This window comes from Palaemon carinicauda, chromosome 19, assembly GCF_036898095.1.
Source record: "Palaemon carinicauda isolate YSFRI2023 chromosome 19, ASM3689809v2, whole genome shotgun sequence".
NCBI classification, from domain to species: Eukaryota; Metazoa; Arthropoda; class Malacostraca; order Decapoda; family Palaemonidae; genus Palaemon; species Palaemon carinicauda.
In genome coordinates, this window is record NC_090743.1 from 50,090,484 (window position 1) to 50,162,572 (window position 72,089).

The 72,089-nt window shown below is 40.3% G+C and overlaps 2 protein-coding genes across 2 annotated transcripts in view; one reads left to right on the forward strand and one right to left on the reverse strand.

The window, feature by feature from the left end:
- Positions 1-19,265: 19,265 nt before the first annotated feature.
- LOC137658630 (spliceosome RNA helicase DDX39B-like) lies at positions 19,266-36,334 on the forward strand. The gene is made up of 10 exons (XM_068393559.1): positions 19,266-19,422; positions 27,505-27,728; positions 28,670-28,797; positions 29,983-30,259; positions 31,688-31,806; positions 32,129-32,260; positions 32,376-32,522; positions 33,248-33,385; positions 33,549-33,688; positions 35,918-36,334. Exons 2-9 carry the CDS (start codon positions 27,506-27,508, stop codon positions 33,678-33,680), a joined length of 1,296 nt encoding a protein of 431 aa, XP_068249660.1. The 5' UTR covers positions 19,266-19,422; position 27,505; the 3' UTR covers positions 33,681-33,688; positions 35,918-36,334.
- Positions 36,335-64,506: 28,172 nt separating this feature from the next.
- The window catches only part of Art4 (arginine methyltransferase 4), a 188,398-nt gene continuing 180,815 nt past the window's right edge, over positions 64,507-72,089 (reverse strand). The window contains exons 12-13 of the mRNA XM_068393560.1: positions 69,263-69,411; positions 64,507-69,147 (exon numbers count right to left, since the gene is read on the reverse strand). Of these exons, the coding sequence (XP_068249661.1) occupies positions 68,980-69,147; positions 69,263-69,411 (317 nt within the window). The 3' untranslated portion in view covers positions 64,507-68,979. The remainder of the gene's footprint in view (positions 69,148-69,262; positions 69,412-72,089) is intronic.

Below are 72,089 nucleotides of genomic sequence, written 5' to 3' on the forward strand. Positions count from 1 at the left end.
TAAAGGCGTAAAGGTCCTTCACCAAGATAGCCATATGCATTTTGGCTATGACCATGAGCATGTCTGGAGTACTTTCGTAGGTTGAACACAACTCTATGTAGTTTTGTAGAGAAAGGGATGTCACAAGTCTCTCCTTTGACTCCTGTTCATTACACAAGAGCAACTCAGACAATTTAGGGAGACATACCTTGAATTGTCGACTTGCGACGTCCTTGTCTAATTTTCCTACTGAAAATGTCAAATGGACTTCCTTCCAATCCTTTTCCTGTCCGGGAAAAGCTGATGACAAAGGCTTGCACTCATCGAGTGTGGGACATGGCTTACCCGCCTCTACCGCTTTGGCAACAGAAGTAAATGCCTTCCCCATAAAGGGGAATGAGAGTGAAGTAGGAGCAAGAAAGGAAGGGTGTCCGTTATTCAGTGAGAATACCTTCGACTCTGAATAACCCGCCTTTCTTAGACTACCTGAAAGGATAGTCTGTGCCTTATCATGGTCGAGAATCAAGACCTCCTTTGGTTCCGTTCCTTTTCTTGACTTTGGTTCGTACTTCAGTCGAACCCAACAATTAGGGAAAGCATCAAAGCTTGGCCAAAATTGAATTTTGTCCAAAGGAACAGCACCTATTTTCTCTGAGATGCAGAGATTGCCATTTGAAATCGGCATTTGCTCCGCGAACCTCCAGGGATTGGATATGGAGCATGTTGGTAGGTCTTGATTCATGGGTCGTTTGACTGACCCCTGGGAAGTGACAAGAGAAACTTTACGAGGATCTATCTTGCGTTTTACTTCCTGCTTTTCGTTTTGTCTATGAAAGCTCTCTATTTGATTCTTCAGTTGAATACATAATTGTACCACATTATCCAAATTAGGGGTAGAAGACAAAGATGTCGACATCGATGGCTCTAAAGCCGGCACAGGTGGAGGAAATTCCGACGCAACATTTTCCTCTTCTACCTTTAGGGCATTTCTTGCCCTTAATCCCAAAGGTTTTCTGGCCGTCAGGGGATGTAGTTAGCTCCTGAGGCACTACTGTTTCCTCACTTGCTTCCGGAAATAGTAGCTTACGCATCCCATCATTAGGTAGGAAAGGTCCCGGGGAGATCTTTTGAAAGCCTCTCACCCAGTTGCGTAATTTATATTGAGCTGTATCCCTAGTCTCTGTAGACTTGGGATTTTCAAAACCTTCGGACATTAATGTCTGACATATATTGCAAACCTGTGGGTTCCAATAATGTAGGGATCCGGAAATAATATTGCAGGGGGCATGAAACCTGCAAGTATTATGACCGTAAAAATACTTACTCTTGGCCTTGCAGAGGACTGCAGCACAAGGTATCTGGTGTTCCTCCTGTAAAGAAAGGAAAACCAAATGAGTATACAATGGATTATCTCCTTGACAATCAACATGCAAATGTCCTTTACAATAGAGTAGCTTAGGATAGTAAGCTATAAAGGGATAGTAGAAGATACATACTTGTGTACCCCTGTGAGCAAATGCTGTTGCCTCCCCTCAGTATTAACTACATGGAGATTTCTCTATTAAGTAACTCCAAGTAGAAGGGCTCTTACCCCTAGGGGTAGAGAAGTATCAAATCAATGTCCCAAAATAATGTTAATACTGTGGGGTCAGGATGACTGATTCTCGATCAGAATATTGAAGAAAACTATTCATTCAATATATGAACGGTACCAGCAGAATGCTCGTACAAGGGTACCCAAGGTATGTCAGAAATACTACTGTACCATGGTACTGTAGTTTTCTAATTGCAGTAAGTCTATATTGCCATTTACTTGCTACTGTACATCATGTATTGTAGTCTAGTCATTATGCTGCCTTCATAGTAGCATATGACAGTATGGTCCATCTAGCATGAAGCCAGCTGGACTAAAAAATAAAGACATATATTTGTATATCCCACTCAGCATATTTGCTGTAGTCTTCCTACTATATTAAAATATAGAGTTTCCTGATCAGGGAGACTCAAGGATAAAGGCTCTACCCTTTAAGGGTTAGGAGTGTGTTACTCCTGCCTTGAAGTGTTTAATATTGTAGGGTAATCCTAATACTGATTTCTAATCAGGATATTGAAGAAATCATATTCATTAAAGGTTAAAGGTTAAAGGTGTCTGGTTTCAGTTCCAGTTCCATCAGAATAGATGCTCACCAGAACGTCAGCCGGGCAAGCCCAACCCACAGTTCAATATAGGATTGGGCTCAGCAAATGCCAGTGCTGGATATCCAAAATATATTGGAAATAACTAATAGTATAAACTATATAGTAGTTTTCTATCTGCAGTATATTCTATACTGCAGATATACTGGCTACCTGTATAATATATACAGTAGATCAGCCGGCATGTAGCCGGCATAGCTAGGTCTTGCCGGCATACCCGGCATGCTAGCTAGAGAGAGAGAGAGAGATAGCATGGAAAAAAGGCTACTCCTTACTGTAAATGTATACTGTAATTAAGGATGTAAAAGTCTAATTTGACTGCCTTTTTCCAGAAAGAAGGTTCTAATAGAAGGGGAGAATGTACCATTCAGGCTTCCATGCAGCTACAGTACTATTGCCGACAAGGTACCGCCAATACACTGCCGGCCAGCAAGTCCAGCAGTACCAGTACAGTCGGCGTGCTGCCAACTGAGTCAGCACTATCTGTGCCGGCCTGGCCGGCAGTACCCCGGCAACAGGACCTGTAGCAGCAGTCCAAGGGAGGACTGAAGAACCTTGGGAACAGAAGGAACTTCCCTCTCGCCGGCAGCCATCCTGGCTGCCGGCTGGGCTGGCAGTTGCTGACAGATGATGTGGTTGGCGGCAGTATCCTCTGCCGTCCGCCAAAGACATGACTAGAGAGAGAGTCTGGCTGGCTCCGGCAACCTACCAGCAAAGGTAAGGTTGCAAGATGCCGGCCTAAAGAAAGACAATGGCTCAGCCATCAAAAGTGGACAGAGGGGTAGGGAGTGTGAAAGGAACTGGCAAAAATTGTCAGTCCTACCACCTGTAAAAGAAACTCTGTTTCGGTATCGGCAGAATCCCAGGGAACAGGAGAGACTCAGTTCTCCATCCCAGAGATTGCCGACACAGTTAAGGGGATGGCGGCAATGCCGCCTCCTCTCAACAAAAAAGAAACAGAGTTCCAGTGCCACGTATCCTAGGCTAAAGAAAATTACTCTTCAGCCCAGAGAACTGTGGCATAGGACTAGTCTTTTAGTCGCAAGGAGAAGATGGTATCCTACCATAACTTCAAGTGCGGCTAATGAGGGCTAACCTCCATTGCCGGCCACCTGTCCGGCAGGGGAATGATGGTATCCTACAACCCATTCCCCCTGCCGGCAGGTCGCCGACATAAGACTAAATACTCTTGTTAGATCTTAAACTAGGCAGGATCAAGAAATGACAGTCAGCGTTGTTTCATATCCTCATTGCAACTGATGCTGCTGCATCATGCACAGCGGAAGGAAATACAGATAGACCGTGACGTAGACAATTACGTCACTTATGTGGGCGGAGCTTAGGCGCTGCAAGCAGCCTCATCTTACATCTCCCTCCCAAAATATTACGAGGGTAATATTTTCAAAACTTATAAATGACAATATCAAAAGCAGATATGACAAACAAAATTCTATATTCTCTTAATGTAAAACATCAGACATATAAGGTAAATCATAATCGTAATAATTAATGGTAACGTGAAGATGGGATAGAAAGTGAGTGAGAGAGAGAGAGAGAGAGAGAGAGAGAGAGAGAGAGAGAGAGAGAGAGAGAGAGAGAGAGAGAGAGAGAGAGAGAGAGAGAGATAAAAACATCAACAGCATTAACGTAACCTCAAATGAAACAATAATTACATCAGCATTGTAAGATGTGCACTAAAATTGAGTCGTGAATGCAACACCAACCTAACTTAAAATTTCCTACAAAATATAATTTTGTAAATGAAATCAATGCACGTCTAAGTGCAGTAAAATAAAACAGAATTTTTCATTTTATAAATGCAAGATCAAAGCAGAGATAATTAAACATAATCGTTCATCCAGGCAGGGGCCTCTCTCTTCCTTGGAGGCCGTACCTCTGGCGCTGATGGGGGAAACTTAGGCTCATGACCCACTTCGTCGTCGGTAGGAGTGGCTCCTCTTGTCTCATTGACGGGCAGTTCAGTGACCTTGAGGTGTCTTCTGTTCCTTATGGACGGACGCCCACTACCATCTAGTCTCACGATGTACTGTCTATGAGGTCGTTGCTCGACTATGATTCCCAGCCTGTCCCAGGCCTTGGTCCTCTGGTTCTGAATCCTAACGTGAGTGCCTGGCTGTAAGGGCGTTAGCCTCCTGTCGCTGCCGCTTTCAATAATCTTCTCATTTTTCTCTGCTACTTGAAGTTCTCTTTTTCTAATGGATTTTCTCCAGTGTTGGTCTATCATATAGTTGAGTTTTGGAGTCGGTACACCATCCCGTAACTGTCTCCAGTTGCCAGTTGTGCCGGAGATTTATTTATACCTCTTAAAGGCGTGTTCAGGTATTGTAGCATGGCCAATGATACCTTGTCGTTATCGAGGCTTCCAGTCCCACTGATACTTGTTCTAATTATCCTTTTCGCGGACTTAACCGCGGCCTCGGCTCTCCCATTTGACTGCGGATAGTGGGCCGATGATAGGCGTATGTCAACTCTCCATCTCCTGTAGAAGGTCATCATCTCTTCACTCACCAGGTTGGTGCCGCCGTCGGTAGACAATTGTTCGGGTGCTCCCCATCGAGTGAAGTAATGCCTAAGTTTTGTCATGACCTTTGCAGACGAGGTGCCATTGGGGAAGTGGGCTATTTCTAGCCAGCCTGTAAGCCTGTCACAATATGCCATATACATGCGTCCTTCGAGCTGAAACAGGTCCATGACAGTCTGTTGGAACGGATACTCTGGGGCAGGGGTCATTTTCATGACATCGGCAGGAAGTGATGGTGCGTGGGCGTCGCACGATGTACATCGTGAACGATGATACTGGAGGTCACCCTCGGTTTTCTGGCCAATAGACTGAATGTCTCGCTCTCCTCAACATTGTATCTAGGCCTTGATGTCCAGCATGGAGGTTGGCGGTTATCTGGTGACGGAGCCCTTCGGGAATGACAAGGCGGATGCAGTTGTCGTTGAAACAGTATGTGACCAGGTTGCCAGATATAGAGAGACGTTCTCTGATGCCGTAGAAGGGCCTCAAACATGCAATTTCTTGAGATTTCTTCGGGTTCCAATCCCCTGCATTCACTCGAGCGACTAGTAGCTGATATGCTGGGTCGTCCAGGGCAGCCTCTTCAACAGTTTTCTCGTCTATAGTGCACTGCTCCTGTAGGTTTTCTGTGATTGCTGACACCATAGCAATCGTTAATTCTTCGTTGAAGCTCGCATCCTGTCTATCTGGCGTCGTCCTCAGGGTAGGAAAACGAGAGAGAAAGTCAGCAGCATGATTTCTCTTGCCTGGTAGATATTTAACGTTGAAATTATTCAATAATGTTTTCTCCTTTAATCTAAACAGTCTGGGGTTGGTAATGTCGCCGAGACTCCTATTGCCTAGTAACTTGACTAAGGGGCGGTGGTCCGTGACAATGGTTAAGTTCGGGCAGCCCAATAAGAACAACCTTGCCTTTTTTAAGCACCAAGCCACTGCAAGGGCTTCCCCCTCCACAGCTGCATACCCAGACTCGGCGGTCGTGAGGAACCGACTGCCGCAAAGTGCTATTCTCCAACCATCTCTACAACAGAAGGGAGTTTCGACGGAGGTACAACTGCAATATTGTTGGAGGATGACGAAGCCCACCCCCTCCTTACTCCAGTCAGTGACTGCAACAGTCGGCCGCAGCTTATCGTAGTAGGTGAGCCCGTCCTTGGCCAACTTGCAGACGATGTCTTGCACTTGACGAAACTTTTCCTGAAGGTGCTCATCCCAATAAACCTGTTTGCCCGAGGGCTTCTTCAGCAGGTCTCTAAAGTGGGTCATGATGGGCGCCGTTGTCAGGAAGGGGGCCAGCTGATTGACAAAACCATACCATGACCTGATGTCGGATATTGTGGGCTTTTGGGGCATAGAAAAACTTTTTATGGCAGATAAATAATCTTCTGACGGCTTGTAGGAGTCCCAACCGACGTCGAATCCGACAAATTCCACTTCTTTCTTGCAAAACTTGAATTTTTCTGGTTTCAAAGTGATGCCCTTGTATGCACAGACACGGCGTGTATATGCGTCGGAGGCAGAACAATGTCCCATTGGTGTCCTTCGGTATTGGTACCTACCCCAAGGTGTGATGAACGTGGTTAGGGGTATGCTCTCCTTGTCCAGTTCTACCTGGTGAAATCCCCAATAGGCGTCGGCCACAGTCTTGTATGAGCAAAGGGGAATGCTGGATACCATATCGAAGGGCGTAGGGGTATGGTGCGTCTCCCTTCTACAACTTGCATTAAGTTTTTGGTAGTCGACCGTACGTCTGGGTTGCCCCGTTTTCTTGGCCACGACCACCATACGTGAACACCATTCCGTGGGCTCTCCAGGGGGAGCTCTTTGTAGGACCCCTCTCTTGACGTCCTCCTCCAACTGGGCTTTCACCTCCTTTTCCCAGTGCTTAGGTACCGATGCAGGTGTGTGGCAGGCGTAAGGAACTGCGTCAGGTAATAAGTGAATACGGTGGGGTTCCCCATCCATTACCGGGAGGGGTTCTCTCTCGGTGTTGAAAGTCGTACTTGAGAAATGGGCTAATAACCAGTTTTCTAATCTGGCAATATTCTCCTCACTAGGGGGAAACGGAATGGCCGACGGTCTCACGGGTTGATCAGTTGCTTCCGCTAATGTAAGGGTTGTACTAGCTGCTGCGGGGGCAGAGTCCGTGAAGGGAGCGTGGTTAGGAAACGTTTCTGGCACAAGACCAAGTTTCTTGCAAGCATCCAGGGATAAATAAAAATCAATGGAGGACTTTACGAAGTATACTTCCTGAGTTGTATGCCTCCCCTTGTATTCTATGGTGCAAGAGGTTGAACCTAAACACTTTAGATGCAGGTTGGCGAAGTCTCGCAATCCTCCCTTTAACCTCAGCTTAGCTGGTTTTATGTTCAACATCGCAAGAATAGCGGGTCCAGCAACACAAACCTAGGCACCAGTGTCCGGCACCGCTCGGACGCAGGACCACTCTCCCAAGTTGGCCAAGCATACATCAACACGAATAGTGGGTTGTGGGGAGGGCCCATTCCGCAACCTTGCCTCTACCGCCACGACTACTGCAATCACTGCACCCGCTATGTCCGACTCCTCGGCCAGACCACTAACGTTATTCCTGGCACTCCGCCCTCTGCAACACTTCTTCAGGTGACCGGTTTTATCGCACCCGTAACATGTCCTTCTTGCGGGACATGAAGAATACCCAGGGCTATGACGAGTACCACAATTACCACAAAGACGCGATTGTACTTTTACAGAGGTACTCCTGTCACACTTAGCAAGGGCGGCTGCCACCTCCACCTCGTGTTCCTCCTCGAACCCACCGAGAGCAGCCGCTCTAGGGGAGCTGCTAAGCCATGCCCTATTACGAAGGGCGTCGTCACGGGCGCCCTCGAATGCACTGCACATGACTCTAAGGGAATCGATATCACGGATATTATTGCATGATTGAAACACTTGCCTTTTGAGCACTTTATCACTTAGGCCTACCATAAGCTTGCGCAAAAGCATATATTCGGATAAATCATGATTGCAATTAGGTCATGTGAATGTACAATCAGTAGCCTTTTGCGTACACTTGATAAAATAATCATTAAAGGACTCACTAGGCTCTTAGGGCAAATAAAAAAACTCGAGCCACTGCACCGCTTGGTTAGAAGCTTTCACTACCATTTGCTTAACCGCATTGAATGCCCCTTCGGTAGACAGGGCACTCCACTGGGCGTCAGTATACCTAGAATCGAGGGCACGTTGCAATATAGGAACACAATGCAGCCTTATATGGTGAACTGCCTCGATAGGCTTCAACTTACAAAGTTGCAACCAACACTCCAATGACCGTTTCCAAGACCTGAAGGCTGCAGGGGACACCTCAGCCTCGCACTTTTCCGGAGCTGCAGACGAAGGGATCCTTGGTTGGGGGACATTGGTACCCCGGAGTGACAACGCTGTTATCTCGGCCTGAAGATTCTGGATGGCTTGTTGCTGGGTTTGCAACACTTGGTGAGCCTGCAGCACGGAAGCCGGCGACATCCTGACGCCGGTTCCAGAGGTTCCTGTCCTTGCAATCCTGCCCCTAGGGGATGCAAAGGAGGGTCGTCTCGACGGTGGTGCCATGCTGTGCCACGGTTATTACACAAGGTCCTCTTAAAATCCTACTCACTACGCCATGTTAGATCTTAAACTAGGCAGGATCAAGAAATGACAGTCAGCATTGTTTCATATCTTCATTGCAACTGATGCTGCTGCATCATGCACAGCGGAAGGAAATACAAATAGCCCGTGACGTAGACAATGACGTCACTTATGTGGGCGGAGCTTAGGCGCTGCAAGCAGCCTCATCTTACAACTCTGAGATTCTGACTAAATCCCAAAACCTGATGGTATACCACAACCAACGGTTAAGGGAAGAGGCAGGACAAACCCTAAGTTAGCCATGTCTGAATAACATTCAAGGCACGGCTATTAGGGTTGTAGCCTGATGCTATACTCAGAGGGAAAGAGATTACCCTTAAGTCTCCGAAGAGACGTGTAATGTTTCATAACATTCTAGGAGGTATCAGTCTCCATCGAATGAAAACAATACACGAGGGTAACCGGGGAAAGTCTGAACGCATAGTAAAATGTCTAGGTAAGGTTACCTAGGCTAAACGAGATCTCGGTTACCTAAATCACCGAAACTCTAACTATACGATCGACAGAGAAAAGGGGGAAACAAAAATTATACACATTATCGAAACTTTACAAGAATAATTGCCTAAATAGCTAAATAATTAAAATAATTAAATAAAGCTATTAAAAACTGGAAGTCGTTCTTCTATCTAAATAACACATGCCTAACGAACGACGGCGCCATGGCGCCTCCAGTAACTGGCCTAGCTCTTAAACACAATAAAATACTCTAATTTCATTGTGAAACAGGAGCTAAAATATACTCATAGTAAAGACCTGATACTCAACTTTCCAGAGGCGGAAGAAGATGGAGAAAGCATAATAATAATCCTGTAAAACGATCGAAAAGTTAGATCACCGGGAAATATCACCGAGCGAGATCACTACTAAAAAAGGAATGTCCGCCGTCGTAGGAATGGCGCTGTTGTATTCCCAATAGTATTACGAGAGCGGGGAGAGCCTTTGGACGGCTCCTTTTTGCCACATCCTCCTCGAAGCCAAAACGCTGTTTTGGGGTGCAGATTGCTATGGAGGCGTGTCAAGAATGCATCCGCTGATATTATGCGATATCCTTTGGAGAAATTTTAAGGATATTCGCGCCAGGAGTTAGAATTCTGGATACCTAAAGGTAAAATTCTCTGGGAATATCACGGTAGTACATATATCCCTTAGGAAGCTACTTTAAGGAACTTCCATCACGACGACATGGCTTGAGCCCAAAAACCTCCAATATAAGATAATAAGAAATAGCCTATGTATGAACAACCTGCAAGTACTCCATATTGGGGCATACCTGCAGAAACAGGAATATGGCCGGTGTCCTGCAGGATAGAATATAAGAAATTAATGCTCTTCCATATCATAAACTCTGAGGAAAAAAGACTAGTAAGAGAGATAATTGAGGATCAGTTGAAGAGTAAGAGCATAGAAGAAATCTGTAGTAAATATGGAATGGAAGTTGAAGAAATAAGAAGTTGGGGGAAAATGACCCTGAAAAAAGAAATCAAGAAAAGAATTATGGAAAAAATAGAAGAAACTATTGAAGAAAAAAAGGAAGTAATGAAAAAAATTAAGATTTATTAAAGGAAATGGCTCACAACCTTATATCAGAGAAATGAATCTGGATAAGGCATCCCTTGTCATGAAGGCAAGATTAAATATGCTCAATTCAAAAGCGAATTTCAGGGGAAACTATGAAGATAGTTTGTGTGACCTGTGCAAAGGTGAAGAAGATACCACCGAAAATTTATTTTTGTGCTCAAAATTAGGACAGCTAATGAATGTAGACATAAGTTTAGGTACGCTGGAAAATCCTAGTAGGGATCTGGCTGCATTTATAAGTAGGGCAATGCGTATGAAAGAAGAATTTATGAAGTCCAAACTGACCACAATAGGTTGCCAAAACTGATGATAGCAAGGTGTTATCCTATCTAATTTCAAGGTAAAATGGGATAAAAGTAAAGACTGAGAATCTTATTACTGTACTAATCTATTTAAGGCACAGGTAATATAAGCTTAATAACAATAATAAGAATAGGCCTAGAAGCTTTGCACCTATATATAAAGTGATAGAGTGCCCGCAAACTTATTTTGCGGAGGAGTGAGCAGTAAGGAACCAGGAACCAGGACGGGCTCCAGGTTCCTCGTTGCTCTCTTCACAACACTGTGATTGTGGGCACAGTACTACATACATGCTTATACCAAGGCACTTCCCCCAGTTTTGTGGGGTAACCGACATTAAACAAATGAAACAAAAAAAGGAGACCCCTCCTCTCTACGTTCTTCCCAGCCTGACGAGGGACTCAACGGAGTTCGGCTGGTACTGCTAGGGTGTCACAGTCCACCCTTCCCCCTTATCCACCGCAGATGAAGCTTCATAACACTGAATCCCCTACTGCTGCTACCTATGCGGTCATCCAAGGCACCGGAGGAAGCAGCATGGCCTACCAGAACTGCGTCAAAATCCTCTCTTGCCTCTCTCACTTCTATCCTCCTATCACCCAGAGCTTTCTTCACTCCATCCATCCACCCAAACCTTGGCCTTCCTCTTGTACATCTCCCATCAACTCTTGCATTCATCACCTTCTTTAGCAGACAGCCATTTTCCATTCTCTCAACATGGCCAAACCACCTCAATACATTCATATCCACTCTAGCTGCTAACTCATTTCTTACACCCGTTCTCACCCTCACTACTTTATTCCTAAACCTATCTACTCGAGATACACCAGCCATACTCCTTAGACACTTCATCTCAAACACATTCAATTCCTGTCTCTCCGTCACTTTCATTCCCTACAACTCCGATCCATACATCACAGTTGGTACAATCCCTTTCTCATACACAACTCTCTTTACATTCATGCCCAACCCTCTATTTTTTACTACTCCCTTAACTGCTCCCAATACTTTGCATCCTTCACTCACTCTCTGACGTACATCTGCTTCCACTCCACCATTTCCTGCAACAATAGACCCCAAATACTTAAACTGTGGCCTGATTGGTAACGTCTCTCTCTGCCTGGTGTTTGCCAGTCAGGGGTTCGAGTCCCGATCAAACTTGTTAGTGCCATTAGTGTCTGCAACCTTACCATCCTTGTGAGCTAAGGTTGGGGGGTTTGGGGGATCCTATAGGTCCATCTGCTGAGTCATCAGCCGTCACTGCCTGGCCCTCCCTGGTCCTAGCTTGGGTGGAGAGGAGACTTGGGCGCTGATCATATAATATAAGGTCAGTCTCTAGGGGCATTGGCCTGATTGCTAAGGCAATGTCACTGTCCCTTGCCTCTGCCATTCATGAGCGATCTTTAAACCTTTAAACCTCCTCAAGTAACTCTCCCTTTGACATGACATTCAACCTTGCATCACCTTCCCTTCTCGTACATCTCATAACCTTACTCTTATCCACATTAACTCTCAACTTCCTTCTCTCACACACCCTTCCAAATTCTGTCACTAATCGACCAAGCTTCTCTTCCCCGTCTGCAACCAGTACAGTATCATCCACAAACAACAACTGATTTACCTCCCATTCATGGTCATTCTCGTCTACCAGTTTCAATCCTCATCCAAGCACTCGAACATTCACCTCTCTCACCACTCCATCAACATACAAGTTAAACAACCACGGTGACAACACACATCCCTGCCTCAGCCCCACTCTAACCGGAAACCAATCGCTCACTTCATTTCCTATCCTAACACATGCTTTACTACCTTTGTAGAAACTTTTCACTGCTTGCAACAACCTTCCACCAACTCCATATAATCTCATCACATACCACATTGCTTCCAGATCATTAACACAACATACACCTCCTTACCTTTTGCTAAATATTTCTTGCATATCTGCCTAACTGTAAAAATCTGATTCATACAACCCCTACCTCTTCTAAAACCACCCTGTATTATTATTATTATTATTATTACTGTTATTACTACCCAAGCTACAACCCTAGTTGGAATAGCAAGATGCTATAAGCCCAAGGGCTCCAATAGGGAAAAATAGCCCAGTGAGGAAAGGAAATAAGGAAATAGATAAATGATCGGAAAAAATTAACAATGAATCATTCTAAAAACAGTAACAACGTCAAAATAGATATGTCATATATAAACTATTAACAACGTCAAAAACAGATATGTCATATATAAACTATAAAAAGACTCATGTCAGCCTGGTCAACATAAAAACATTTGCTCCAACTTTGAACTTTTGAAGTTCTACTGATTCAACTCCCCGATTAGGAAGATCAATCCACAACTTGGTAACAGCTGGAATAAAACTTCTAGAATACTGTGTAGTATTGAGCCTCGTGATGGAGAAGGCCTGGCTATTAGAATTAACTGCCTGCCTAGTATTACGAACAGGATAGAATTGTCCAGGGAGATCTGAATGTAAAGGATGGTCAGAGTTATGAAAAATCTTATGCAACGTGCATAATGAACTAATTGAACGACGGTCCCAAAGATTAATATCTAGATCAGGAATAAAGAAATTTAAACCGTAAGTTTCTGTCCAACAAATTAAGATGAGAATCAGCAGCTGAACACCAGACAGGAGAACAATACTCAAAACAAGGTAGAATGAAAGAATTAAAACACTTCTTCAGAATAGATTGATCACTGAAAATCTTAAAAGACTTTCTCAATAAGCCAATTTTTTGTGCAATTGAAGAAGACTTCTAAGATTGCATTCTCTGTTTTATCCTTAATCGTATTAATCAGTACTCTACCATACACTTTTCCAACTACACTCGACAAACTAGTACCCCTTGAATTACAACACTCATGCACATCTCCCTTACCCTTATATAGTGGTACAATACATGCACAAACCCAATCTACTGGTACCATTGACAACACAAACCACATATTAAACAATCTCACCAACCATTCAAGTACAGTCACACCCCCTTCCTTCAACATCTCAGCTCTCACACCATCCATACCAGATGCTTTTCCTACTCTCGTTTCATCTAGTGCTCTCCTCACTCCCTCTCTTGTAATCTCTCTCTCTCATTCTCATCTCCCATCACCGGCACCTCAACACCTGCAACAGCAATTATATCTGCCTCCCTATTATCCTCAACATTCAGTAAACTTTAAAAACATTCCGCTCACCTTTTCCTTGCCTCCTCTCCTTTTAACAACCTTCCATTTCCATCTTTCACTGTCTCTTCAATTCTTGAGCCAGCCTTCCTTACTCTCTTCACTTCTTTCCAAAACTTCTTCTTATTCTCTTCATATGAACGACCCAATCCCTGACCCCACCTCAGGTCAGCTGCCCTCTTTGCCTCACTTACCTTGCGCTTTACTTCCACAGTTTTCTTCCTATATTTTTCATACTTCTCTACACTATTACTCTGCAGCCATTCTTCAAAAGCCCTCTTTTTCTCTTCCACTTTTACCTTCACTCCTTCATTCCACCATTCACTGCCCTTCCTCATGCTGCATCCAACAAACTTCTTGCCACACACATCACTTGCAATCCCAACAAAATTTTCTTTTACTAACTTCCACTCCTCTAAATTACGTTTCTCTTACTTTCACTTTGTCATATGCCATTTTTAACCTTTCTTGATATTTACTTTTTACCCCTGGTTGTATTAGCTCTTCAACCCTCACTAGCTCCCTTTTACATCCACTTACTCTATTCCCCCACTCTTTTGCTACAACTAATTTTCCTTCCACCAAAAAATGATCAGACATACCGTTAGCCATACCCCTAAACACGTGCACGTCTTTCAATCTTCCAAACATTCTTTTAGTTATCAACACATAATCTATTAATGCCCTTTCTACCACTCTTCCATTTGCCACTCTTACCCATGTATACTTATTTTTATCTTTCTTTTTGAAAAAGCTAGAACTTATCACCATCTCTTGCTCAACACACATATCTACCAGTCTCTCACCACTCTCATTTTAACCTGGTACGCCATACTTCCCAATTACACCTTCTACCTCTCCAGCGCCCACTCTAGCATTTAAGTCACCCATGACAACTACATAATTCCTTCTACCCAGTCCTTCTACACACCTAGTTAATTAATTTCAGAACTCATTCCGCTCTTCTTCACTTTTCTCACAACCTGGCCCATACGCACTGACAAAAGCCTAACATTCCCTATCCAACCTAACCCTTACCCACATTAACCTAGATGATATCTCCTTCCATTTCACTACTTTACCTGTCATCCATTCACTCAGCAATAAAGCTACACCCTTTCTTGCTCTTCCCCTTTCAATCCCAGACACTCTACCAGACATTTCGCCAAACATCACTTCACCCTTCCCTTTCATCTTTGTCTCACACAAAGCCAATATATCCATCCTTCTATTCCTAAACATACTTCCAATCTCACATCTTTTACTCTCTATCGTACAACATCCACGCACATTCAAACACCCCAAAACTAGAGTGCGGGGAGCAGTCACTCTCGCCCCCAGCTCCACCTCTTTGATGTCTCACAGGATTGTAAATACAAGAGAGGGGGTTCCCAGCCCCCTCGTCCCGTCCCTTTTAGCTGCCTCTTACGACACGCAGGGATACTTTGGCGCTATTCTAATTGTTTTTATGCCCCTGCGGCCACTAGATGAAGCATAGTAGGTGCAAAGCGCTGCAATCTGCAGAAATTTCATTATTATTAGTTACCTCCTACACAGACAGCACAGCTTGCATACTTTTAATTCTAACTTTAGGACTGTCCAATATACCGGGCAACCTCTTTAGTAAGGGTTTCCAAATTCCCCATTTCTATGTTATTATTTCTAAATTTCCTTAACTCATTACAGTTAAAAATATGCTCAGCAATAACCTCTGCCTCCCTACACAACACACAAAGCTTATCATTATCATTCCTATTTATATAATTTTCTTTTAATTCTAACATATTTAACTTTTTTTCATAACTTTTACGGCCTTATTAGTGTCAAGTTCTCCTATGTAATCTCTTCTACCATTACTATTCACAAACCTCAGTTTGGTCATCTCTGCTTTCTTTCCTTCTATTTTTTCATTTAATTTCATTTTGCCACTTTACTTTTTATTTCTTTTTTGAGTACTTGCTTTTTATACTTTATTACTTTTTCTATTTTAATATCATTTATTGCATATTTCTATGATACTTTTTCCCCAACATTCCCCCTATGGTTCTCTTATTTGAACTTCCACTACCTCCTTAACTAGCCGTTTATCATCTGATGTTATGATATGATGTAGCCTCACCTTTTTATACTCTGTTCTATTTTCAACTGGCCATATTCCTGTTTCAGCTATTAACCCCCAGTATGGTGTGGTAGCAACCTGTTCAAACATTCCTTTCATAATTTTGTAATATATACTCTTTAGTTCTTTCATTTCTTTATCTTTTAGTATACCCCATGTCTCAATATTTGCAAACATTGCAGGTACTACTAGTGTCTCATAGATCTTTATTCTCGCTAGCAATGCCAAATCTCCGACTCTGTTACTGTCTCCATACTTCCTAACTTCCTGGGGACTATGAAACCTGGAAATAGATAATCATGAGTCAGTATGGACATATGAAAACAGGGGGTTGTGAAAATTTAATCATATGTTGGAGAATTAGACGTAAACATTTGTTTTACCGAGTGGACTTAAGAATGGCAGTTATATGTAAACATGAATAATCGAGACAATGCATGGAAAGGGCAGTGAATCTGAAGAATAAAAAAATACGAAACGTACCACAGATCATGTGTACATAGTATGAAGAGTAATGGGCCAAGAACACTACCCTGTGGAACACAAGATATCATATTCCTATATTCACTATGGTGCCCATCAACAACAACTCTTTGAGATCTATTAATCAAAAATTCAATAATGATGCTAAGAAACGACCCACCTACTCCCAACTGTTTGAATTTGAAAACAAAGGTCTCATGATTAACACAGTCAAAGGCAGCACTAAAATCAAGGCCAATCAAGCAAACTTCCTGACCACAATCAAGGGATTTCTGTACAGCATTGGAGATTGTAAGAAGGGCATCACATGCTCCAAGGCCTTTGCGAAAACCAAATTGCAAACTAGGGAACAGATGATTACCTTCAGCAAACCTATTAAGACATTTTGCCAAAAGACGTTCAAAAACTTTAGATAATAAGGGAGTTGTGTAAATTGGGCAGTAATTAGTTGGACTTCAGCTACCACAAACACATTTACATATTGGAGTAACATTACCAATTCTCCAAGATGTGCTAAAACCTCCCCTTCTTGCTAACAGGTAACTTTGGACCTAAGGCTTTGGCCACACCGCATTCGATGAGTGTGGAGGTAGAGGCATGACTTGGGCGGCAGGCCAGCGACCAAATGTTGCCTGGCCACACCAGAACTACCACACCTCTCTTGTCTCCTCATTCCCCACAGTCGTAGATAACCTCTCGCAAAAATGACACGACGGTGTTGAAATAGGAATTCTTTGTTTTAAACTGAACAATAGATTATACAAGATTCTGGATTCACGATTTTAATGAGCAGAGAAGTTAATTTTACAATCAATATTGCCAGTCTCGTTTGTACGACGACACATTTTATGAATATCTGCATATGACACAAGTCTTTTGATTCTTTGTTGGCAACAGCCTTCATAGATTCAGGCTCACAAAACAAACATCCAACTATAGACAACCTCAATCTCTCTCTTAGCAGCCCTTATATTTGCTTCAAATATGATAAAGTTCTCGAAAAATCATTGTCCCTCTTATTCCAGAATTAACTAGTATTTGCGTAAGATAAATTGTATAAAGGCCCATACGATTTTTTTTTTATATTTGAAATGTCTCTACTTCATCATTTAGATTTTTTTATGGTACAGAGACTATGGCACAATCCAAGACTAGAGAACAATGGTTTGATTTTGGAGTGTCCTTCTCCTGGAAGAGCTGCTTACCATAGCTAAAGAGTCTCCTCAACCCTCACCAAGAGGAAAGTAGCCATTGAACAATTGCAGTACAATAATTAGCCCCTTGGCCGAAGAAGTATTTGGTGATTTCAGTGTTGTCAGGTCTATGAGGTAAGACGAGACTGTGTAAAGAATATTCCAGACTACTCGGTGTATGTGTAGGCAAAGAAAAAAATGAGCCGTAACCAGAGAAAGGGATCCAATGCATTACGGTCTGGCCAGTCAAAGGATCCAATAGCTCTCTAGCGGTAGGATCTCAACGGGTGGCTGGTGCCTTGGCCAACCTACTACACCTAAATCAAGGAAAATCAGGATGCTACATTTGTCCACATACAACAGGTAATTTGCAACATATCGCCGTGGAATTTAGTTCCGTTTATATGCTATCTGATTATCTTTTAAACCTTTAATTCGAAAAATGTCTGCATAAACTCAAATCCTTGTTTTCAAGAACACGTAGTTTCAGGACTGTTTTAACTACAGTTACTTTTTCTTGAATTTAGAAAACTTGTACCTCTTAATCCTCAGTAACTTCAGTATTATAATTTTTCAAAATTATCCCAGTGAACCATGAAAATGTTCTATTCCTATGAGTTTAGACATTTTCATCGGATGAATTACGCAGTTAAGTTTTACTATAACAATCTTGAAAACATCACCGATGTTTACATGATTAAATCTCATTAGTCTTACTCTTATATCTGGTTCAGTATTAATACAATTCGATATTTCCATAACTTTGACTTACATTAACTATTTCGTTTTTTTTAATATAAAATCATCGGCTGTTATTACCACCAGGGGGTGATTTTCCTAACATTCACCGGTAGACCTTCAAGATAATTTATTCATGGCAGAAAGGCTGTTTAACCGCTTCTTGTATTTTCTGATTATATGGTTTGGTTTTCCTTCTTAGTGAATAATTATAATATCATCATAGATAACTATATTATAGTTATTTAAAGTTTAATTGTCTTATCGTCCACCCTCGGCATTTTCTTTACTTGACGACAAACAAGATATTGGCCCTGACCAAAAAACAGGAAAAATAAGTAGAGCAATAGCGATGTTCCCTAACAAGTCGAATAACAACGCAATTCAGCATTTGAGAAACATTGTTATTTGTCCCAACAGACAGCTTAAATAGGATTATCATTTCGAATCAAGGCCATGCCACCTATCATGTATTTCAAAACAAAAGCAACGAAAGGTGAAATAACTGGTTTTAAATCTTTAGATTTGAATATTTTAAATGTCTGAGAGAGAGAGAGAGAGAGAGAGAGAGAGAGAGAGAGAGAGAGAGAGAGAGAGAGAGAGAGAGAGAGAGAGAGAGAGAGAGCATACGTTGTTGGCTAAATTTTTGGATGTAAAAGCCAACGAACACATGGTTAACTCGTAAGTAAATGTTGTCCAAAGATATGTTGTGTAAATAATTAAAGACTATCTGGCAGGGGGATAATATCAGGTTACTACAGCACAATGCTTCTCTGGTCGACATTTCTCACGAAACTTGTTTTATGTTTTATATACCATCGATACAACATGCGTAGTTGCATGAGTAGTATATGCAATCGGTAATAATTTCCAATTCAATTACGAGATAATTAAATTAACATTCCATTTGGTAAAATATTTAGACAATAACATTTCAATTAATTCAAAACTTGGACCCCTCTAAAAATCGTCTAGAATTAAAACATTCAAACAAACAGCCTTCTGTAGTACGCATATAGCCTAAAATTACCTGAGAGAGAGAGAGAGAGAGAGAGAGAGAGAGAGAGAGAGAGAGAGAGAGAGAGAGAGAGAGAGAGAGAGAGAGAGAGAGATATTTCCTTACAAAAGTCGTCTGCTCCAATTTAGAGGAGACCACGGCACTTCTAATTTTCAAAATTATCACACAAAACAAACTAAAAATTAAGAAACGGTATCAACCATCAAGCAAATAAATACTTTCACCAAAATTCCTCGATAATTCAAACAAACCAAGGTTGTTAGGACTATCTGCTTACGTAATTGTAGGGTGTTACGTAACGAGTCTACATCGTAGAGTGCGAGAGCCACAGCCGCTAGTCGCTTCAAGCCGCCTTCTCGACGCCAATTCTTTCTCGAGGTCGGACGTATACGCAAAGAACCACGTGAGTAATTTTTATCAATTTCCGGTTGATTAGCGGCATTTGGTATTTGCAGGTAGTTTATTTACTGCCCAGGACAGTGTACTTGTGATTGGTGTTATTATATAGTGAAGTTATTTGTGTTTAGTGTAAATTTCTGTAATTTGCTTCGAATGGCGGCGAGTATCCCAAGCCTACCGGTACCGACATTGTTGAATTACAAACAAAGACTTATAATTTTTTACAGCATTTTCAAGTCTTTGATTATTTTAACAGCGTAAAGGGTTCGTCAAAATATTGATTAAAGCATGTTTACAATAAGGAATAGTAAAGTATTTAGATATTCTTTCACCCTTACTCCTATATTGTGTTGACCGGAAATGCCGGTACCGGTATCCTGTAATCTCGCACGTGTTCACTTGAAAAATTCTTGTATACAGGCAAGTTTATTAGATAAACTCAAAGGTTAAGCCATTACACGTAATGCATTTGAACCGATAATGAAATTATTGTTGATTTCACAAATCCGGTCCCTCAAGGACGATGCCCCGTACCCCTAGTTTGTTTAATTTTCAAAATTTTCTCGTTAGTTCTTAGTATAATGTGTTTCATTTAGATTATTTAAATTTATGGTCAATCCTACCTTGGATTAGGCAGGTTTTTGGGTTGAGGTAGACATTTCTATAAATTTACGCGGGAATTTAATGGCTAGTAGTATTTGTGATACTTGCGATAATGGCATCTCCCACTCAATTGATAGGCATTGTGGTCATGCCAAAGCGTGTACATTTCGTGGAATTTTAAATTCTGTATGTGAAAATAGTAGGTTAACATTGTAGCTTTACTCCTGCTCTTATTAGGAACCGGTTTACAATAAATGTTGTATATAATTCTGGTCAGAAAATTTTCTGATATAAATTAATGTTTGGTAAATATGAATCTTTAATTCTAGGCCAATACATGAAACATAGGTTTTCCTTGGTTCCAGCTTCCTCGTTGCTCCCTCTACAACACTTATTGTTGGCACAGTACTAGATGAAGCATAGGTGCAAAGCACTGCAATCTACAGAAAATTAGTTACTTTCCTGTTATTGCCCCACCACAAATCTAATATCCAATACAACGGCAATGTAACATAGGGAAATGACTACAACTTTTGGTATTATTGTACCGAGAGGCTGCTCACAAGGACAGCATCACTCTTTCCCATCGGATCTCCATCGTGTAAAGTTAACGGTATTATTGTACTTTATTACAGGGCAATGTAACCTAGGGAAAAAAACTAATTTTTTTGCTATAGAAAACATTCCTCTTCGAAAAAAAACTTTCCCGTCGCAAATGAAGTTTCAGAAATGTATATATATATTTATATATGTGTATCTAACAATAATGGGGGACCCCCAGTTGGAATTCAGGGTTTTGGGTGGAGAAAACACTGGGGAAACAGTATATAATGGTAAAACATGCCTTTTCTTCTCTATACATTACCTTCTTGGATGTATATTAAACCAAGAGAAAATAGGGTAATATTGAGCTGCGCAATCTAACATTAGCAATGTTAGCGTAACATGCTAACATTTACAGTGTTTTTCATTTATTTTTTGGCATTCTACGGGATGGGTGTAGTCGCTCTTATTTGTTCCTTTGTACATAGCAGGTTTCGACCTGTGCATAGACTCTTCCTCCACAAATTGGATTTCTTCCTCTACCCAACAAATTTAACTATTCGACTTTACCAGCTTTATTCAAGTATATGACTTGATCCAGTACAACTATACCATTCCTTTTATGTAATAGCCTCGTGTACATATTACGTTTGACCCCAGTATTACTAGTTTTATTTTCCGATACTTTATAAAATAACTTCATTTTATATTCCCATTAAATATTATTTATCATACTCCATTTTATCTTGCTATATTACTTTTATACATTTTATTACCTTGTCACGCCCCTATTTCACATATACTTGCTCTGGACAAGTTTCCCATTCTAGTACGTTCATGTTTACTCTAGACCGTTGTTTTTCCGTTAACCAATCACGAACCCATACGTATGGTGAGAGTGCACAGGGGGTGGCGGTTAATATATCCCAACCCCCCTTCCCTTATCTCTTCAAGTGGTCTCTTCGTACCCCTTCCAACAAATCCTTTTCCATGGAAATCTTTGTCCTAGTCAGGTCTTTATTTCAAGTGAGTTTTTTTTTTTTTTTTCGTATTTTGCGATGGAAGTTATAGAAACTTGTAATGGCTGCAGTATTCCATACTTTAAAATAATTTGCTAAATTTCATGGTGATTTTTTTGATAAGTCATCCAGTATTGATAATTCCCTTATATAACATAATATAATACCCCAACATTTACAGTGTCCCAAGTGCCATTCATAGAAGTTAAGACATCACTGTCTCAACACCCCCGTGACCCACAAGTTTCTTCGTCTGGGTCGTGTAAGTAGGTCATTAATTTCTTTAATCTATATGTTTTTAATGTGCGCAGCTCAACATTACCACTTGCCAGTTCAAGAAAGAAGGAATAGAGAAAAGAAAAGATATTTATCAAAATTGGAAAAAAGAGAGAAGAAAATAAAAGAATTAGAATAAAGAAAACCAAGGAGGTGCTGATGGAAAGGCGAATCCCTCCGCCCAACAACGGAACGGAACAGCTAAAGTTTTGTGACCTGGGAAAGGGGTCTGGGGCTCCCCCCCCCACCTAGGGGTTGTGACCTGGGAAAGGGGTTTGGGGGCTTGCCCCCGGCTAGGGGTTTTGAACTGGGAACTACTAGGTTAGGTGGGTTTGTTAGGTTCTGTATCCTTTTGTACCCTTTTATATTTTGTGTAAAGGGTACAGTATATGGAAAAATCCTTTAAAATACACATGCTAATATTGGCGTAGCAATGTTAGCGTGCTCAGTACATACGTTCTTGATGAGCAAAGTGAGGATGGAATTTGAACAAGAGCCATTATATTTGAACATTTTTACAGAAAATTTTTTCCTGTAGAAAATAACTTCTAAATAACCGGTTTTCACCTTCATTTCATCCGCAACAACAACCAGTTCGGCTACTTGAAGTTAGTCGAACTGGTAGTTCTGTTTGGTTGGGGTTGAAATGAAGGTCAAATTTGGTTAAATCACATCCTTCCCTACAGGAAAAAAAATTTTCTGTTCAAATTGAGCATCTGTAATACAGTACAACTTTACCCCCTTTTTTTTTTTTATTAAAAAAGGTCTGTTCTCTTGGAAAATGACTCTTTCCTGTTGCAAATTAATAGTTTCAGAAATATATATATCTATCCACCGATAATAAGGGACCCCCAGTGGGAACTCGGGGTTTTTGGGTGTTTGCACTCGCTTGCTTTGGACCTATTGTTTATTCTCTTGATTCTGCACCAATTCGCGCAAACAAAAAAAAGCAAACGATACAGGCGATGCTCGGAGATAACTTGGTAGAGTTGTACTGTATTACAGATTCTCATTTTGAACAGAAAATATATGTTTTCCTGTAGGAAATGATGTGAATTAACCGAATTTGACCTTCATTTCAACCGTAAACAAACAGAACAAGCAGTTCGACTAACTTCAAGTAGCGGATGAAATGAAGGTGAAAACTGGTTAAATGACTTTATTTTCTACAGGAAAACATATATTTTCTGTTAAAATTTTTAAATATAATGGTGCTTGTTCAAATTCAGTCCTCACTTCACTCTTTAAGAACGTATGTACAGTACACGCTAACATTAGCAATGTTATTCTAACGTTAGCAATGCTGTGCTAACATGTGTATAAAGAAGGGTACAGAACCTAACAAACCCACCTAACCTAATGTAGTAGTTCCCAGGTCACAACCCCTAGCCGGGGCAAGCCCCCGGACCCCCTGCCCCGGTCACAAGCCCCCAGACCCCCTTCCCAGGTCACAAACTTGAACTGGCAAGCGGTAATGTTGAGCTGCGCACACTAAAAACATTTAGGTTGAAGAAATTAATGACCTACTTTCACGACCCGGACGACGAAACTTGTGGGTCACCGGGGTGTTGAGACTGTGACGTCTTAACTGCTATGAACGGCACTTGGGACACTAAACGTTGGGGTATTACATTGTTATTTAAGGGAATTATCAACATTGGTTGACATATCAAAAAATCCATGCCATGAAATTTAGCAAATGCTTTTAAGTATGGAATACTGCATGCAAACATTCCATACGTATGGGTTTGTGATTGGTTAACGGAAAAACGGGGTCTAGAGAGTAAACATGAATGAACTAGGATGAGAAACTTTTCCAGAGCAAGTATTTGTGAAATCATGGTGTGACAAGGTAATAACAAAATGTATAATAGTAATGTAGCAAGATAAAATGGAGTGTATGATAAATATTAAATGGGAATATAAAATGAGGTGATGTTATAAGGTATCGGATAATAAAACAAGAAATACTGGGGTCAAATGATTATGTATACGAGGGTATTACATAAAAGGATTGGTATAGTTGTACTGGATAAAGTCAAATACTTGGATATAGTGGGTATAGTTGAATAGTTAAATTTGGCGGGTAGAGAAGAAGAAATTGTAGCTTAGTAACTAATAGGAAGGGGGTGTTCTGCTACTTTCATACGCCACTAGAATGATTTTGTTTCAATGTATTTCTTTGTTTTTAAGACCTAGCAATTCTAATTGAAAAAGGAATTTTAAGAGGAAATTTAACAAGGATACAATTTGAGCTAATATTCCTCACCAAAGCCAGGACCATATCCTTATCTTTCGGAGTCATTAGCCCCTTTGCATACATATTCTTGGCTTACTCCAAGACGAAGTCATAACCCTGACCATTTTGAAACCCTTCCTTAAAACTTGTAGAATGTTTTCCAGACTGATAGTAATAAAAAAATTTGAAATACAATACTCACACCAGTGCTATCCTATTTCCCTCCCAAATGGAATGTAGTCTTTGGGTTGGAAGATTCTCAATAAAAGACATCTTCAGGAAATTAGATCTGTACTATAACAGTTGGTGAACTTGTAGGAAAATTACAATAATTGGTACTTAAGAAATATAACGGGATGCAAAAGAGAATTATAACTTTAAAATGGTGTTTACAGTATTAGAACCAAACGTTCGAACGTTAAACTTTCCTATATCTTTTCCAACTAATACATACCAAATATGCATTTCTTATCTGACCTCTAACTGTAACTGAAGTAGGGGCATAACACAGTATCCTGGTATTAAGGATATTAAGAGATTAGGAACATAGAACATTGTATCTTTGATATTGTTTGATTAAAGTTTTATACATCAATCCGTAAAAGGTTGAACACTTCATATGACTTGTTGCAGAAGTCTGCCTACACAGTTTATCCACATCACATGACGATATTACATTTTTTAATGTGCTCCTTGTAAGGATGCCTTAAATGGTGTCTGGGTACGTGGCAACCTCCCAGGAATGTAATGGCAACAAAGGCCAAGCTGTAGTATGGTAAATACCCTTGATGTTGCTTAAATAAAAATCAATAGATTTGCTTATCGCTCGGACTCTCAATGCCGTTCCAATTTCCTTATGGTCATATTTTATAGCTGTAAATATCTGCCTATTGAAATTGGAGAAAATATAGTGAGGATTCAATAGATGACAGCGATACAGATAAAGTTTTAGGGGATTGGAGTACTGTGTTAGGATTAGTTCAAAGAGATCGAGATAGACATAATATCGTAATTGAATTCACGAACTTAGGCTTCCAGGATAGTACTTATTACGTACTCGTCTTGAACGCCAACACAAATAAAACTAGTTTTGTTGTCCATTTGTACGAACTGTACAATGTAGGGGTTGCAGGGGAAATAGGGCTAACAGTGTCAGAAATGTCAGAACAGCTGATCCTGGTTGTCATTGGATTGATGGCGAGGATTTTTTCCTTGGGTTCATTTTTTGAGTGTATTCGGGATACAGGTTGATGAATATGAGGGAGAATCTCATGAAATTTTTATTTCTATGATGGTATTTATTGTCCCTGAATAGTTTAAAATGATAAACCTTTCAAGCGCATTAATTTCTGTAATCTCTAAGGATATCAACCAACTCAATCGGGAAGATAGTCATGCATTTTTTTTTTATTAGATAAATACAAAATTATTTTATTCCTTTCGTAATGTGGTCACAGATGAGAGCCTCGTTTTACGGAGAGGTAATTTATGTAGACTTCAGTCCTTGCTAACGTCACAGATTTGGATTGAAATTGAATGTTATGTGACTGTAGAACTAGTTTAAGTTTCTTATACTTTACACTGGTGCTGAAATAGCCGCGAGTCGGCGAGCGTTTGGAGTTGTTTGGTTGTGTACTGATGTTCCAATATGTCTGGGACTGATGTTTTGAAGAATACTATAAACTTTGGAATGTCTAAAACTGCTAGAAAATAATTAATTTATGAAGTGGCACCCACCCCCCCCAAATAAAAAAAATTTGTGCGGGGATTATTTCTCCGGTCATCTTGGGGAATAATCCCATACTGCAAAATTCTGATTTTATACCATAGAGTGGTAAGTGAGCATTTTGAATGGTGTTTTTATTACTTGAGACCATTTGCCATTAAGTAGATAAAATTTATTTGTAAATAAAAATTTAACCTGAGAGTAGACGTTGTAGTGGTATATGGACTGTGGCCAGAGGTAGCATCCGAATGCTGACCACAACCCAATGTTCACTTCACAAAAAAAAAATATACAATGGTGGAATACCCAAAAATATAGGTAACGGATCAAGAGAACGAACCTCTGGGCACCACCCCTTGAATTGTACGGGGCTAGGGAACCCATCTAGAAAGTTTTTTATTTCCTTTCATTTAACATGCTGAATTAACAGGTAGCTTGACCACAAATAAATTTGTCCTCAAATGAAACAAAAAACTGTTAGAAATACATTAACATTGTTTACATTGTTTTGTCAATTCAAATAATCAATTAAAGGCAAAATTAGCATCCCTTTCGCATATTGTACAAGCAAGAGAAAAATACTAAGCTACATGCAAGATATACCACTACACAGTTACAAAACGGAACTTTAAAATCATATCAAGAACCTGACTGCAGAACCCTCGATGCCCTAATTCTTTACCGAAACTTCCCCAATGTTAATAATCAATGGCCTTAATATTGACCAGTCAGGCTCTGCCGTCAATCTGCTTTGAAGTACGGCAGCTAAAACTGGAGAATGACATGCCAAAATACGGCTGTGGGCCAGTGTCTGTCTTCCATCATTACTTATAATCAAAATCACACAATTCATTCTTACACCCAAGTTTCTGTAATATTTCACAAGTGTTGACATCACATTGAAGGGACAGAGTGAAAAGTATTGCACTTTACTTAAATACATACCTCATTACAGTTTTTTCTTGATTGCAGGACACTAATTTTTTTCTTCATCTCACTCATATCATGAATATGGAAAACTGTCACCATAAACTTTTTTTCAGCAAGAGTCTCAGATCTCCAATCAGCAGGAGTTTCAAATCTCCAATTGGCAGGAAATATATATATTTATAGACCCCCGACAATAGGATGTAGGCCTCGGAATACATATTGTACGATTTGAGTCCCAATATCCTAACTAATTATGCCAAAATACTGTATAAATAGACAAAACTTTATCTTTATATGAACTGTTGGACTAGGTGACAACAAAACTGAATTAAACACTGGACATGAGCAGCATATACAATTTAGGAACTGTTTGCTCAGTAGCTTCCCATGCCAGAGATATAGAGCAGAACAAAACTACGTTTAAATAAAATGGAAAGAGTAAAAAGGGTTATTTGGTTCAGAGTATTTGGTTGAGAGACCTTCAATCGTCTAATTTCCAAAGTGATATTTTCTATAATTTTACTAAAATATATATTGTAAGAATGTAACCAAGTTTCACATGTTACTAAGCTAAAACTGGTGTAAAGAGAAAAAATAGTTTTTTTTGGGGGGGGTTTACACAGTTTTTAGGCAGTTCAACCTTAGAAAGTAGAATTAGCAAGAAATGTTCAGAAAGATTTTAATTGATCACTAGTTGTATTTTTAGTAAATTTGTCAACCAGTTATATAGTATTTAATTTTTGTTTCCAGAATGGCAGGAACAGATGCAGAGCCTGAGCTTCTCGATTATGAAGAGGAAGAGGAGGCACCAGTAGAGGCAGCAACAGCTGCTGATGGGGCAGCAGCAACTCCAGCCAAGAAGGATGTGAAGGGTACCTATGTATCCATCCACTCCTCAGGTTTCAGAGATTTCCTCTTAAAACCAGAGATCCTAAGGGCCATTGTGGATTGTGGCTTTGAGCATCCATCTGAAGGTGAGGTTTTTTCTTAGTACAATGTAAATACAGTATTTCGATCTTTACAATTTGTCGTATAAACGTAACTAGCGTAGCCTTTGTTAGGTAGACTAGAAAAAGGTACTGTTTGCATAGAAAATGGGAATGTCGTCCAATTTTTAGGATGTCGTTCTTAGCCACATCGGTTATCCCCCACAAGATAAAAATTGTGTAACGCATTTGTGCATTGCTTTTATTATCCAATTTAATTGTATTGGCTCTCTTCCCTTTTTTCCGGGGACAATTGAAGTTTTGTGAATGAAGGGACTTGGATGGACTAGTTCGTCGGAAGCTTGATTCATGTTGCCAATCTATTAATTTTTTAAGTGGGCCTGAAAAGTCAAGAAAGAAGTCATTCATTTAAAAACTAAAAGTAAATTCCATTATGAAATTTGTGGTCCTCAAGGTTAGTGAAAGCGTTAGCGAAAGCATCGAGAGTATAAGTGAATTATTTCTTTGTGATGTTGCCATTTTTTTCTAGAAAGCAAAGGTCTCTTACTCTAGACTTTATACTTGCATGATCTAGGTTTTTTGAAATGCTGGATTCTGGTCGGTAAATTATATGTATTAAAGGTTGTATTTTGAAATATTGGTTTCTGCTCTGCATCAAACTTACTGGCTGAATTTTTAAATGTTTGATCTGCAGTGAATTATGTGAACCAAGGTTGAAATTTGAAATGTTAGTTTCTGATATGCGGCAAATTATATTAATGAAAGGTTGAACTTGAGATTTTAATATCATCTGTGAATTACTGTATATGAACTAAAGGTTGCATTTTGAAATTTGGTTTTTGTTCTGCAGAAAGTTTTATAAACTTGGGAGCAAGGGAATAATCAAAGTGACTTAGGGAAATTAGGTGAACTAAGTTTAAGACAATGTTCAAGTTACTGTTCTTAAAATGTTCTATTTCATCTTTCAGTGCAGCATGAGTGCATCCCACAAGCAGTTCTTGGTATGGATATTCTCTGCCAGGCAAAGTCTGGTATGGGAAAGACTGCAGTTTTTGTCCTGGCAACTTTGCAACAGTTAGATCCTGTTGATGGACAGGTATGCAATCATGTATTTCAAGTATGATGAAAAGCCCAGTTGTGTTATACAAGGCAGCGCAATATTACTTTTAGATATTTTCCTAGTTTTGATATTTGTAACAAAGAACCTAAAAAATGTTTTCTAGTCTTCAGAATGAAACTATTCTGATGAGTTGGGAATATGATGCAATTTCTTGGAATTTAATCTGTAAATACCATAGTTATTGAATAATATTTTTGGCGATTTTACACCATCAGTGATGAGTATAGTGGTTGCCCTTTTTATCTATTCAACCTGTTAATTATAGTTTCGTCCAATCCCTCCTACTCGGTTTACCCAGTAATTAATTGTCGATGTTAATGAGAAATTTGCCTCCAAAATATTTAACCCATGCATGAATTCTGCAATATAAGTTCTGTGAAATTATTGCAGTTGTGGAAGTATAATCATAGGAAGATTGTATTAGGGAAAGGTAGTTTAACGTAAAGTATGTGGTAAGCTTAAATAATAAAAATTCAGTAGTGCAATAGGGTAAGTTAGTGCCTGAGAATGGTAATTCACTTGCAATCTGTTTGAACAATTTGGCTATGTATAATTGTGTGCACCCACTTTTCAGTGTCCTTCCCTCGTTTCCATACACCTAGTTTCCCCGTACATGTACTGTCTGATCCCTGTCTCCTTGCACTCTAATTGCCCCTGAACACTTTTAATTTGTTGGGAGGGCTACAAATTTCTTAGTTTGGAGTTGTGTTGTATGTGGGTGTCAGTTACAGAAAGAAGTGAATACTGGACAGTTTGTCTGTCATAGCAGAATTTGGGACAACTGTTGCAGTTTATGAACAATAGTTCATTTTCAAGTTTAAGTGTAGTGATCATTTCTAGTTTTGAAAGTTACAGTGCTCTTGTATTTACATTTACATACCTGTAAGTACTGTTAACATCATCCCTTTCAATGTAAAGATTAATGTTCTTCAAGTTATACAATACTGTAAGAGGAAATCGCAGGTATTAGGATAGTTTTCAGCGAGGCAGCTGAAAGTTAACGTTAGGCAGTAGGTAGTCAGACTTGACTTTGTTTTAAAGACTTGCTTGATGGTCATACTGTACATGTCATTAGCAAGACATCAATAACCCCTTGTAATTTTAAGTCTCAAAAGTAATCTTAAAGTATTCTTGTAATTTTTTTTCCTTTTATTTTCACAGGTGTCAGTGCTGGTTATGTGTCACACAAGAGAACTTGCATATCAGATTGCCAAAGAATATGAAAGGTTCACAAAGTATATGGCTAATGTTAAGGTAGGAGTGTTCTTTGGAGGCATGAATGTTAGCAAGGATGAAGAGACACTTAAGAGTAACTGCCCCCACATTGTTGTAGGAACACCTGGTCGACTATTGGCTCTCATTCGGGGCAAGAAACTTGGCCTCAAGAACTTGAAGCACTTTGTATTGGACGAGTGTGACAAAATGCTTGTTCAGTTAGGTATGTTTATATCTATACTTCAAAGTTTCAATATTAATTTTCTTGCCATGTAAATATTCCTAAACCCTACCACAAACTACTTTCTTAAGATGTCTGGAATACTCCCATTCACGACCAGAAAAATCCTACCCAGCCCCCACCAAGGTGAAGGGATATGCCCTGAGGTCAACTCCGGGCAAGAGGCCACATCACCATTACTAGTTTGATTGTTGCCCCGTGAGGGTCGTCATCTCTTCTAGTTTGACCAAATTTTCAGTTTTGTACCCTTTTTTTCCCAGTGTGTGTAGATTTGCCATTCAGTATGGAGAGGAGCGAGTTAAACGTCATTGCCCAGTGCCTAGGTACAAACTTGAGGGTTATGTGAAGATTTTCTCGCATCCTTCCAAGAGAAGTTATTCCTCCAAGTTGCTGAATGATAGTGCCCTTTCCCTATCCCCTCTCCCTGCTTAACAAAATTTATGAGTTTGGAGCACTTGGTTTAAAGAGATTGTCCCGTGTCTGTGTGAAGGACTCCGCTGTCAATCCCTCCATGCGTTTAATATTGGCTTGGTCGTGGCTGCACAGTAGCAGTAGCACCTCTAACTGCGACCGGGAACTCGCACACACTGTGGTTAATGGTAGAGTTGTGGTGTGTGTGTATTTGGAATGCTAGTCGAACCATCCATCAAACTCTGCGCGAGTTCTTTGTGGTCCTCACGAGATGTTTGGGAGGGGTTTTGGTTCCCGCTCTATGTAATGTTAGTTATGTTCATGTATGTGGATGACCCTTTCAGTACATCTTCCTACCTCCTTTTCACCTGTGTCGCCTTAGCCCCGTCTCATAAGGATTGAGTCTTCTGAGAAAATAGTTTGTGGCAAGTAAATCTTGTCTAGACAAACAAATTGTCAGTAATTTTTATTTCTCTCAGCCATACTTACACGAAATACATTTGCGTTACTACCAGGCCAACCTTTCCTGTGTGGTGCCATAGGTGGGTGTAGGTAGGTTTTTTGTCGAAGAACAGTAATGGTGATCTCTGGGCTACCTTGCCCCGACTAGACCTTTGGGGGCATATCCCTCCTCCTTGGTAGGTGGATTTTTCTGGGCATGTTTGGGAGTTTCCCCAGGCTTTCTGTGGTAATTATAATTGGGAAAAATATAAATCACCAAATTTGTGTTTTTTTTTTTAAAGAAAACTTTGTTAAAAAAATTATACTGTAAGGGTTTAGAACATTTCTTCCTTACATTTTACTTTACTATTGAACCCTGTTATGTGATCACCCTTTAAATATGCATAACAAAATTTTATCTTCCCAAGATAGCAATTACAATGAGCATTTCATGAAGTGAAGGGATCATGATATACGGGTATTAGAATAATTAAATTTTCAGAATAAACCTACCAGAATGCTCATGGTAATATTTTTGGTTTAATAAACTTTTTACAGATATGAGACGTGATGTGCAAGAGATCTTCCGTAATACACCACATGAGAAACAGGTCATGATGTTCAGTGCCACCTTGAGCAAGGAAATTCGTCCTGTGTGCAAGAAGTTCATGCAAGATGTAAGTTCTTGACTAGTGTTTTCTGTACATGTGTAGTTAATGTTCGAAAGTTGTTAATTTGATACTCTGGCTTCATTCAATTGTAAAAGTACTGTAATTCCAGTCTCCATAAAAATCAACAAGTTTATTGTTAACCAGGGGCAGTCAAAGAAGTTAGATGAGTCATATTAGATTATCTTATGGTCTATGCTATGTCTTATTAATTCCGCATTTTAACTTGCGAAACTTTTTAACTAGTAATTTAACAAAATTAAAATTTTTTTGCCGGGATTAATATATTGTAATTGTTCTACCCTAAAGTGTTGAATAACTTGTCCCACAGCCCATGGAAGTGTACGTTGACGATGAAGCAAAGTTAACTCTTCACGGTCTACAGCAGCATTACGTTAAGATCAAAGAGAATGAAAAGAACAGAAAACTATTCGAATTGCTTGATGCTCTTGAATTTAATCAGGTAAGATTGTGATTGTATAAAAGTATTACTGGTCTATTGAATATATTTAGTCGGATAATGATAATTGCCTGTAATAATGATAGTCTGGCTTTTTCAATAATTAATCTTCTTGCAGGTTGTAATTTTTGTGAAAAGCGTTCAGCGTTGCATGGCTCTTGCACAGTTGTTAGTTGAGCAGAACTTCCCTGCTGTTGCCATTCACAGAGCCATGGGGCAAGAAGAAAGGTTGAGCCGTTATCAACAGTTTAAAGATTTCCAGAAGGTATGCCCTTAAGTGTGTGTTATATGTTAAGAGTAATTGATTTAGATATTTTAAGTTTATAAAATTTATGGCAATGATTCAAATAATGAAATACTTCAAAGTATAGAAGCAAGACTTGAAATGAGAATACTACTAACAAATAATTGTCAAACCTAATATTTTTTCCATTAAACATATTAACAGAATTTTGTATTTCAAAGATGTTAGGAATAAGGTTTTTTTAAGATGCGGGTGGTTTTAGTCTGTTTCACTAATGTTAGCATATTCTATGTAGCATAGGAAAAACCTAGCAATTACAGTAAATCTGTCTTACGTCTAATAGTTGTGCAGTGTTGAATTCAAATTGGTTTACAGTCCACTGGAAATAAAAATATTTGTAAGAGTAGCCTGTCTAGCTAGTGAAAGTGAGACTATAGAAGTGTCAATTTTTTGAGTAGTTTATGGTTGGAAGATGTAATGAAATTATAAAAAAAACTACTCTTGCTACATTGCAATGAATGAATGAAATCTTTTAGGCAAATGTTATTGATTTATTTGTATGCTGATCTTTGATGTACTTCTAGAAAATGTATAAACAGACATGACCCCTATCATTGTTGGGAGGTGAAGCCTGACGGATTTTCTAGTAGATCTGGTTTAGAGTTGATATGCAGATTACTTAATGGTGCATGCATGAATAAAATTATTTCTATTACTAATAATTATACCCAATTTATCCCCTCCAGCGTATTCTAGTAGCTACAAACCTTTTTGGTCGTGGTATGGATATTGAACGTGTTAACATTGTCTTCAACTATGATATGCCAGAGGATAGCGATACCTACCTTCACAGAGTTGCCAGAGCAGGGCGATTTGGTACCAAGGTGAGTTTTTAGTTCATGGATTTTACTTTACCATTGTCTTGATATAATGAGTATTCAAACGAGTTGGTGGACTAGCCTACAGTATTCCATCAAAGCTTTTCTAAAAAGTAATGCTGTGTGTTTAGGAAAGAATTTTATTTATTTATTTATTTTTTTTTTCCAGGGTTTGGCCATCACTTTTGTCAGCGAGGAAGGAGATGCTAAAGTATTGAATGATGTGCAAGAGAGATTCGATGTCAACATTACAGAATTACCTGAAGAAATTGATTTGTCAACCTATATTGAAGGACGTTAAGTCTAATGGTAAGAAAAGATTGTCATGTTGATATTACGTAGTTTTGTAGGCCAATTTCTTAAAGTACAAGGATTCTTGCCATGAATTGCTAAAGGAAAGGATTTACTACTTAGTATATAAAGGCATTGGATTGACTTGAATCATGCTATTGCTTGCATGATAATGACAGGTAGTCGCTGACTTATGACGGAGATAGGTACCGAGAGATGCGTCTCGTGTCAAATTTGTCATAAGTCTAACTAAAAATAGTCAAGTTTCCGTAGATTTATTATCATGTTAGATTCGGCAATCATCTCGATCACATTTTATCAATATTTTCTTACTGTATCATTATTCCATTCTGTTTTATCAATATTTTCTTACTGTATCATTATTCCATTCTGTTTCATAGGATGTCTTATGCTCTATTAATGCATTTTTGTATTCCATTTTCAAATTTTGGAAGCGTTTTGCCAGTCGAGAAGTACTTAAAATTTTGTTCACCTTTGGTTATGATCAGCTGATCTGAAAGTGCCGCTACCTACCGTATCAAAGTATGGCGTACATACGTATGGCATATTTTTTTTTTATTAATTTCTTAAACTTGTTAGAAAAATCTTCATGGTGAATATTAAATCAGCGCCAATATGTTGCATGAAATCATTTTCCATACAGTTCGTCTTATTAAGTATCATGTGAAATCGTTGTAGCTCTTTCTCTGTGCATGTGCGCTCACTCGCAATCCCATAGGGGTAGTTCATTTTTAAAGCTTCATACAGTATTAAATTTTTGATTCAATATTAAGCCTTCATATTTCATTAGACATTATTGTTTAATTGTGGTTTATTAAAACCCATTTATTTTATTTTTCAATTTCTTGATCATAGCAATAATCAACATACTTTTGATTCACTTTCGGTTGGTATCGGCTGATCTCAAGGTCACGCTGCCGTATTACGATTATGCGCACATAGTATGAATAACACTGATTTATATAATTTTCTTTAACATTCTAAATCTCTTCATGATTATTACAACAGCGCCAATATGTTATAGGGTATCACATTTCCCCTACAGTTCGTTTATAAACCTTATTAGTTATAAAAAGAATACGCCCCTCTTTCGCTCGCGTGCGCTCTGTCTGAATTTTGATTTTTGGTTCTGTTAAATCTTCACTTTAATTTCAAAATTATTAAAAAATTCTCCATCCAATTCTTTATATCCTTATTCGATGTTTTGATTATGGGAATAGTAAAGCATCGGAAGGAAATCGCTTAATTTGCCTCTCGCCTTCCGCCAGAAATAAGACCGTCAGACTTCTTTTTTTCAATTTTTGTAAGTTGTAGTAATCTCATAACTAATCATACAGACCACTAAAACACTTGATATTGTACTGGGTATTTCGATGATAGGAATGCTGTAATAAGATTACTCGGTAACACAATGAAAGGAAATCATTCGGTTTGTCAGCGCTCTTCCGCCAGATACATGACTTCACAAGACACGTTACGTAAGATATGTAAATTCATTTTCTTTATTCTTGCAAGAAATTAAAAGAAAATACTAACTTGCCCAGCAAAAGTATTTCATCTATAATGTAAAAGGAAATATATTTTCAAAAATATTTGTCTTATTAGTATACTTAATTTAGATAAACATCAATCTATTATCAGATATTAAATAAAACTAGCGTACAGTCAAGTTTACGCTATGTAGTACTCGTGACAACCTATACAGACCCACAAAATACTTTGTATCGTTACTTAATATTTCGATAATGGGAACACTTAATATTAATCGTTAGGCTATTTGAAGGAAATCACTGTATTGCCCGGTCGCTTTCTGCCAGTGATGTGAATAGCAATTATTTTTTAAAAATTAGGATTAAGCTGACTTGTGTATTGTGTACAACCAGTGGTTTTCAAAATAAAGTTTATTAAATATTTGAACTTAGTGGCCTATGATTGAATTATCATGGGCAGTGACCTGTTCAATAAAATCTTGCAAGTCATATGTTCGGGGCGATTTTATATATATATATATATATATACATATATATATATATATATATATATATATATATATATATATATATATATATATATATACAGTATATATAAAGCTATATGGAAATTTTTTCATTGTTTAGGTTGAAATTTAATGCATATAAAGTATTGTGACCTCAAGTTTAGGATCATGCATGTACTGTATGAGAAAACCTTACTTTTTCTTTTTATTTTTTTTTTTTTAATTTCTAGGTACCTGCGAGTGGAGAATGGGATGTACTTGTGTTGTTGTCTGACCTCAGCCCATATAATGTGGATTCTCCATGCTACCTCACCCTTTCTGGTTGCACTAAAGGAACAAATTCCATGTAAATTACAGAAACTTTAATTTTTATAAGTGGTTCTTCAAAAGCTAACCATTGCTGGTTTTTTTTTTTTAATAGATCTTACAGAAAGCAGGCTTGCTTGAAGGTTTGATCAATATCCATTAAATGTTCAATGTATATGAAAGAATTGGGAAAGGTAATTCTGAAGGCAACTTATTGTTTTAATGAAATCCAAAAACATCGCAACGGAGTATTCATTTTTATACTATAACACTATTTTTTTGTTTTGAGACACTTTCATTTCGAAAGTAAATTTTTTTACAGAATAAAAATAAAAGCCAATTTCAGTTGTTTGTCTGCAGTCCTCGGGAAAGAAATATCAGAAATTAAAGAGTAATTTAAACGGTTTTAAGGTATCGATGAAAGTTACCAAATTTTTATTCGGTGTTATTTCTGGTTTGCTGATGATCAATATCTTATATTCCAAGATGTTATTTTACCCCAAAACACTAAGTCTGGAATTATAACTGAATCAAGTGTGCAGTGCAGAAGACCTTGGGGAAAAGTTATGCAGTCTTTTGTGCATACACAAATCTGTTGGCCATTCTCTTTGTGGCTAAAACAGTTATCCGCACCATTTAGAATTCCGGGAGTTTTTCATCACTTGCCGAATCATGTCTACTGGTGCAGGGGTGTAAAGATCCAATCCAGATTTGACCTGTCTTCTACTAGGCATTTACCTTTTGAGTCTACAAAACAAAGCAATTTTCTGATCAGTGCTATTGCTAACATAGTGTATGGTTGATTTCACCAGTTCTAAATTTGGGACAAATATGTATTGATGTATGTAGCGACCATGTTTGGGCTAATGTATTATGTGATCTCCAAGGATTTTCCTGATAAAGCCTATTACAGGGAATCTAATAAGATATAAAGTACTAAGTAAATTTTGTGCCCCCTTTTCTAGGGCCGGTATGTCAATGTGCAAAGCATATACTCGGTGCGTCTAAGAGAGACCATTTAGTCGAGGTACATTTAAACTTCACAGCATCTCAAAATCTGAAATCATCTGGCTATCAATAAAATGTTATTACTATCACTAGTACTAGAGACAGTGCTACTTGTGCACTAACATGAGCCCTCGAGCTCCATCTTCCTTTTGATCCCTGAAATGTAACTATGCTAATTAGTCATTTGCCATTTGGTAGAATCAGCGGTTAGTAAATTTGGGGTAGGCGCAAGGAATATTGAGGACTCTTGTTGGTAGAATTTGCCGAAAGAACCAATCTCAAAATCATGAACACCTTTTATAAAAGAAAAAAAAGAAAAAAAAGCACCATAGAAAATTAACATCGAGAAGCCCAAGTGGAAAAATGAAAGATTTTCCCAGTGAAAAGTCAATTTAGTTAGATATAATGGTGTCAACCAGTCGTAGAATGGCAAGAAGCAAAGATTTTTAGATCTAAGAAAGTAATTTTTAGAAAGACTGATTGTTGATTTAAGGTTTTCTGACATAAAAAATCACTGATGCCGGTTTTAAGAGTTTAGCAACACAAAATGGGTACTCCCAGGTACATGAGGAAATGGAAGCAAATAAAGGAAAACTGTAATTTAACAAAATATGTATTGGAATTAACACGAGATAGGTGGAAAACTAACTAAAGATCGAGGAAAACTCGGAAAAGACAAAAACCTAATAAAGAAAATTGGAACCTCTACATACGATCTTAATTTATTCCGGGACCTAGATCATGTGTTGGAGCGAATATTCCCTTAAGAATACACTAATTTGCATAATTCGTTCTACAGACCAAAATACCTATAACTCCCTAATAAATTACTACACATGGCAATAATACAATTGCAGTATAATAGATGTAAAAAAAGAATAATTTAAAAAAAAATAAATTATAAAGGGTGTTTTTATTGTCACTACCTTAGAGACAGGCCAACAAAGGTGTAGGCTTTGCTATGCAGGGGGAGACGGACGGCGAGGAGATAGATGGTGACTGCGATAACGTACCGTAACTTACACTACGTGAAATTTAACCTAACTTAGCTTATTTATTTTTATTTAATTTTTATATTTTAGGATTTTTTTACTTTTTTTATTTTTTATTTTCATCCACTTACACTCACTTCAATCTTAGTTTTCTTTGCTATACAGTACTTTCTTTCTCTTCATCATGATCACTAGACCGCTTCGTAGATTTTTTAAAGAAACTATGGAAAAAAGTTGCTTGGTACGGCTTTTCAGAATTTTTCTGAAATGGGTTGAGCAGACATCATCAAATAGAGAAACTACACGGCAAACCTGAAGTTTCCGTGGGTGATACTTGTCAATGAAGTCGACCACGTGTAGATGATGTACTAACATCTCTTTTATTGCAGCCGAACTTGAGATGGGCTCTACCTCCTCCGACTCGGTCAACTGCGCTTGGAACATTATCATTCTGCATGGCATGCACCTCCCTGAGTTCCTTGGTGGTGAGCTCTTCACGATGCTCCTCGATGAGTTTGATGATGTCATCTTCATCGACCTCCAGACCCATGGACTTGCTAAGGGAAACTATCTTTTCTACATCTTCCTCTACGGCAAGCACAGGTTCAGGTTCGGGGCCAAAACCTTCAAAATCTTTGGGAAAACGGCATCAGGCCAAAGCTGCTTCCAAGCTGTATTCAGTGTCCGTCGAGTTACTCCCTCCCAAGCCCGATCTATGATCTTCGAGCAGTGCACGATATTGAAATGGCTTCTCCAAAATTCACGCAAAGTTAAGTTGGTGCTTTGCATGACATTAAAGCACTGCTTAAATAAGTGCTTGGTGTAGAGCTTCTTAAAATTAGAGATGACTTGCTGGTCCATGGGCTGGAGGATAAGGGTGGTGTTCGATGGAAGATACAGCACTCTGATAAGCTTGATCTGGTCGATGATATCATCTTCGAATCCTGGGGGGTGAGCGGGTGCATTATCCAAGCAAAGCAGGCACTTTAAAGGCAAATTCCTCTTCTGAAGGTACTTATTGACAGCAGGGCTGAATACTTGGTTTACCCATTCAACAAGAAATGCCTAGTAACCCAAGCCTTAGAAATAGCACTCCAGAAAACATGCAGCATGTCCTTATTGACTGTCTTAAATGCCCTAGGGTTTTTGGGTGTCTTAAATGCCCCAGGGTTTTCGGAATGATAAACCAATAACGCCTTGATTTTGCAGTCCCCTCTGGCATTGGCACGTAGGCCAAGAGTCCACCAATCCTTCATAGGCTAATGTCCAGGCATTTTCTTCTCTTCATCAGTGATGTATGTTCAACTAGGCATCTTTTTCCAAAACAGCCTGGTTTCATCACAATTGAAAACTTGCTGCTTTATGTAGCCTTCATCCTCCACGATCTTTTTGAACTTAACAAAATCGTTAGCAGCCTTGGTGTCCGAACTTGAAGCCCCTCTTTGCCGAACAACTGGATGAATCCCGGTCCGTCTCTTAAATTTCTCGAACCAACTGCGAGACGCCTTTAATTCCTCCGCTGTAGCATTGGTTGATCTCTTCCCCGCGTCACTCCAGAGCCTGCCGCCTTCAAGTCACAATAGATAGCGCTGGCCTTCTCGCAAATGATTGTTTCAGTGATCGTATCGCCAACAATCTCGTTGTCCTTTATCCATATTAACAAGAGGCGTTCCATCTCATCTAGGGTAGGGCTGCGACATTTTGAAATAATGGTGATACACTTCGATGGCTTGACTGCTTTAATGGCTGCCTTGTGCTTGATGATCGTCGAGATTGTATACACATTCTGGCCATATTGTTTAGCCAGATCACTCTCGGATGCGATGAAGGACATCCATCTAGATGATGAGAGGATGTCAGAGGTGTCAGAGGACACCGAGAAAGACCTGGCTGAAGGTCAAGAAGAGGAGTCAACGTTGGCTCCAGAGACGGAAGAGGAAGTCGAAACAGTGTCTGTTTCGTCGGTTCCTGCCCCAGAACCAGTGCCCTCTACAGAGTCCTCCGCTCCTCAACCTGAAAAGTCGGATGACACTCTGTCTGCCATTAGAGCCATTGATGGAGGCCTTTCAAAAGAAGAGCGAAGAAAGGGAAGCTGCGCTAAGGAAGGAGATTCACCAGCTTGCAGCGGCCCGTGGGTCTCATAGGAGACTTAACGTGAAGGATCTTCCCTCGTGCTCTGAGGTAAACCCATGGAGGCATGCCGAGTACATGCCAATAACGAACGGCAAGATCTTCATCTCGGAAAAGCTGGGAGCTGTCCTTATCGAGGACATTGAGTTCTGGCCCAGCTTTGAGTCCTATCCTGACTGCTTCGTTCGTCTAAGGACGGAACCTGTATCCAAGGAGACAGAGCCCAAGGAGGTCATAGTGCTTGACCATATGAGGGCTCAGGTTTTGCTAGCCAGCAGTCTGAAGGACAGGGGCTTCACCAACTCTAAGGTGCCAGTCCTGAGCAAGAAACATCCTTCCTTTCTTGCTCCTGCAGCAATGGCCTTCCCCTTTGCAGAAAAAGGGTTTAAGGCAGTGATCAAAGCAGTGGAAGCTGGGAAACCTTGCCCTACACTGGAGGAGTGTAGGCCTCTTTCCCTAGCCCTGCCAACGGATCACAAAAACTGGAAGGATATCCAGCTTACCTTCTCAGTCGGGAAGTTGGAGGCCGATATCGCTGGACGTCAGTTTAGCGAAAACCTCTCCAAGTTGAATGAATTTCTCCTGCGTAGGGAGCAGGATATGAAGGAAAGGCTTGCTGCCTCTCTGTCCCTCCAGGTGACCCTGGAGGCAATGGCCAGTGAACAGAGATCCCTGGATATGTTCATGGTCATAGCCAAAACAAACTTGGCAACCCTAACTAAGGATTTCTATAGCTTTGTTAGGGCTAGAAGAGCTTGCAGGGAGTTCGTGTTTGCCTCGGCTGCAGTCAAATACGAACCCAGGAAGTTGATATCTTCCAATATCTGGGGGAAAGACCTCTTTCCGAATGAAGTGGTCAAAGAAATAGTCGACAAGGCCGCCACAGAGAATAGAAATCTTCTCCAGAAGTAGGGCATGTCGGCTAAGAGGGAGTCTTCCCCGGATGAGGGTCTCCAACCGAAACGGAAGACAGAGAGGCCAAAAGTGCCCTCTAGCCCTGCTAGACAACAGCAACTAACCATGACTGTGGTGCCCCAGATGGTGGCACAGCCCCAAACCACCTACCAGATGGTACCCCAGCAGGTGGTGACTCAGTCACCAGCCTTCACTCCCGCCTTTGAGAGGCAGACCACTACCTTTCGCTCTAAAGGTAGGGGGTCAAATAGAGATTCCTCTAGACGTCCCTCGTTTGGAAGAGGGGGTTATGGAGCATGCGGTCAAGGAGGCAAGCCCTCCGGAAACCAGAAGCAATGAGATGCTTCCTGTAGGAGGAAGACTCCGACTATTCCGGGATCGTTGGACCTTCGATTCCTGGGGCCACAGCCTAATCAAGAACGGACTAAGTTGGAGCTGGAAGACAGCTCCACCATCATTTCCTCAATTCTTCCAACACTCCACCCCCGTTCTGGAAGAATACACCCGAGAACTCTTGAGCAAACGGGTGATAAAGAGGGCAAAGTCCATCAAATTCCAAGGAAGGCTGTTTTGTGTTCCCAAGAAGGACTCAGACAAACTCAGAGTCATTCTGGATTTGTCGCCACTCAACAAGTTTATAGAAAACGACAAGTTCAAGATGCTGACCTTTCAGCACATAAGGGCCCTGCTGCCCAAAAGGGCATACACAGTCTCCATAGACATGGCAGATGCCTATTGGCACATTCCGATCAATCGCCAACTCTCCTACCTAGGATTCAGGCTACAAAAAAAGAAAGTACGCTTTCAAAGCCATGCCCTTCGGACTAAACATAGCCCCACGGATCTTCATGAAGCTTGCAGAAGCTGTCGTTCAACAACTACGCCTACAAGGTGTCCAGGTGATATCCTATCTGGACGATTGGCTGGTGTGGGCAGCATCCGAGACGAAATGCATGCAAGCATCCAAGAAAGTGATCCAGTTCCTGGAACATCTGGGATTTGAGATCAAAACCAAAAAGTCTTGACTGTCTCCAGCTCAGAAGTTTCAATGGCTAGGCATACATTGGTACTTATAGTCACATCGCCTCTCCATTCCATTAAAAAAAGAGGAGAGAGATAGCGGGATCTGTCAAGAGACTTCTAAAATCCAACAGGATTTCAAGACACCAACAGGAGAGAGTGCTGGGCTCCCTTCAGTTTGCATCAGTGACAGACCCAGTGCTAAGAGCACAGCTAACAGATGCATCAGGAGTCTGGAGAAGATACGCATCAAACGCTCGAAGAGATCTAAGAAGACCAATACCGACCCGACAACGATCACTTCTCAATCCATGGTCGGAGGCCAAGAACTTGAAGAGGTCAACACCTCTGCAATCGCCTCCACCCTCAGTCGTCATCCACACGGACGCATCATTGGAACGAGGGGGAGGTCACTTTCATCAATGGAAATTTCAAGGAACTTGGTCTCTCTATTCAAGACCTTCCGTATCAACATTTTGGAGGCCATGGCAGTCTTCCTCACACTGAAAAAATTATAACCTCGCCTTTCGGTCCACATAAGACTGATTCTGGACAGCGAGGTGGTAATGAGGTGTCTGAATCGTCAAGGCTCGAGATCACCTCAACTCAACCAAGTAATGTTGGCCATCTTCCGTTTAGCGGAAAAGAAGAGATGGCACTTATCAGCAGTTCACCTTCAAGGGTTCCGCAATGTGACGGCGGACACTTTATCCAGGCTAACTCCGATAGTCAGAATGGTCCCTAGATGCAAGATCATTCTCCTTCATCTTACATCAAGTCCCGGAACTGCAGATGGACCTCTTCGCGACGAGCGACAACAAGAAACTTCCTCGATACGTGGCCCCCATACGAGGACCCTCTAGCGGAAGCAGTGGACTGGAACAGTTGGACCAGGATTTATCTGTTCCCTCCATCCAACCTGCTGATGAAGGTCCTCAACAAGCTGAGATCTTTTCAAAGAACAGCAGCCCTAGTGGCTCCCAAGTGGCCCCGGAGCAACTGGTTCCCTCTAGTATTGGAATTACAGCCGAGGCTGATTCCCCTGCCGGACCCAGTACTGTCTCAAAAAGTACAGAAGTCGACTGTCTTCGCTTCATTACAGAAAACAGAAGACCTTCATCTCATGATTTTCTCTCCCTAGCAGTAAGGAAAAGGTTTGGGATCTCGAAAGAGAGTATAGACTTCTTAGAGGAATATAAGTCAAAATCTACCAGAAGGCAATAAGAGTCGTCTTGGAAGAAGTGGGTGGCCTTTGTCAAGGCAAGAAATCCAAAGGAAATCTCGACAGATTTCTGCTTATCTTTCTTTATTCACCTTCATGAACAAGGTTTAGCAGCCAACACGATAACTTCGTGTAAATCTGCCTTGACTAGACCCTTGCTTTATGCTTTCCAAGTAGACTTGTCTAATGAGATTTTCAACAAAATCCCTAAGGCCTGTGCTAGGCTCAGGCCTGCAGCACCTCCAAGGGCCATCTCATGGTCTTTGGATAAGGCACTACATTTTGCTTCAGGTTTGAACAACGATAATTGCTCTCTGAAAGATTTGCCTCAAAAAGTTATATTCTTGTTTGCTCTAGCCTCAGGGGCTAGAGTTAGTGAGATAGTGGCCCTCTCGGGAAGAGGGCCATATCCAGTTTGCTGAAACGGGAGAGCTGAATCTTTTTCCCGACCCAACGTTTCTGGCCAAGAATGAGCTACCCACTAAGAGGTGGGGTCCCTGGAGATTCTGCCCTCTGAAAGATGTCTCGCTGTGTCCAGTGGAGTGTCTAAGCGTCTATCTTCGTAGAACTTCAGACTTCAGGGGAGGACAGCTCTTTCTAAGGAGAAACATCGGGCTCAAACTTATCCCTGAAACAACTAAGGGCGAAGATCACCTACTTCATTCGCAGAGCATATCATGACAGTACACCCGCAGGTCATGATCCTAGGAAAATTGCTTCATCGTTAAACTTTTTCCAGCTTATGGATTTCGAGAGCCTTTGCTTGTTTACTGGATGGAAGTCATCCAGAGTGTTTTTCAAACACTACGCGAAGAAAGTGCAAGAATTAAAGCGATTCATGGTGGAGGCAGGTAGTGTACTAAAACATGTTGCTTAGTGCTGCGAGGAACAGTGAATTATGTGGGACTATAATTCTAGAGGGTGTACATGTTGGCACATTATAGTGCAACATGGTAAGTGAAATGTCATCAATGTGACATGGTGGACTGTTCCAGTGTATAAAGGTGAAGAAACATAGACTTAACACTAAGTGCCGTGTGTTTTTTACACAAGTGTAAATAGACAGACTTCAGACTTCTCAGAAAGACATTAGAAAATTATTAAATTTTCAATTGAGTGGCATAAAATTTTGTTTTCAGATAAAACTAGTATTTCTGACTTATTCTGTATGTTCTACGTTTGCAAATTCTATTTCACTTGCATTTTTAAATCATTATGAAATGTATGCTCAATTTGTATTTATTGTTTGACAATAAATGTCTAATTGTTTTGTGCGTCTTATTTCGCCCTAAACATATATTAATAAAGTTATGTGTGAGCATTACTTTTATTCCTTACTATTCTGCATAATTACATTAAATAAAGGTAGTAACTTTGTTCCTAAACGTAAACAAACCTTTCTAGCCAGGCTTACCTTGTTTCGATACAGATATAAACTTGTTTGCGGTATACAGCTGAGCTGATATCCCTTAGATGCTATGGTGGCTGACATGAACCTGTTCGTTTTATATATACAAACTTTTGAGACCTGTATGCCCTTTTGGTTGCTAGGTTGGTCATATGAAATATGCAAACTTCGAGACTTTTTCCCCGAGTCTAGTATGACTCTTCCCTGTAGGGGGCAGGAAGCACTAACATAGTTCATGATTAGAAGCAATGACATATAACGGTAATGTCATAGGTCTCTAAGGTCTAGATGACCAAGGAAATATTGTCCTGAGGTTTAAGGCACAACTGGGAAATCCACAGATACATTAATGCTCTGGTAAACTTCCATCAGGACGACATGGCTTGAGCCCAAAAAACGGATTTTGAGCGAAGCGAAAAATCAATCTCCGGGCGAGATATCCATGTCGTCTTGATGGACCCGCCCTCCTTTCCATGAAAGGCCTTGGCAGGATCCCTCCCAATAATACTGTATCTATAAGTACCGGCTCAACGCTACAAGGAATAAAGATGGCAGCGATTATGGCGCCATCTGAGTACTCAAACAGTAACGGAGGAAGGGAACCTTATAATGGCTCCTCTTTTATTTTGCCACTTTTCCCCCCTCGAAGCGTAAACGCTATGCGGGGTGCAGATTGCTATGTGGCGTGTCAAGAATACGTCCCCTGATATTATGCGATATCCTAAAAGCAAACTGTAAGGATATTCGTGCCAGGAGTTAGAATTCTGGAGACCTTCAGTTAAATTCTCTGGGAATATCACTGTAGTCAAATATACCCTAGGAAGCTACTTAAAGGAACCTTCCATCAGGACGACATGGCTCTCTGCCACCGCATCACGTCCTTTCAAGATCGAATTGGCCCACAAGTTCGAGGCTTGGTGGGCCAGAACTCAATGGTGCGGGCGCCCGAAAGGAGGAAGGTCTCCAGTGCCTTCCTGGTGCTTTCTTTGGACCGATCCTCGGATCGCAACAGGATGCCAAGAGACCCTAACCAGATGTCCAGCCACAAAGTAGCCTGCATGGCGCACTTCGCGACCTCTCTGTCGCCGAGGAAGTCACTTGCTGGCTAGAGAGTCTCGAGAGGGACTCCCTTGGTAAGCTCTTCCGCAGAGTGCAGCGGAAGAGCTAAGCCAGACTCCTCCATGATCTCAAAATACCTCCTCTGGTGGAGGTGGGAGGAGCTTGTTGCCAGTAGTGGAACGGCTGGAGGAGGCGAGCTCGGAGAGCTGGCCCTCAACCTTACCCCTAGGTACTCTTCGCCCCTTGGGACCAGGGCAAAACCGTACTGACCTTAGCGGGTTTCTGAGTGCCAAAGACTCGGTCCAGGACCGTGTCCTTGCCCTCACGAGGAGGAACCACAGGGTCATTGAACCCGTTGAGATGCCTCATCAGAGTCCAGACCTGCCAGAAGGCATGCTCTGACTCTGCTGCTCTCCACCTGGAGAGGTGGCAGCAATGTCTCCCGTCTCCAAAGGCTCTACTTGGGGGAACTCTTAAAAGTCCTTCGGTTCCCTCCAAGGAGGGATACGGAACTCCAACAAAGAAGTCTGAGGGCTCTTCTCTCCCTAACACGGGACGATTCTCCTGCTCGAGGTGGGGTTTCTCCCATTGGTGCGGTGGGAGAAGGTCTCACCTTGGTAGAGGGAGCGCGCTGGCGCTCGCGCGATGGGAAAAACCCAGGGGTTGCACGCGAGAGACGCTGGCGCTCGCGCAATGGGAAAAACCCAGGGGTCGCGCGAGAGACCGTTGAAAACACACTCTCGCGTGCGCGCACGCGGGTGTGTCGGCGCGCGAGCGAGACTTCATAGGCTGAGCAGGAATCAGATTGACGTGCAGGAACAGAATGAAGAGCCCGTGAAAATGTCGGCGCGCGCGCAGTTGTCAGCGCGTGCGTACGAGGTTGTTGGTGCTTGAAGGTCGTCGGCGCTTGTGCGCGAAAGAAGATCGACGGCGCTTGAAGATCGTCGGCGCTTGTGCGCGCAAGAAGATCATCGGCGTTTGCGCGTAAGAAGATCGTCGGCACTTGCGCGCGTAAGAAGAATGTCGGCGCTTGCGCGCGTAAGAAGATCGTTGGCGTGGGGAACCATCGGAGCCTGCGCGCGGACGATCGTCGGAGCTTAAATGCGTAAGGAGATCGTCAGCGCTAGCGCGCCAAAGAAGATCGTCAGCGCTAGTGCGCCAAAGAAGATCGTCAGCGCTTGCGCGTGTAAGAAGATCGTCGGCGCTTGCGCGTGTAAGAAGATCGTCAGCGCTCGCTCGCGAAAGAAGATCGTCGGCGCTTGCGCGCGTAAGAAGATTGTCAGCGCTCGCTCGTGAAAGAAGATCGTCGGCGTTTGCGCGCATAAGAAGATCGTCGGCGCTTGCGCGCATAAGAAGATCATCAGCGCTAGCGCAAAAGAAGATCGTCGGCGCTTGCGCGCGTACGAAGATAGTCGGCGAGCACGAGTGCGCTAGGATGAAGTGACAGCTGACAGGACGATCAAGAACTGGGACGATCAACACTGGAAGTTCTGGTGAGCACCTGTGCGCTAACTCAGGACTGGAACAGGATTCCTCTGAATGGAAGTCTCAGGAACAGCAGGAATTGCACGCAAGCGCGCAGGAAAACGTTGGCGCGCAGGGGATACCTGGCACTTAAGGGACTTACTCACAGTGTGAGAAAGCCCCTTTGCCCCGAAGGGACCGGTGCCCGTTGGATAACGGGGTGCGTTGTAGTGGTTTGCGGACTGTGGCCAAAGGTAGCACCCAAACTGCCTAGTATCCGAATGCCGACCACAACCCGACGTTCACTACACAACAAACATACAACGGTGGAATACCCAAAAACCTAAGTAACAGTTCAAAGCACTGGGCACCACCCCTTGATTTATAATGGGCAAGGGGACCCAGCTAGATCCTGACTTAAATCTTTGCTTCTCCAGCTTGCTGATCATAAGTATAAGAACATTAGGTGAAAGGGATTATTATAAGTTACTTGAAAGATTAAAAAAACAGTGGCTGCGTAGGGGAACTCAGTGGTTTAAGGAACTGGAATGAGATGCCGTATTATAAAAAACAAGAAAAAAATATTTATATAACCAAAACTGTTAGGATTACAATTACATTGACCCATCAATCCAAATAGAAAATTAAAGGCAAAATTAGCATCCCTTTACATCAAACTTCAGCCACAGGATAACCAGATAAACAAATTTTGAAAAAGAATAAAATAATTATTCACATACCGGTCACTCACGTTTACTAAGCCATCTCAAACCAACCACCCATAAGAAATATATAAATCTGTGAGACTACTGAACTACAATACTTTCCCCTGAATCACTACTGTCCTTTCAATATCCAGTTCACCACTAAACTGCAAAGTCACTTAAAATTATCATACTCTAACCGGTAAGGCCGCATACGATGCCGTGCAGGTCTCTACAGGCCCACAATAACAATGTCTCAAAAATTTTGTCAACAACACGATCAATCGCCAATGGCCTTATAATACATTGGTTGTGGTGTTATTCATTCAAACACATGATGGTACTTACAGTTCACAGGCAGTGAAAAATGAATACAGAGCAGACACACCCACCACTACGCACTGGTAACAGACCATCAACCACATTCATAATTGTTATGAGCAGTACTAGACAGATACTCTGTTCCTATATACTGTACATACAGTGGTCTCGAGTAAATTTCCCTTACAATTGGGAACTTCTGTCAACATAAATGTCTGCTGTATGTTCTTTTTTCTTTTCTTGATGAAGGAACCTATTCTTGTAAAGTACAGTACTTCTATTTACTCAAACTCTGGTTACACATTCAAACCCTACAGAGAGTAGGGCGTGCTGCAAAAACAAATGTTGTTAAGACAGTTGGTAGGACCAAACAAAAAAATATATACATACCCCTTAAACATATCATTATGCTTGCAAAACATTTAAACCTATTTAAGAAAAATTGAAATCTTTACAGTGAATAAAATCTTATAGTACAGTACTGGGGCAGAATATCAGACATTATGACAAAAGGGAATTGATAATGAGAGTTACTTTAAAACATATATAACCCAAGCTCGTTATATGTGGAAATGTTTTGTATTTTCCCCAACTATTATTAATTTTTTCACAGCGTGGGCGCCCACAGCGTCAGCAGCCAGGAACCGAGACGGCAGGTCAGCAGGTCTAGGAGATGGCGAACTGCGGAGAGGTCCCGAACAGCAAGCTGCTCAGCCCCTTGAGCATAGCTGCAGGTGCGACCGCTCAGCCACAAGAGCATAGTCGCATGAAGTTCCATGGTCCGGCCTTGCAACCGCTCAGCCCCTTTAGCATGGTTACAAGAGCGGTCGCTCAGCACCAAGAGCATAACCGCCCGAGGACCAGGAAAACCCATCCAGGAATTATTAAGGTATGATAAGTTCCCCCTCTGCAGGGGAAAAAACTCATACCTGGGAAGGGAACCTCCCTCGGAAGGGAAGTTACCTACCCCTGGAGGCGAACCTCCTTAGCGTTCTAAGATGAACTAAAGCGCTGACAGTTGTCACGGGAGAACTTCTAAGAAAAGGGAACACGCCCATGACGATGTCCTAGAGGGACGGCAGCAACAGCAGACTCCCCAGGCACAAACAGGGCAGCTCTGCTTCGTTGGCACCTCTAGGCAAACGAAGAAAAAAAACTGGATCGTTAACTGGGAAAATAAAATAAATAATTAGTTAACAAAAATTCCCCCGGGAGGAACTCCGAAGAGAAACCCCGAGAGAATAGAAAACATAAGTTTTAAATATTTAACTTAGCCGGTGAATATATAATAGCTGCAACTCTGTTGCTCGACAGACACATACATAAAAACTCGCCAGCGATCGCTATACAGGTTGCGGGTGTGCCCACCAGCGCCAACTGTCGGCCAGATACCACTCGATGTAAACAAAACCTCAATTTCTTCTCTGTCGACGTGTCGACAAGACGTACTTTACTCGCTGTTGAACCTGGAGTTTTTCCCATCATATTTGGTGAAGTACTTTAATTTGGTTTGAGCTTTCGCAGTACAGGTGTTTTTCTTCAAATAAATCCTTGAACTCTTTTTTTGAATCGGATTAATTGTTGATGACTTAGATCCTTTTTGGAATTTTCCCTTGACTAATTCAAAATGGCTGACCCTTCTCAAGTTCCCAAGTTTCGAAAGTGCAATGCTAGGGACTGTCATAGGTGTCTTCCAAAGGCTTCTCTCGACCCTCACACTGTTTGTTCCAATTGTCGGGGTAAAACCTGTCAATTGGAAGATCGGTGTGAGGAATGCGTGGGCCTTTCGGAATTCGATTTTATCGAATTTGATAAATATACACGCAGACTAGAGAGAGATAGGGTAAGGAGAAGTTCTTCTAGGTCGGTAGATTTTTCCTCTCCACATGCCCCTGAACCTATTCCTTCCCCTGTAGTGGTTGTTCCTAACCCCCCTCCTAGCACTCAGGAACCGTCGATGGCAGACATGATGCGTGCTATTCATGCCTTGGGGGAGAGAGTTGAGTCTTTAGCAAGTGACCGAAATCAACTCATGGCGGACGTAAAGGAACTCAAGTGCCAAAGTGCCACGAAGGATAGTGTCAAAGTGCCTAGTGTTACGCAAAGTGTTGTGAACAGTGTTGCGCTCGAGGGTTCGTCTGTTCGTGCCTGTCGTCCTCCTAGTCCGGGACCTCTTGCAAGCTCCCAAGCCCAGGGGAGAAGCAATGTCGTACGACTCATGGGTTCGAGAGGCCTTGATCAGCGATCAGACGTTCCCTCTAAGGTATCAGGCGTATCTCTCCAAGATCGCCCCTACCTAAGTAAGACGAGAGAGCCCATTTTTACCTCGTCGTCCGAAGGTGTTTCACGTAAGAAACCTTGGACCAAGGTCTCCAGACCTTTAAAGCGTAAGTCGGTCCCTTCAGGACAAGTCCAACGTCCCGGATGTAGCCACTGGGACAGTTCGGACCCGTTGCCGTCATCTGATGACTGCTCGCCGCCTAAGAAAGGCAAAGTTGTGCCGTCTCATTCGTTAACCCCGTCTGTTACCGCACCTGCTTCCGTAGACCCTAAATGGGTGTTACTGCAAGACATGCAGTCCAAGCTTGCGTCCTTGATGGAGGACTACAACGCTGAGAAGGTTACCGTTGAACCCACGAGCCTTCAGCCATCCAAGCGTTCTGTTGTGCGTCCTGTTGACGTGGATGTAGCTTTCTCGCGTCAACCAGTTGGGGTGGTACCTTCACCGATGCGACCCAGTGTGGATTTCCAGCCGCACGTTGACGTTAGGCAACGCACTGATGCGATTGGTGACGTTCAGGACGTTCATCAACCATCAGAGTTGACTTGTTTCGACGCGGTGCGTCAACCTCCGCAACCCGGTATGGTGTTGACTGCACTACCCAGACGGTCTAAACAGTCTCGGGTGGACGCTGTGCGTCCTCGCGCACCTGTTATTGTTGACAGTTCCCAGACTGTTCAGCAGTTCCAGGACGCTGCGTCCGGCTCCGTCACGTATGCACCTGTGCGACCGGACTCTGCGAGTCAAACGTTGCCTACTCCGTTGCCGTTTTCTCATCAGTTATCGGATGAGGAACAGTCAGATGAGGACGTTGCTGATCCACAGCATGAGGATCAACCTTCAGAACTAGATGAGCCTAAAGCAGTTCAACCATCCTTGGACTTTAGAAAAGTCATGGCGGTTTTTAAAGAGTTGTTCCCTGACCACTTTATTTCTGTGGCTCCTCGTTCGCCGCCGTCAGAGTTTGTCTTAGGCGTTCCTGCTACCATGCCTGCCTTTACTAAACTCGTTCTCTCTCGCTCATCCAAGAGAGCTTTACAGATGTTAGGCGATTGGTTAGAGACCAAGAGGAGTTTAGGGAAGACAGCATTTGCCTTCCCCCCATCTAAACTCTCATCTAGATCGAGCGTCTGGTATGCCACGGGAGAAGTTCTCGGCTTGGGAGTTCCTGCCTCTGCCCAGGGCGACTTCTCAAGTCTTGTAGACTCTCCCCGCCGCCTTGCCATGAGACGCTCAAAGATTTGTTGGTCACCCTCGGACCTGGACCATCTTCTTAAAGGCATTTTTAGGGCGTTTGAAGTCTTTAACTTCCTGGACTGGTGTTTAGGAGCCCTGAGTAGGAAAATCTCTTCTGCCGATAGGGATGTTTCCTTACTCATTATGTCCTGCATGGACAAGGCCGTCCGTGATGGGTCCAACGAGCTTGCCGCTTCATTCACGTCCGGAGTCCTTAAGAAACGAGAGTCTCTGTGCTCGTTTCTGTCAGCAGGAGTGACGCCATGCCAAAGATCCGAGCTACTCTTTGCGCCCTTGTCTAAGTGCTTGTTTCCTGAAGTCTTGGTTAAGGAAATTGCCTTGTCTTTAGTGCAGAAGGACACCCACGATCTAGTTGCGTCCTCGGCTCGCAAAGCTCCCCCTTTGCCTGCCTTGTCTGCCAGACCTAGGATGGACACTCCTGCGTCCAGGTTTATCCCGCCCTTTCGTGGCAGAGCCTCCAGCAGGGGAGGTGCTCGTGCCGAAGGGAAGAGAGGGAAGAGGAAAGGATCCAAGTCCTCTAAGGGCAGAGTCTGACTGCCCGCAACTTCAGACAGCAGTAGGTGCCAGACTCAAGAACTTCTGGCAAGCCTGGGAGAAGAGAGGCGCAGATCAACAATCTGTGAGGTTGCTCAGAGAGGGGTACAAAATCCCTTTTGTACGCAAACCCCCTCTAGCGACGTCCCCCATCGATCTCTCTCCCAGGTACCGAGAGGAAGAAAAGAGACAAGCCCTGAAACTGGAAGTGTCTCTTTTGCTAGAGAAGGGAGCGGTGGTCAAAGTCTCGGACCTTCAATCACCGGGGTTTTACAACCGTCTCTTCCTAGTATCAAAGAAGACAGGAGGTTGGAGACCGGTGCTAGACGTCAGTGCTCTGAATGTCTTTGTCACAAAGACGAAGTTTACCATGGAGACCACAAAGTCAGTCCTAGCAGCGGTCAGAAAGGAAGACTGGATGGTCTCTCTAGACCTAAGGGACGCCTACTTCCACATCCCCATTCACTCAGACTCCCAACCTTTTCTGAGATTCGTCTTCGACGATGTGGTGTACCAGTTTCGGGCCCTGTGCTTTGGCCTAAGCACAGCTCCTCTCGTGTTTACGAGGCTTATGAGGAATGTGGCAAAATTCCTCCACTTATCGGACATCCGAGCCTCCCTTTATTTGGACAACTGGCTTCTCAGAGCCTCTTCCAGTCATCGCTGTCTGAAGGATCTCAATTGGACTCTAGATCTGACCAAGGAATTGGGACTCCTTGTCAACTTGGAAAAGTCACAGCTGGTCCCATCCCAAACTATTCTGTATTTAGGGATGGAGATTCACAGTCAAGTTTTTCGGGCTTTTCCGTCGGCCCCCAGAATAGATCAAGCCCTTCTCTCCATCCAGAAGATGCTGAAGAAAGAACGCTGCTCAGTCAGGCTGTGGATGAGTCTGGTAGGAACGCTGTCATCCCTGGAGCAATTTGTCTCACTAGGAAGGCTACACCTCCGTCCTCTTCAATTCCATCTGGCTTTTCACTGGAAAAAGGACAAGACGCTAGAGGCGGTCTTGATCCCGATTTCCGAAAAGATCAAGTCTTGTCTGACTTGGTGGAAGGACAATATCAGCCTACGAGAGGGTCTTCCCCTGGCAGTTCAGATACCCAACCACGTTCTCTTCTCGGACGCATCGGACTTGGGCTGGGGCGCGACGCTGGACGGTCGGGAATGCTCAGGTCTGTGGAACTCGAGTCAGAGGAGCATGCATATCAACAGCAAGGAGCTTTTGGCGGTTCATCTGGCCTTGATAAGCTTCGAGAATCTCCTTCGAGGCAAGGTGGTGGAGGTCAACTCGGACAACACCACGGCCTTGGCGTACATTTCCAAACAGGGAGGTACCCACTCACTGACTTTGTACGAGATCGCAAGGGACCTGCTCATCTGGTCAAAAGATCAAGGCATCTCCCTAGTAACGAGGTTCATCCAGGGCGACTTGAACGTCCTAGCAGATTGTCTCAGTCGGAAAGGTCAAGTAATTCCAACCGAATGGACCCTCCACAAGGATGTGTGCAAGAGACTTTGGGCGACTTGGGGTCAACCCACCATAGATCTCTTTGCAACCTCGCTGACCAAGAGGCTTCCTATCTATTGCTCTCCAGTCCCGGACCCAGCAGCAATACATATAGATGCCTTCCTCCTAGATTGGTCACATCTAGACCTTTACGCATTCCCACCATTCAAGATTGTCAACAAGGTACTGCAGAAATTCGCCTCTCACGAAGGGACAAGGTTGACGTTAGTTGCTCCCCTCTGGCCCGCGAGAGAATGGTTCACCGAGGTACTTCGATGGCTAGTAGACGTTCCCAGAAGTCTTCCTCTAAGAGTAGACCTTCTACGTCAGCCACACGTAAAGAAGGTACACCAAAGCCTCCACGCTCTTCGTCTGACTGCCTTCAGACTATCGAAAGACTCTCGAGAGCTAGAGGCTTTTCGAAGGAGGCAGCCAGTGCGATTGCTAGAGCAAGGAGCGTCTACCAATCGAAGTGGGAAGTCTAACGAGACTGGTGCAAGTCAGTTTCCGTATCCTCGACCAGTACCTCTGTAGCCCAAATAGCTGATTTTCTCTTATACCTGAGAAAAGTACGATCCCTTTCAGCTCCTACTATCAAGGGCTACAGAAGCATGTTGGCCTCGGTCTTCCGGCATAGAGGCTTAGATCTTTCCAACAATAAAGATCTGCAAGACCTCCTTAAGTCTTTTGAGACCTCTAAGGAGCGTCGTTTGGCTACACCTGGGTGGAATTTAGACGTGGTCCTAAGATTCCTCATGTCAGACAGGTTTGAGCCTTTACAGTCAGCCTCCCTGAAAGATCTCACTCTTAAGACTCTTTTCCTGGTATGCTTAGCCTCGGCTAAAAGAGTCAGTGAGCTTCATGCCTTCAGCAAGAACATCGGGTTTTCGTCAGAAAAAGCTACTTGTTCTCTGCAGCTTGATTTCCTAGCCAAAAATGAGCTACCTTCTCGTCCTTGGCCTAAATCTTTCGATATTCCTAGCTTATCGGAGATCGTAGGCAATGAACTAGAAAGAGTCTTATGCCCTGTTAGAGCTCTTAAGTTCTACTTAGCTCGTACTAAACCTTTACGAGGCCAATCTGAAGCGTTATGGTGTTCGGTTAAGAAACCATCCTTGCCTATGTCAAAGAATGCTTTGTCATATTTTATCAGATTGTTAATACGAGAAGCTCATTCACACTTGAGTGAGGAAGACCGACCTTTGCTTAAGGTTAAGACGCACGAGGTTAGAGCTGTAGCAACTTCCGTGGCCTTTAAGCAAAATAGATCTCTGCAAAGTATCATGGACGCAACCTATTGGAGAAGCAAGTCAGTGTTCGCGTCATTTTACTTGAAAGATGTCCAGTCTCTTTACGAGAACTGCTACACACTGGGACCATTCGTAGCAGCGAGTGCAGTAGTGGGTGAAGGCTCAACCACTACAATTCCCTAATTCCATATCCTTTTAATCTGTCTCTTGAAATGTTTTAATGTTGTTTTTATGGGTTGTCCGGAAGGCTAAGAAGCCTTTCGCATCCTGGTTGATTTGGCGGGTGGTCAAAGTCATTTCTTGAGAGCGCCCAGATTAGGGGTTTGATGAGGTCCTGTTGTATGGGTTGCAGCCCTTGATACTTCAGCTCCTGGGGGTCTGTCAGCATCCTAAGAGGATCGCTGGGCTCCGTAAGGAAGACGTACTTACAAGGCAGAGTAATCGTCTAAGTCGACTTCCTTACCAGGTACCTATTTATTTTGGTTTTGTTATATTGATAACTGTCAAAATGAAATAAAAAACTCTTAGCTTTTACGATGTAAACATAATTAACTCTGGTCTCTACACACCTCCTTGGGTGTGAATCAGCTATTATATATTCACCGGCTAAGTTAAATATTTAAAAATGATATTTTAATTATAAAATAAATTTTTGAATATACTTACCCGGTGAATATATAAATTAAACGACCCTCCCTTCCTCCCCAATAGAGACGCAGTGGGATGAGAAGAAATTGAGGTTTTGTTTACATCGAGAGTGGTATCTGGCCGACAGTTGGCGCTGGTGGGCACACCCGCAACCTGTATAGCGATCGCTGGCGAGTTTTTATGTATGTGTCTGTCGAGCAACAGAGTTGCAGCTATTATATATTCACCGGGTAAGTATATTCAAAAATTTATTTTATAATTAAAATATCATAATTACAAATTAAGTATGCGCCCTCCTCCCCCACTGACATTCACGGGAGAAGGGGGAGGGCGAAGAACTGTAACAAAAACAATTATAATTATGTAATTCATCTAAGAATGTTCACAAATAGTAAGAACCACTGAACCCCGAAGGGAAGTGTTCTCCACAGAATGCTGAAAAGTTAACAAATACAATTAGATTTCATTAAAAATAATTGAGACAAATAAACGGAATAGCAACCCAACCCGTACGGGAAAGAAGCTTCCGTAATAGTACGTAGTAGTAGTAAAAGGGTGAACGACCTCGAGTAGAGAGAGAGACCGTAGTCAATCTAAACTCCCACGTTCCCTTAGCTGAGAATCCAAGTTCCCCGTAGGGAAGGAGGAACAGCGGAGAAAACAGATGAATGAAGAAAGTCCAGCGATGACGATTCCCCACGGCGGCCAAATTATCGGAAGCCGAAGGAACGACCGAAGGACCAAGGGAGAGGCTGCGCCCCATGAAGTGAAACCGCGGTGGCCTGGTACTACGCGGTGACGTTGTCGTATACTACACACACAGCACAAACACTGAAAAGGAAACTTACTATATTTCTATACACAAATATATACATAAACATAAAGAATGTTTATATATATATTAAGTATAAGAAACAGTAAGTAAAGACAAAACATTAATGGCTGCCAAGCGAGGGTGGGAGCAGACATGTCTGCCCATCACCCGAGCCAAAAACGAAGTGAATCAGTTCACCGGTGTGTGAGGGGGGAGGGGTAGCTAGCTTACCCTCCCCTAACCCCTCGCTAACTAGCGAGGGGGTAGTTAACCCTCGTTAAAAATCTAATGGCTCGCCATTTCAGCTACGCCGAAAGTAATACCCTATGTAAATAGCATGGTTTGTATTTCGGTTACGGAACAAATAAAAAAATAATAAAAATAAAATAAAAAAAATAATAAAAAAATATATATAAAAATATAAGATAGAACAGTGTACCTCAAGCAAGAGAACTCTAACCCAAGACAGTGGAAGACCATGGTACAGAGGCTATGGCACTACCTAAGACTAGAGAACAATGGTTTGATTTTGGAGTGTCCTTCTCCTAGAAGAGCTGCTCAACCCTTATCAAGAGAAAAGTAGCCACTGAAGAATTACAGTAAAGTAATTAGCCCCTTGGTTGAAGAAGAAGTGTTTGGTAATCTGAGTGTTGTTAGGTGTATGAAGAAAAACGAGAATGTGTAAAGAATAGGTATCTGAAGATTCAGTTTATTCAGGTGCTCAAATATACCAACCAAATAGGCAAGATGCAACATTCATTCTTTATAATTCAGCCAGGAAATATTCAGTCTTACCTTGAACTTCGAAAAACAATTTGAGCTCGTCTCTAAGCTCAAGTATTCGCTGTTACATTTCCTCTTGATAGCCAACAGATATTTGTGAAAAATAAGCAAATGATGAGCAGCATCCATATAATTAAATAACTGCTTGAAAAGTGAGTTGAAGGCTCCTTCTTTGACAAAATTCACAATTTTAATTGTTTGATCCAAACCTATAGCAGAGGTGGAAGTGTTTTTAAGACTAGTGCCTGACGATGGATCATACAGTGAATGCCTTTCACTTTTGGAGCTCGCTTTTTCACACGTACTTGGAATCTTGATTTTGTCCCTAACATAGCTGGTGTGCCATCTATAAGCTACAGCACCCACTGATATTATCCAACAAAAGATTTTCTGAGGCAAATGAATATGAAACCTCTTCCAAAATATACGAGGCCTTGGTCGTTAGTTCAAGAGGAGAACAAAAAAGAAACTCCTCTTTGAATGAATCTGCATGAGAGAGAGAGAGAGAGAGAGATTCCATACTACATACAAAGAAATATGTTGTACTTAATTCCTTGATAATACATATTGTACAGTACAGAATTAACATTAATGTTTATTGCAAATGTAGGCTATGTGTGCGGTGTCAATTCATCTGAACGAAAACAGAGAACACTTACAGTACAGTTAAGCCTTACTGTAGCGATAGTAGAGCAGACTCGGCCCGAAGGGGAGACTGTTTCAGTTCGAGAGCTACCTCCCCCGAAGGGAAGGTTTGTTTTCTTGAAGGAGAACATCGCTTAAGACAAGGCTCTTCCTCCGCCCCTGGAGGAGAACCGTAAATGTACGGGGACCGCTGATGCCCAGTGGTGGTCTTCACTCGCAAATGAGAGACTCGTTCCCCCTAAGGGGGATGCTCTGCCACCACCCCTGGTAGATCAGCAAAAATCTCGGCTTCATGAACAGACTCAGAGCCTAACCGACAAGCTGCAGTGCCTGTGCCCACAAAAGGAGGTTCGACTTCTGCATAGGAAGATGACCGCCTTCTCCCCTCTCCCACCTGAAGGAGTTCAAAGAGAGCTTCCTTCGAGAGGGAACCATCGATGCCCAGCAATGGCCAAAAGGATGCAAAATCCAAGAAAGAGCAGGCGATCCCTGGGGGAAGGTAAGGAGCCGATTTGCTAGGGGAGTCAACACCTTCGCCTATCCCACAAGGTTGACCTGGAATCACAAGCCCTGCGCTGCTATTCGGTCGTACTCCAAAAGGGCCTGGTAGAGGAGCAGCTTTGGAAAGAGATTTAGGGGTAGAAGAAGCAGAAGCTTAGACTTATTCTTCTTACGCTTGATCCTCTCCCTCTGGGGGGCAGGCCACTCCCGACACTCAAAACAGGTGTCGTTCCAGGAACAACGATGGGTCCCGGATAGCCGGGCATAGGAGGTGAGGGTCCATCTCAATGTACGACATGAAGGTACCGCAAGTGCGGCCCTCAAGACCAGGACACGTCCGCATACCGGGACTACAAGCACACTAACACCTGTAACTATTAAAGAGATGGTACATCTGCACTCTACCGAGCCACAAGCGAAAGTGGTTACTCAGCCAACTGGTTTAAGTGAGCAGGGTAGCCGGTCCACCCCAGCCCCACCCACTAACCAGTGGATAGCGGTAGTTATCCCTCACTAAAATTGTCTTGGCTAGCCTTTCAGCTTCGCCTAAAAGTAATATCCCTATAAATAGCGAAGGGTTTGTATGTGCGCCGGAAAAAACTCATTTTGTGATGATTATTATATTCACTTTGAAAAAAAAAAGCACGCACTTATTTATAGGGGGGCAGTAAGAATATCTCTGAAAGCCAAAGGGACACCAGCGTGGTTGTGTACTGCTGCTTGGTCACACGTTGCTGCATGGTTGCGTGCTGCTGCGTGGTTGCGAGCTGATGCATGTCACAAGCTGGATTGTGTTCGGTACCTGGAATATTGTCCCATCTCGTCAATGAAGCTTCTGCAGGCCGTTGTTGATCGATAAATATAACTAAAGAGACAAAGACTATCTGGCCTGGCAGTCATAGGCTTCTTAGCACTTATGGTTTGTAGGTTTCATTACTTTGTTAAGGACTTGTACTTATTGAAGTAAGAGAAAATGGGAAATTTTCAAATTTTAAAAATCTTACGGTGTGTTGATTAAACCGAGCTTCTGGAGAAGAAACAATACGAACATCAGGTGAGTATAGAAATGAGAAATTTCAGGATTAAAATTCTGTTTTAATGGCTACGATGAAATCCGGGAACAGTTCCTTTAATACTAGATCAGTCTGTTAGGAATTTCCAACACTGGTTAAAGTAGATACAATTTCTTCAAAATGCTGCAGATCTTGGGATTCACATGGGTACTTGTGACAAGGATGCATACTTATATGGATATGTAAAGCAAATACTGTACTATTAATATCAAATTAAATAAACATATATTAATCATATAATAAAAGCTCACTTTTGGTACTAGTGGGGAGTAACCATACAAGATAAAATTAAGAGAAAGATCTGACCTGAAATTTATTGTAATACTGGAAACGAAAACTTCTACTTCGATGAACAAAAGGTTATGAAAAAAAAGTGTGGTTCTGAGAGATACTTTATTCACACACACCTTCTATATCAATGCTAATGGCTACTCATGCTACATTAATCAGTGATAGGAAATACTCCTCACTGCAAAAACACTAACTGTTAACAGATGGTCCTGTATTGTGAAGTGATTTAGAACATAATCTCAAAAACTCAAGTCTCAAACCAGTAATGTAGCCATTTTCATGTGCGAATTACCGAATGTCTACAAGAAAATGAGAAAAGCTCAAAATGACAGCATTTTTTATCTCCTATGTTTGCACTTAGGCTTTACTGAGCTAATTTAAATATTGGTCTTTTGTAAGTCTGCAATTTGTAAAGTATCAAAAGTACTACATTTGTGGACAAATTAATTGTCATTTCAAACTGTAAATTCAACTGGAAGGTACAAAATTGGTATAGTATAAAAGTCAAACAAAGAGCTACTTTTATGTAAGGATTCTGTTGTACTGGTGATGGCATATAAGAGAATGAAGTTAAGCCTCTATGAAGGATTCAATACAACTCCATATTTGAAGCTGGCTCCTTTTCCTAATCAAAACATATCCTTCATCCCTCAACCACACAAACTCATTTACTACCCTGTCACAAAGAATGCCGGAATGCAATATAGCATGCACAAATTAAACTTTATCCTGTAACCCAATAAAAGTGATATGAGCTCACTGTAAGTATTACACAATATACCTGTGAAAGAGATAAATGCCTCTAGTTTGCATACCTCTGCTCCAAGAAAGAACAAGACAACAACTAAATAAATCTCTACATTCTAATGTAGGTTACATAATCACTGGGCAGTGAAATTTCATAAAAAAAAATTCATACCTTTCACAATGTGAAAATCAAATTATAAAAAAGGAAATTTAAATTATTCTTTTACCTTTCAGACAAGGTAAGAGATTCCAATATTAAATAAACATCACAATTACTCAGTCATTATGAAATCTCAATTCCACAGCCATGGAGTAAATAAAGTACTGCCTTATTTCAATAAAGGTGAATCCTTTTTATTGCTTCTTGGCCATTATTAATATACTGTGTACCTAAAAATGTATAATTTGTTTTGAGCAGAAAAAAAAATCGCCCAAATCTAAAGAAGGCTACAATAGTGCAAAATATATGTACAGGATAGTATATAATTTTACAGCTGCAGCACTTGAAGTAATCAATCCTGTAAAGATCACGAAGAGAAAGTAGCTGTACCAAGATATAAAACTGGATTTAAAGCTTCAAGTTTAAATTCAATTAATTATAACCACCACAGTGAATCAAAATAGCATCAGCACCTACGACTGCAATGCTCATCGAACTTCAAAAAGGTTATCAGCAGCACCTCCAAAAGAGTACGAGTAACATCTACACTGTACTGATGCTAAGAGTTTTATGCTACCACTACAACATTTCAAATTACTTATTCCCTAGGCAAATGATATTTAGTTAAAGTAGCCAAGTTATGTACAGTTACAGCTAATTATTACTAACTACACTGTACTTCCAATGTAACTCAAGCTGAGGTACATTGAGTCTGTACGAATTCAGTTGAAGATAGACAAGTACTAGATAGAGTGTCAAATTTTGTAGCACCTTTGATTGTGAAGAAATTAATATACGGAACAAATTATAAGTGACAGCAACCATTGAGGTTGAAGAAAAATCTACAGGACTAAAAGCAATAGGCCTCTAATATGCCCGGTGCCTCGAACATTTTCGCATGCAGATAGCGATAAAAGAGCATTCAAACTTGATCAATCAATTACATTATTGGGTGGTGGCTCTTCTGGTTTGAGGTAGAGTTGTCATCATTAATGTTGTTGTTATCGTTTAGTACATTATTTTCCATAAATGTATCAAAGACAAGTTTTCTTTTGTAAAGTACAGAATAACGTTATGTTGTGAACCTTCCAACAGGACAATGCCTTTCTAGGTACATTATACTGCTACAAGTATTTCTGAAATGTTTATAATAATGGCTAACGTAACATTCTTTGACATCTTTAGCCTTGAACCCATCACCTTTAGAAAGCATTTTGTAACCAAGTGACTGCATAAAATAACACTAAATGGATTAACATCATAATTCCATAGGAATTGCTTTTAATTTTTAGTGAAAACCTTCAAATGTGTCTATAAGACACATGTGGACAACTGGACAATACCCAAGACACTATCAATCACCTTTCCAACTATTGCTGGCCTCCATAGAACAATTATTGCTAAGTGAACCACACAGCAGTACACAATGCTAATGGTTAAAACTGAAATGATGATAATAGTGAACATTATAGGAAATACCCAAGTATCAAGGTGGCTATGAAAATTTCCAAAAATTGCAAGAAAACTAGCAAATCATGTGTAAAATGAAGTACAGTAATGGGATACTAATCGGAAGACAAATGTTACACAACGTACCTGAAATTCGTATCAGGGAGAGAAGCAGCCACATTTGATCCTCATCTTGATTGTTACATCATCAGTATCATCTAAGGTACGTAATTGATTACCATACTGATAGTCATGTGTTTAATTACGGCTTCAAACAAATACTGAACATTTAAGTTTGTTGTATTTCATGAATAACATCAATCTTTAAAGACCACGGTTACTTAAAATATTGTATATAAGAAGTTGATATGGTTAAAAGTAAAAAAAAAAAAAATTATTTTAAACCTAGTAAACAAGCATTGAACCTTAACAGGTTGGTAAACCAATATATATTACCTTAATATAGTTTGTAAGATAACATTTAGATAATGATATTGAGGTTCATTTTAATTTAAATGTTGATAATACTATGCATAAGAAGATGACAACTATTAATCAATAAAGAAGATGTTTTATGACCAAAATAATTATTACTCAATTCAATAATTTCCAGGAAATGCTGTCACACAGATAAATATTACCTATTAGATAATTTAAATGAATAATAATTACTAGAAGAAAAATATAACTGCTACAAAGCAGAACAGACTACTTCATTGTACACACAATTCAGCTTTCCCCTAAACATTTAAAACTGGACGGATAAATTCCCTTGCTAGAACTTGTGCAAAACAGGATTTCACACAAGATGACATATCATGGAAAATCAAATTCAATAAATATGTAACATAAAACTACTGGATTGCAATTAAAAACTCTTCCAAAAACTGAAACCAATTCACAAGTAATGATACAGAAGCTACCTTTCAATAGAAGGAGAAACAAGATCACAATACAATACTTGAAATAAAATAAAAATTGCTACAGCTGTACTTAAACTATTCCCATGTAACAATGTACCACTGGGCCCCTTTGTAACAGGCACTAGAAATTTACTAAACAAAATAATATCAATCTATGCAAAAATCTAAGTTTAAGATCAAGCTAGCATGGACCAGCAACAAGGGCAACATTTCCCTTATTCAACTTGGTAATATTTCAAAAGCTACAATTGTTTAGATGTTCTCCTTCAAAACTGTTATAACATCTTTTATTGCACTTTCAGTAAACTTGTTGCTATAAGATATTTCAATGTTGTTTAAAAATCTGCCTTTAAAGACCATTGAACTACATTTGAAAATGTCTTTCACAATGTATAAAAATTGGCAGACATAAAACATTACTATGAAATAAAATAGTCAAACCTAAATTTCCAAGCAAAAAATAAGCTACTGAGTTTTGGTAACCTAGAGGAAATGAAAACTCACCATCTGAGGAGGCCAAAAATTTGAGCTCTGCTCTCAGCAAGATAGTTCTCAGTAGTGTCAACCGCCTTCATTCTTGTACGCTAAGGAATGGATGTTTAGGGGAAGCATAGGTCTGCCTGCTGGGTATCCTAAATTGGATACAGAGTGGTCTTTGACAATGACCATGTGTGTATGTGTTTAGCCTCTACAGTGCTGTGTGTAACAGCACAATAGATTGGATTTACTTTGGTCAGGGATGCCACTCATCACCTACGTGCAATTGGAGGTAAACTCCAAAGTTGTACTATAATATGAATTAAAAGGTAAAAGAAATTGGATAGCAAGGAAGTAGGAATGGATTTATAAGAGCTGATTAAAATGTAAATGCAGCTAAGAACCAAAAGGATGCTACAAAGACCTTTAAGTAATGCCTAGAGTAGTGCTTGAGGGAGAGTGCAATAATCTGTCCTTTGACTCTGCCACTCATAAGTGACATTTAAACCTACCAGGAAAATTCCTCACTATGGGGACTCGGCTTCTTGATGGGAAGCCTAGTCATGTCCATGATACTGTAGACCTTTAATTATTTCAATGCCATGTATGGAATTTGCCTAGAAATGTTCAGAGATAAAGTCTCAGTCTTCGATATTACTGAATCTCAGTTATATACAAAGACATAAGGGGAATAAAGTCTTGGAATTACTGTATTGATATATAAAATGGCTTGTTTAACTAAAATAGGAGTGCAAGTCATTTATGAAACTGGGAATAAAATTTTTATTAGGCAACCATCTCAAGATGGCAAACTTTATCAAGAAACTGACAGGAGTTGAATAATTGTGATTATAAGAACCATCTCATCCATTTATATAAGGAATTTTTTAAAGATTTAATGTTTTATTGCTAGTTACACATTTGTGGTATCCATTCCATACTGATGCTATAAGAATTATGCTTAATGGTCATAAGTTATAGTCTACTAACTTAATGCATTTGAGCTGAACTAATATACATTAGTGGTCAGAGTCCAACTACCTCATCAATTCTGTTTATGATATCTTTTAAATTATTCTCATTAGTATGTGGTTGTTAACCTGAAAAAGATATCAATCCCTACAGTTAAGTTTTCATAACTTCAACCTAGACTATCATGAAAAGAAAAAGCCTTCAAATCTACTAAAAAGTAAAATCAAACAAATTGTTCATGAACTTTCCTAGTTTTGTAAATACTGTTCAGTACATTCCACGATAACAAATGATAACCATTTGATACAGTACATTATACTTAAGAATGTTTAACTAGAAAGGGGTAGCAAAATTAAAGAAATGATGTATAGTTTTGTAAATAAGCACTGCATTTTATTTGTAAAGTATGCACCACACTTTTTGAGCACACATGCAATGAAGTTTATAAAAGAGGAAATAGTTTGAGAAGAGCATCTACCAGTACTGTAAGTGGATTTCCCAAACTGTTCACTACTATATGGTACCTTGATTGTCTTGGGTATTAGCCAGCATATTAAAGTCCTTTATTAATTACATTATGAACACATCTGAGCTGCCATGGAATTGAGGATGGTTGCTGAAATATTTTAAGCTATATTATGCCAGAGGAAGCACACACTTCCAAATATAAAAGGACACGGAAGAAAACATTATGGTAAGCGACATATAAAGAAGAAAAACAGGCTAATTTTCCAATAAATATTCAGAATATGAGAAAGCCATTATACCATTACTATATAATATCTAAAAACAATCCCACATTATTACTAAAGAAGACTGAAATTTACTTTAGTACCAGATCTAGCTTGGCTGAGCTGTTGAATGAACTTGGGTATAAACGGAGCTGTTCAGTTACTGCTTTCCAATGACTATCATATTTTTTAATTCAAATGTATATATTTCTAAGGATTTCTTCCACTAAATTCACACTGTACCCAAAGAATAAGCTTGAATACTTTGGAATACTGTACTTAAGCATTCTAAGGATACAATACCAATACATTCTAAGAATAAATTTCAGCATTCTTAAAATGTATGAAAATACTGCAAGGTTTACAATACTGGTACTGATAGATCACAATAAACATGAATGTTGAAGAAAGTTACAAAACTGACACTGATCTAAATAAACTTAAAAAATCCAACTCTTATTAATGACGTAAAACTTTTAAATCATATGAAAATTAATAAAGAGAAACATGAAAAAATTGTAACATTTCAGCTTCCTTTATCAATTTCTATGGAGTATATATATATATGAATATATATATATATATATATATATATATATATATATATATATATATATATATATATATATATATATATATATATATATATATATAGACCAGATCCTTCTTGTTGATCCCTTATCCTGGAAGAACAATATTAATAAGAATTACCAGAAAGAGGGGTAAAGTACCTGACACCAAAGTACCGTTCCTTGATTCGAGAACAGTTCAGTATATGGCTGCATGTAACAGTTCAGTACAACTCAGATGTGATGTCTGCATTTGACACAAAAGCATCTGCTAGCCTGTGACCAATATTCCTATTGTCATGGAATGATTTAATTTCATATTAGCTACCATCACCACACTCACATTACTGTACATGAAATAGTAACCAAAGAATACAATATTCTAAAAACTACAAATATTAAAAATACTATACACGGGTCAAGGTTCTCATCCAAACTGCGCTCACCCAGGTTCCACAAATCTGATCACAAATGGTAAATTCTATAAAACATCACAGAGGTAATTCATACAATTTAAAAATAAACAGTATGTGATTTGTTGCATATTCTGATGTATAAGTTGTTTGGTCGACACGGTTTATTGGAAGATTATACATATGTAAAATACTGACTGTTTAATGTTACAGTATAGTAATTAACAGTCCGTCAGATAAATTAAGATTTCATACTAAAATACATTATATGAATATGCAATATGATAGAGTTAACAGCTCAAGTTGGTGTCAAAACCCATTAACAACAACTTAAGATGTTAAAATCAACATCCCAATACATCCGGATAAATGAATACAAATCATTACTATATGTGTAATATTAACCCCAAATCTTTAAACATCCTGAGATACTCATTTTGAGACCGTGGTACCTAGACAGCATTGCTAATGGATCCAACCCCTTTCATCCATACAACGTTCAAAACTTTCTCCAAGCTTTGTATTTCAGTAATAATATCTTCAAAAATTTAACATGACAATGAGTTACTTTTTCTCTCTGAGCAAACAAAATACAACTGCTTGTATTGCTATTAAAGATTTTTTATATTTGAGCCTGAATATTGACATGGTATCAATATCAATAGTTCTCTGGAACAAAAGATGACCTACTTGCAAAAGAATGCACATCATTTCAATTAATGATGAAATACAGCATTGCAGTTGAGCAAGGAAAAAAAAAACAGTACATAGTTCCTTACCTTGATAAAGTACCTTTCCAGTGGAAACAAATAAAATATTATTGTGCCACAGACAAAATTCTGATGTCAAAATAAATTTGTCACCAAAAATTATATAATAAAATATTCTTAAATTTGTATGGTTAAGCTGTCTTTCATTACTGACTGGGTAACTTGTGTGAATTTACAGACCCGAAACCCGTACATGGATTTTTCTATAACAGGTTTCATGATTGTCAGGCCATTATTTTTTGGGATGTGGTCATTTCCAAAGTTCAAGAGAAGTGCAGTCAGGGAAGATTAGTTTTTGGACAAAACACAAAATATATTAGCTACAATTTTGTTAAAAATTAAATAATAATTTACTTAAAACCTTCAGCTAATTGGCCAAGGATACTGCTACAAAAAATAAAAACTATAACTGATTACTGACTGTATAAGGATGAACTGTTACACCCACGTGAAAAATGGGAGTAATAACTGAAAATTTCTCTGATTGTCAGCACAGAAGAATCCCAGTAATCAGTAACAAGAAAATAAAGACAAATATTAAAATCAACAGCATCTATATTGATGTTTGATGGAAAGAGGCATAAAAATACAACCTTTGAGTTTGCTACAATCTGCCGTAACTTACAAAGACCACTGATCTAGTTTTACAGCAAAAAAAAAAAAAAAAACCTGTAACTACCTAAGGTTAAGGATAGAAACTACTAAGACCTCAAAGAAATGGAGACTTCTTTACTATTAAATATTGTATAAATCTTTTGGGAACTCCTAATGATGTAAAAAAAAAATCTTATATCAATTAATGTAATTGAATAAGAGAACTATGTAAAAATTAATTCTTCACAAAAAATGGAAGTAAACCTTGCTTTTTGCCATACCTTAACACTGCAAACCTGAATAAGATTCATGAGCTTCATTTTAGACTGTAACTTCTTCGGTTTGAATGTATTCTTATAAAAAGACAAAATACACATTTTAAATCACTACATACTTTCACAGATATACAAAAATAAATTATCCAAACAAAACTGTTTACACCTTTGTATTTCTCAGTATTTCCAGACAACAAAGCATAATGTTCAAATAAGAAATTCCCATGAAATACAAAGGAAATGAACAAGAAAGTCTACAAAAAATGTTCACCCAATCTAGGCCCTTTTGGACCTTCTTGTAATTAGATACTGACTTTCCAACTAGACTTATCTATACATGATGTGTTCCTACATTACATGAGATGGATACAGTACAGCTGTCTGTGAGATACAACCTCCCCCTCTTACAGAGCTTGTCAAAGTGAGTACTACAAGTTGAAAAAATTAAATCAACCTTATATTGTCTGGCATACAAAATGACAATTTTGCAAGAAACCTATTATCAATTGGTAGGGAAAACACACTAGTAACAGTCCTTCTATAAATGAAGGATTAAGTATAACCCCTTAGGTACTGAATATTTTTCAAACATATCACTGAAAAACAACAGCAAATTTAAGTACGACAGGTACTTCAATTTTAGTAGTTAAGATGAAATTTCACTGCATAAGTGCTGATTTTAATACAGTACTGTAACATGCAAGTCCAAAAGAATAATACAACCTATTTTCTTTTGGTTTTCCTTCCTTTTAAATTTAATCAACTGCCACAGGCAGTATTTTTCTTGAGTTCATTATTTTACCTTTCATGAACTTTTAAAAAGTTCATAAAAAAGTAAATTCCAGCGCTTGATTGATCTCTTCTGGACCAAGAGATCATATTTTTTTGTACACTGCACTGCATTCACACAGTAGCTTTAGTGCCTTATGAACAGCTTATAACTACTGTTGCTAATTCGTTCAACACTACGTTAACACACCACTGAGCTGCATGCAAGTGACTTACAGGACAAATATGTCCTAAAATCATGAAAGAGCAAGTTTACCGCAAAAGCTGGATTCCAGCTGAAACGTTGGTCACTGGGACAATGACCGTTCAGTGGTACCAACTGTTGAGTGATTTCCAAGCTGAATACCCTGAGTTGGTAAGACAATGGAACCTGGTGTCACATAGTCGCCAATCATGAGAGCACTGTTGACTGGGAAGTTCCCAGCACCAACACTGTTGCTACTCCCAACCATGGACTGAAATGGAATATAAATTTTGAAGACTAAGTGAACTTTATTAATATACTGTACAATTATATTATATCAGTGATGTAGATAAATCCTCTTGAAATGATAGAAAAGAGGCACTTACCTGCCTACTACTGTGTGAAGGAGCAATAGAAGAAAATGATCCCGGAGAACCAGCAGGGGGGCTGACTGTCCTAGAGGGTCCTTCACCTTGTATTGGCAAATTTAAGGGAAGTGAGCCTAAGCTTATGTTTGCCAGAGGTACATTTTGCCCTGCAGGAAGAGAAATGTGATAATCTAAATTTGGGCTTTTCAAATTGTCAATGGTAGTCAAGTAGCATGACCAGAGACACGGGGCTATCTAGCACTTAGACCACTAAAAGTCAGGAGGACTTTGAAACCACACTATAGTAGTGGTGAATAACCAGCTACGACGAAATTTGTACAACCATAACCAATAATTAAGCAGTCATGAATACTACTCCCATACCCCTGGAAAATTTGTGAAAGAAGGCTTGATCATACATTGTTCCCATTACTATATATGAAGGATAATTTACCTTCCATAGCTACAAAAATCAATATTAAAGCCAATTGATGTACAGTATTTTCTGGTTACCGGTTAAGACAAGAAAAGTTTAGTAAACGTGGTTTAAAGGAAGAATAGAAGGTAGACAATGGAAAAGGGTACTGTAGTGACTCTTCAAAAGTAAATTTAAAGTTGAAATTAGAAATTCCAGCAAGTGCCAGATGGCAGAAAACACATTGAGAAATTTCATAGAAAATGTTAATTTACAGGACACATTCTTGATGTTTTGTTAGTTACTATGTCTATTATGGGCATCTAAATGCAAACCTAAACTGCTTAGTGTGTGTCTATCAAATATTAAACTCATCTTCACAAAATTAGTCTCGCTGGTCTAAAGTTAAGAAATATTTACAAAGTGAATTATATTAAAAATGACAGCCTGGGGAAAACTCAAGGTAAACCCAAGTGCTTAGGTATGTTGAGTAAAAACATATCCTTCTACTCTGGCAGATCTATGGTAAAAGAAAAAGGCCATTAAACACCAATTTTCAAGTTCAAAATCGATGTCCACATTAACAAAAACCACCATAAATGAAGCCCTTGTTTCAGACTGATTTTAATGTGACAACATTATCCTAACTGAATAGCCCTAATTGTGGAAAACAATACTACAGGGTTAACAAAATCAACCATTTCCATTTACAAAAAAATCCCATAAAATACACTCAAGTAATAGGGATATGCTCTTAGCTTCTAAAGTGTACACTTAATTGTGATAATTCTAAAATATCACATGAAATTGCAAAATAAATCTAAATCAAATCACTATTATTAATTTCATCTATATGTCTTCAATAGTTTTAATTCCTGGCAACACAGCACATACTGATGCGCCCAAGCCTCCCTATCTCCATCACTGATAGGATTCTCATAAAGATGGGAGTAGTGTTCTTGAAAAGACCTCACCAATAGTAATACTCCTTAACTTGGCTTCACACTCAAAGATAATTTCCGACTTTATGTAGCTTTGATACTTTATTAAGGGGCCCGGCCAGTATGCCAATACAGTGAACCCTCGCTACTTCGCGGTTCGACCATCGCGGATTCACCACTTCGCGGATTTTTTTCCATAACCCATATATATACAGTAATATATATATATATATATATATATATATGTATGCATGTATTTATGTATATATGTATGTATGTATATATGTATATGTGTATACATATAAATATATATATATATATATATATATATATATATATATATATATATATATATATATATATATATATATATATCTAAAGTAGGAAGATGTGATGTAGTTCTAAGGGAAAAGTATGGGAAATATGTCTGGGTAATAAGCAAAGCTCTACCTCCAGTTTGTTTCTTCATTATGATCAGAGATAAATGTAAATAAAACATTGGTTGCCATTTTTTATCGTGCTTTTTAGCATGTTTAGGAAACCATTGATATAAAATCGCCTTTAATATTTGTGCCTGTTTTAGTTTAGGGTACTGTAGTACATGCATTAAGTGTTCTGTACATTAAAGGGTAGTTTGTTAACAGTACTACGTACAAGGGAAGGTTTTAAAAGTCTGAATATACATGTTGAATAAATAGGTAAATATGGTGTCACTACTTCGCGGATTTTCAACTATCGCGGCCGCGTCTGGAACCTATCTACCGCGATAAACGAGGGTTCACTGTACCCTGTATATAGGGTTATACGAAAAAAAAACAAAAATCCTGAAAAATTCTCTGAGCTTCGTATGGCAATGGAGAATGCGTATACGAAATATTTTGTCAAAATTCCTCTTACTTTCATAGTTACAGGGCAATTTGTTAAAGTAAATAAACCAAAAACACTGTTCCTTACAAGAAAATGCAGTATTTCTTCTGTTATTGTAAATTTTGATAATTACTACATTTTGATATAAAACAAATTGCGAGCAATGGCATCTGTATAGATTCCATGAGTCACAAGATGATGTATTACAAGGTAATTACACCTTTCGGCCTTCAGTCCTGGCACAAACCTCATAGAGTACACAGTTAAGTTTGACCTCTGACATTCACTCGTTTTTACGTCTGTTTTTCTCAGTTTCGTCAAGAATTTCATCATGCCAAAGAGGAAAAGACAATTTTAACATCTTGCTAACATAAGGAAGAAGAAAATTTGCTCTATGAAGTGTGAAGTAGAGATGATGAATGGAAAAGTATTGAATTAAAAGCTCAAGATAGATGACTGACGAAATCAAACCGAGGCCCTTTGCGTCAATAGGCGTAGGAGATGATGATGACGAAGAGTTCAGAAGTGGGTAATATTGGTGAAGTTAGTGAAGGAGATGATGAGAGAGTGACCATCTCGCCTAAAGAGGCAAGATATTGAGCAAGGGGATCTTCATTTATGA

What these genes read in the sequence shown, in the direction of transcription:
- LOC137658630 (XM_068393559.1), top strand. Translation starts at nt 27,506, where the DNA reads ATGGCAGGAACAGATGCAGAGCCTGAGCTTCTCGATTATGAAGAGGAA. An exon ending in TAGATCCTGTTGATGGACAG is followed by an intron (nt 28,798 to 29,982) that starts GTATGCAATCAT and finishes TTATTTTCACAG; the next exon opens with GTGTCAGTGCTGGTTATGTG. An exon ending in GCAAGAAGTTCATGCAAGAT is followed by an intron (nt 31,807 to 32,128) that starts GTAAGTTCTTGA and finishes CTTGTCCCACAG; the next exon opens with CCCATGGAAGTGTACGTTGA.